At 42.1% G+C, this 60,948-nt stretch overlaps 1 protein-coding gene and 1 long non-coding RNA gene across 2 annotated transcripts; one reads left to right on the forward strand and one right to left on the reverse strand.

The window, feature by feature from the left end:
* The first annotated feature begins 19,154 nt into the window (after positions 1–19,154).
* Positions 19,155–28,451, forward strand: LOC139564947 (uncharacterized). The gene is made up of 2 exons (XR_011672848.1): positions 19,155–19,302; positions 23,588–28,451. It is a non-coding gene; the product is annotated as an uncharacterized lncRNA (long non-coding RNA).
* Positions 28,452–43,713: 15,262 nt separating this feature from the next.
* LOC139564952 (Krueppel-like factor 15) lies at positions 43,714–58,876 on the reverse strand. Its single transcript, XM_071384899.1, has 3 exons — positions 58,711–58,876; positions 55,451–56,961; positions 43,714–45,720 (listed from the first exon to the last, which is right to left on the reverse strand). Exons 2-3 carry the CDS (start codon positions 56,710–56,712, stop codon positions 45,555–45,557), a joined length of 1,428 nt encoding a protein of 475 aa, XP_071241000.1. The 5' UTR covers positions 56,713–56,961; positions 58,711–58,876; the 3' UTR covers positions 43,714–45,554.
* Positions 58,877–60,948: the final 2,072 nt, after the last annotated feature.

Below are 60,948 nucleotides of genomic sequence, written 5' to 3' on the forward strand. Positions count from 1 at the left end.
TCCCAGCAGCGCTGACTGCCAACGCACCACCCGCTATTTGTCACTGCCATGGAGGAGGAGGGAGGAAGGGAGGGAGGGCAGGTGTAGGAAGGTGAGGGGGATGATGTAAGGGGGAGACATGGTGCTTGGCATGTGACGATATTTAGCTTCCGCTTCACAAGCACGCAATGCACACTCACAAACACACACACGCCTCTCCTCCCTTCCCTCTTCTTTCTCTTCAATCTCCTCTATTTCAGTGACCTGGGATTCCTGACAGTCTTTCTCCTACCGGGTCACGTGGTGACCTTGTTTTGAATGAGGACTAAAGGACTAAATGTCCTTGTGAGAAGTGGGGAGAGAGTGAGGATAGAGGAGAGTGACAACAACAACAATAACAACACACACTCACACTCTCTCTCACACACACAGACACACACACACACACACACACACACACACACACACACACACACACACACACACACACACACACACACACACACACACACACACACACACACACACACACACACACACACACACACACACACACACACACACACACACACACACATTGGCTCTGGGAAGAAGAGAACAACACTCTACCAAGTTTAAAATAACCCAGCAACATCTATTTCAGGTTTTATATGAGGTGGGAACACGTTCCAGCTCCAAGAACTTGAAACGACCTAAACGAAAAGGGAACAGGAAGGCAGCACATGACATATGTACAGAAGCTAGTGTTTGCTTGGTCAATGCCTAGTAAAAACCCAACAACAGCACCATTGATGGCCTGTGCTTCTGCCCAAAGTCACCCTAGTGTGTGTGTGTGTGTGTGTGTGTGTGTGTGTGTGTGTGTGTGTGTGTGTGTGTGTGTGTGTGTGTGTGTGTGTGTGTGTGTGTGTGTGTGTGTGTGTGTGTGTGTGTGTGTGTGTGTGTGTGTGTGTGTGTGTGTGTGTGTGTGTGTGTGCGTGTGCGTGTGTGAAGGGGAAGCTAAATATCCTCATAGCAGGGGAGCCTTACAGAGCCTGGGTATGTTTCCTCAGATAGGGTACAAGGGTTATCCTCACATTACAGAACTAGGCCATGAGAGACAGGTTGTGGAACAATAGAACTCTGGAGTCATCAGAATTCTCCCTACAGGGAGAGTGAAATATTTCAGACAGTATTGAAATAACAATACCAATACCCTGCTGAGGCCATGAAATGTATGAATTGAGATGGATGGTCAATCGTTTGCTCACCAGGTGCCTATCTTGATGGGGTTACTTGGCATGTATAAAGTCATTGCTTACCATGACATTTCTGTGCTTAGTGAAATGTAGAAATGCATAGACACATACAGTAAGTACAGTGATGGGGGAAAAATTCATAGTTATATTATTTTTTATCATGTATCGTATCATTTTGACAATATCTCAAAATTATTTTTGCACTAGTTGGCTGTCCCTGCACCAAAACTCCACCATTTTTCCTTTATAGCTTGTTCTCCATCTTCTTTTTAAATAGGGAGCCCATTTGTTTTGAGCACTTTCAAACTTGTTTTCTCATGGCTCTCTCTTGTCCCTCTGCAGCAGACATATGGTGTACAATATGTTTGGAACGAATCGCAATAAAATCACAGTATCGAATCGCAATACATATAGAATCGTGAGAATCGCAATATATATCGTATCGGCACCTACATATCATGATAATATCGTATTGTGAGGTCCCTGGCAATTCCCAGCCCTAGTACATAACATAGGGTAAATAATACTTTCTTATCCACTTAGCTTCTTCCAGGTACAGACCTTTCAGAGCGATCAGATTTCTTAAGGCCGGATTTATTTACAGGGTGCACCAGCACAAAGATTGAACCTGTTATTTCCCGAATGGAATAACAGAAAAAAAATCAGTATTTGTAAAAAAAAAAAAAAAAAAGATTTCTTCTCTTAACCTGTATTTGACCCCTTTGTTCTATTGTAAAAAATGTACAGTATACATGTTTCTTCAGACCAAATAACAGGTGTTCCCTTTGTACTTGTACAAATTCTTAGTCAGTATGACCACATGTGCCCTAAAACCCAAATCAAAGTTTGTCATTAAAAACAAAACTTAAAAGAGTGTCTGCAGATTGTTGAACCTACTCATCAGATAGCTTCAGCTCTCATGCTTTGCTCACGTTGCTCCCGAAAGTGGAACTTCATATTGAAAAATGAGGTATGAGTGGAGTAGTGATTGCCAGTGGCTGCTGGCTGATTGGGTGTGAGTAGACCCTTTCCATCCCTCTCCAGAAACTCAAATTACCCAGAGTAAACTCATTTACGGTGCTAGCGTTGCTAGCATGCTATTTTCTTGGAAGATTAACATATCGGAAATCATATTTTTATGCAATTTGGTTGGAATGACACTACCCCAGGTGAGCATCAGTGAACATTATTGGCTGTTTATTTTGGCGTAAAGTATCCCTTTAATGTTGCTCATCAACGTATCCTAGGGCTGGAAAAGACAGGATGTCAACATATTCCCTAAATACTGCACTACTTTTGAACATGTGAGCCCAGACTAGGGTGCCATTTCAAACGCAATCAAAGTCCTTGTGGTGCTGCTTCACTAGACAGAAAAGCGAGGAGCTATTTTGAGCAGGCTGCAAGGGTTTAAAGGGTGAAGGGGAGGTAAACAAAGGGGCATCAGCAGTCCTCCCCGGATACAACTTCAAAGCATTCTTTCCCCATGAGCGTAGAGCTACCGAGGTTTAACCAGAGGGGGGAAGGGTGAATCCTCTAAGCCTCAAAACTGAAACTGTTTAGCGGGGATTGATTGATTGACTTAATTGAAACTCTTTATTGCACTCATTTACCAAGTTTGCACTTTCCATTGGTCACCTTTGGGTCAAGGAACCCTCATTTCAAACTCATATAATGCCATATAGATATGTTACAGTGATGTTATGTTTTAAGTTTCCAAACAAAATCACCTCTGAACAGTTCCACAATAATGTACAGTATTTGTGACAAACTAGCTCACAGTTTTCCTTATTCATTATTGTTCCTATGGCAGCTTAGATTGATGAATGTTATAGTGATTTCAATGTTGAAGAATACGTGACTTTCAACACCTGTAAGACAAAGGTATATATAGCGTATATACAGTATTCTTCCAGTATATAGTAATAGGACCAAGATTAGTGTTGTTATCAATACTAATATCAATATTATCTATACTTGGTTGTTTGTTGTGTGACAGTGAGTGGCAGGAGAATAGCCATCCTGTTGAGTGACCAGTGGACCAGCTGCTAGCCATCACACCACCAAGAATCTCACCTTGGCCGTATACAGGCACTTCTCCCCTCCCACCTCCCTCACACACACCTCTCTCTGTCACGCCTGCCAGTCGGGGTCTTTGAAGTGGAATGAACACGCGCACACATACACGCACACACAGGCACACACACACACACACACACACACACACACACACACACACACACCTATGTCCCCCCTGACCCCCCTACAATTTGTGTCAACAATAAACAAGCTAACACCCTCAGTTCCAACACAGACTGTACACGACGTGACGTGTGACTGTGAGATGAGGCTCCCATAATGGCTCCCTGATGCTATGGCTGTCACGCTCATTTCATTACAAATGCTTTCACTATACCATCTTTAGTTTCTGGACCTGGGCTGAGTTTCCCAAAGCCCTTTTAGCTCAACATGGTCTCATTAGAATATGTCAAAATAGTGACATTGACCCATGTATAGTACCAGTCAAAAGTTTGGACACACCTACTCATTCAAGGGTATTTCTTTATTTTTACTATTTTCTACGTTGTAGAATAATAGTGAAGACATCAAAACTATAAAATAACACCTATGGAACCATGTAGTGTAATGTAGTGTGGGTAATGTTTTCCTGGCACACGTTAATTCAGTCTGTTCTGGAAACAAAGGGGGGTCCGACCCTCTACTGGATGGGTGTAGTTAATAAAGTGTATGTGTCATTCACAACGAGGATGGGTAACACTTTATTTTAAAGTAATAAACCATTTATAAGGCATTTATAAATTGTGTGTTCACCATGTATTAATCATTACTCCCACATAAATAAACCATTTACTAACAATTACTAAAGTGTTTTTGCAGACCTTGATCTAAAGTGAGTGCTATTTATACTTGAATAACTGATAAATGTTTTGAGTGACCAGTGTAATTTCTCACAAAAATATGGGCATGCCATTGGTAGACATCCCTGCTGTACCTGGTAAAATAACAAGCACACAACACAGGATGTGTAAGGAAATATACATATACAATACCAGTCAAAAGTTTGGACCCACCTACTCATTCAAGGGTTTATCTTTATTTTTACTATTTTCTGCATTGTAGAATAATAGTGAAGACATCAACACTATGAAATAACACATATGGAATCATGTAATAACCAAAAAAGTGTTTAACAAATCAACATTTATTTTAGATTTCAGATTCTGCAAAGTAGCCACCCTTAGCCTTGATGACAGCTTTGCACACTCTAGGCATTCTTTCAGGATGGATATATATTTGGATATATATTTCTCACTCATATACATACAATACCCTATAATAACAAAGTGAAAACTTGTTTTTAGACATTTTTGCAAATTTATTGAAAATTAAATACAGAAATATCTCAACAAAACACAACAAAATGTGGAATAAGTCATGGGGTATGAATACATTCTGAAGGCACTGTATGTCATGTGTGGTGACATATTTCTTATACAGTATGTAACTATAATGACGTGGTAGTTATATGCGTACCTAACTAAGCTCTTTATTTCTCTCAACGACTCACACTCATGCAACTTGTAGATCAGCAAAGCAATTCATTAGAAACATTTTGTTTGTTCACGAAAAGTGACGTCAAACAATTATTTTATTATAGTGACTCTCTCTGTGCACGTGGGTTGTGGAGATAAATAATACACTATGCCACATTAAGACTTTGAAAATCACCCGTTCTCCTTTTGTTGCTAACTATTTTTATTCACTGAAGGGGCACGCTCATGGATATTTGTAATTGTCCTGTTTTCTCATCTTACTCATTTGAGTCCTGCTTAAAATCAAGACATAAAAATGAATTTGAAATGTAAAAACTGAAATTCATAATTCAAATATGCAAGAACAATGTTTCATAACATCTCTGTTTTTCAGGAAGTCTACTATTTCCCCCAGGCAACCTTGGGGGGGGCCCTGGAACTTTCCCCCTCTCCTCCTCAGATAGCATATGAACAGGTCATAAACCATGGCAAAAATAATAGAAAAACAAGAAATTAGCTGTAAAAAAAAAATCTCAGCCTCATGGCAAAATGTGTAGAATAGCAGGAAGTTAGCTTACAAAATGTGAAATTCTTTCAGCCTCATTGCAAAATGTATCGAATTGCATGAGATTCCCTATTATACTGCACATTTTTCTCTCTGCCCCATGGTAATATGTGTAGAATTGTAGGAAATTAGCTTTCAACAGCAACTTGGGCTCCCGAGTGGCGCAGCGGTCAAAGGCACTTTATCTCAGTGCTAGAGGCGTCACTACAGACCCTGGTTCGATTCCCGGCTGTATCACAACCGGATGTGATTGGGAGTCCCACAGGGCGGTGCACAATTGGCACAGCGTTGTCCGGGTTTGGCCAGGGTAGGCAGTCATTGTAAATAAGAATTTGTTCTTAACTGACTTGCCTAGGTAAATAAAGGTTAAATTAAAATGACTAAAAAACTTGCTTAGACCTTGTGGGGGGGCTCTGAAACTGCACGCACACACACAGCAATACTCAGAGCAAAGGGAGATTAAAGTATTTCAATTGGCATTGAGCTATTTGCTTTTTGACAGCCAAGAGGAGAGCGTTTATGACCTGGCCTGATAATGGAAACACGAATCTTAAGCCTCATACACACTCGCTCGCACGCACAAGCACATACACTCTCTCTCTCTCTCTCTCTCTCTCTCTCTCTCTCTCTCTCTCTCTCTCTCTCTCTCTCTCTCTCTCTCTCTCTCTCTCTCTCTCTCTCTCTCTCTCTCTCTCTCTCTCTCTCTCTCTCTCTCTCTCTCTCTCTCTCTCTCTCTCTCTCTCTCTCTCTCTCTCTCTCTCTGTCTCTCTGTCTCTCTCACACACACAGAGATTGGAGGAAAAGGAATCCTGTATGCGATGAGCCTTCTTCTGAGAAACCAATCGGTATTCTTCAAGGATCATCAACACTGTTTCTCAAATAGAGAATACAAACTATTTCCTATTCAAATTCATGTGAATGTCAAAATTGCTACTAACAAGCTCATAACTTTGCTCTTGAGAGCCAATACTCAAACTCTAATGACTTGGCTTGAGAGTGTACTGCTGCATTCACATTATGGCAACTAAATGGTCACAGTTGTAATTAGACACAGTGTACAGTGAAAAGATACAGTTGACTCCTGATAAGTGCATTTCTGTGGAGTTCAGTTTTCCACGCTGTCACTGCCGTTCCAATTCCGTTGGTTTTGACAGGAGTCGACTGTAGGCTACTTAGTCAATGGAAAAATACCACACTTGTTGTGAAGTACAATGGAGTATTATCATGTGTCCAATCATCATGATTATATCTTAAACAAATAGGGATTGTATTGTATTTTCACAAAAGACGAGTTATTATACCTAAAACAAATAGGGATTATATTGTATTTTCACGAGAGACTAGTCAGTCACCGTTAGTGATCCCAATTTATTTTGTTTCTGTGATGTGTTACTATGCAACCAGTGTAGGCCTACTGTATGCTGACCTTTTTTGAAATATTAATCAATTAGTTCTTCAAACCGCAAGATTTCATGCCCTACTTCTTCCCCTTGTTGTGTGTGTGTGTGTGTGTGTGTGTGTGTGTGTGTGTGTGTGTGTGTGTGTGTGTGTGTGTGTGTGTGTGTGTGTGTGTGTGTGTGTGTGTGTGTGTGTGTGTGTGTGTGTGTGTGTGTGTGTGTGTGTGTGTGTGTGTGTGTGTGTGTGTGTGTGTGTGTGTGTGTGTGTGTGTGTGAACAGCAGTCCATTAGATTAAAAAAATAAAAGGATCACAGGCAGTGTACACATGCATGTGTTTATCTCGAGTGTTTCTTTGTGTTGCAGTATGTGGGACTGTGTGTGTGAGAGTGTGTGTGTGGGTATGTACGTACAGTATGTGCATATGTTTGTGTTCGTGTGACATGTTGTGGTGTACAGAATTCTATCATATCAGTCTAAAGAATAATTGAAGAGAATTCTGGAGCTGGTGCCTTTTTTGGAAACGTGACATGAGTTAGCCGTTGTAAAGATGGCCCATAGTGAGTGTGTGTCTGGATTCTATTTGGGGCTCTGTTTCGGGCCAAACCAAGCATGACGGGTGTGGAGCGCACGGGGCTCTCAGAGCACCGGGGGTGACGCAACCTTTTCAACTCTGTGAAATAACCCACTGCCTTCTGGGAAAGCTGACTGGTCATTTGTATTGATTGATTGACAAAATGTAATGAGATCATTCACAAAATACGCACTCAGCCATGTCACCTGGGAAGTTACATCTCACATATGGTAAAAAAATGTCTACAGTTATTTATGATGACAATGTCAGATTTGATACAGAATGAAGTGTACCTTATTCAGTGGTGTTCTGATGACAGCTTTGCGTTGAGGGAAGATTGGTTAAGTCGTTTTGGCAAGAAATGTGACTGGTTAAGTGGTTTTGGCAAGAAATGTGATTGGCTAAGTAGTTTTGGCAAGAAATGTGATTGGTTAAGTGTTAAAAAAAAGGCTGGCCCTTATTTATCTCTTTGGTATAGCCCTTCTCTTTATGGTCCTTCGAGCCAGATCAGCTACTATTTTTCATTAACAGTTTAGTGTTAACGGTACGGTTAGAAAACAAACACCAAACAGAGATTTTAAACAGCAACCTTGTGTATGGTGCGTTGACTCAAACCAAGTTGTCCCTGTAGAGAGGTTGTTAGGGCACTAAAGAAGACACTAATGTTAACTGAGAGCCATACTGGCAGGTGCACCTTGAAACCCTAGTCTTCACTGTACGGCAATGTATAGCGTAATCCATCTCCTCTCATTCAAGGCTAAGGCAGAGTAGAGGTGGGGCAAGGAGCGGAGCTTATTGAATCAAAGAAGTGCCCTATCGAACCAAAGCAGTAACCAGGGCCTACATTCATAACGCTCCTCATAGTGTTAAGTGCTGATCTAGGATCAGGTTCCCCTGTCTATATAATCTTATTCATTTTGATCTATAAGGCAAAAGTGATCGTAAATCAGCAGTCCTATTCTGACACGCTTAATGAATAGGGCCAAGGAGTTTCCAGAACGAGCTCAAACGTTATCAGCAGTCTTCCCTTCATACCACGGGAAAACACATTCACATTCAAACTTGGTCTCATTCATTAAATAAATGTTGTTTTGATTATTAAATGGATGGCATCACAGAAATGAGTGTTGCTTCGTTTTGACCCGGAAAAGGCCGCACTCATTTTGACTGGACAGAGCACTAAAAGGATATCTTCCCTCTGTATCTTTCCTTTCCTCTTGTATCTACATTTCTCTCTTCATCTGTATACCCTCTCTCGTGAACCTCTTCCTCCCTCGTTCTTCTCTAAGGCCACAGTGGGCTGCTTTATCACTGTGAAATATTGACCAAGGAAAGAGAAGCCAGATGCAAATCTGCTCTTTTTTTTCAAGAGGCCAGAGAATGGGGGAATGGGAGCACAAGACAAAAACATGGCACAATGTGCCTGCCTGCTTTTTACAAGGTGTAATGTATAGGGTCTCTCATGATTAGATCTGTCCTCGCTATGAACTCCTGTTACATTACACATTTTCCCATGGAATGAAGAGAACATTTAGCAGTTCTAAAGCAAATATCCTGAAATTATATGCATTTTTCCATAACTCATTATCATATCGGAGTGACGAACAAAATCAACGGGGTCCCCCCTGGAGGTCGGGGCCCCTGTGAACATGCCTTGCGTGGCCAGTCAGTAATTAGGACATGATTATACAAGGTTTAGATACTGTAGTTGGCTAGACTCATTTACTGAGCAATCTCTAAAATGTTAGCTGACATGGGCTGAATGAGGGAATGTCAGTGACTGACTTAACAAGAGGAAAACTACTGATGCTCTACCAAATTTAGAAATGACACCTCGTGTACTATTCCCACTGATTTATTGAACAGGAAAAAACAGCAGTGTGTGTGTGTAGCTACATCAAATAACACGTGTGTGTGTGTGTGTACACAATGCACACATGCAAACACGCGCATCTATGTGCACACACACACACACACACGTGTTTCATGTGTGTTATCGTGTGTACCCAATGCATCACTTCAAACACTCTCGCACTTTTGTGCACACGCAAACACACGTTACGTATGTGTTATCGTATGCGTATGAAATACACACAAGAATACACACACAAACACACACACCCACTTACATCCAGGAGCAGGTCTGAATGACAACTCTTACACACATTTAGTAAAGTCCGGTCACCCCTAATCTCTCTGCTCCACTTCTGTATCATAACAAAGAACAAAAAAAAACTCCTTAAAACACACAGGGGGCTAACCTTACCTGTCACATCCCGTCTTTAGTGCCTTATACGCCTACACATTAATACAAACTTCATCTCCCATGAGGCCTCATTAGGGCTCTCTCTACGGGGTTGATTAGGACAGAATGGGTCTCTCTCTCTGGACCCTATGGGCCCTGGACAAAAGTAATGCACTTAATAGGGAATAGGGTGCCATCTGGGACACATATTCTCTCTCACTGTATTCTGAACTACACTACCTCAGCCAGAGCCTCAGAGGAATAAAGACCCATTGTCCCAGAGCCGCTTTGCCCCCTCTGTTTCCCTTCACTGTGTCACTGTCTATTCCTCAAGCGCTGTACTGTCACAACAAGGCCCAATCCCAAATGGTCCTGGTTCACCAAGCCTGGGAATTTGGCACGTATACTCTCCAGAACCTCGACTACAGTCCCTCCGTCTAGCTAGTGCTAGGCGGCAACGCTAACTGGGTTAGGGGCAAAATAGTTCACTCTGGGAACTAAAACGAAGTTCTGTTTTGTGAGGAACGGATGCAGTGGTTGGAACTCATCTCACCAATACACACAGTCATTTAGGACAGCTTTTTCAAACAGAAATTTGCATCCTGTAGCTCTAACTCCAAAAGGTTTTGGGACAGTAGGTGTCAAGAGTGTCTGAGTAGGCTCAGGGGGCATGTCAGATCTCACCAAACTATCTCCAATATCACGACCACACTTATAGACCACCAGTGGGGGTTCCTTGAAGAGGTGTGCGTTTTTTTGTTGTCTGATTGCAGAATATGCCAGTGCTTTTTCAGGATTGCTTTCATTTTCTCCGAACCCTTGGTGTACTTAGTGCAAAAGACGGTTGCGTTGTTTGGTGAGATCTGTTTGGTGTGATCTGACATGTCCCCTGAGCCCACTCAGACACTCTTGATACCTATCCCAAATGGGAACAACAAATGTGGCTCATGCGCACAGTGCATTAGCACTTTAAAAACATCTTTCTTCAGACACCCACATACAGGTCGAAAGATCCCTGTTAGGGGTATCATCTCATGCAAGACCAAGGGAGTAATCTATCTCATCACCTGTTCATGTGGAAAAGCCTATGTAGGACAAACAAAAATACAATTAAAACAACGCATAGCTGAACACCGCAGCTCAATCAGGTGTAAAAACATTGACCATCCAGTAGCAGCTCACTTTGTTGAAGCTAACCATCCCATCTCCTCCCTCAAATACACAGGCATTGAGCATGTTGCTCTACCAAGGAGAGGAGGTAACATCGAGATCCTACTACTACAAAGGGAGGCTTACTGGATATCCTATCTAAAAACATTGACCCCTAGTGGTCTGAATATTGACAGTGATCTCAGGCCCTTCTTATGAACACATTTTCCTTTATGAACTTATAAGTCTTATAAATTGAAAAAATATTTTTACAGCTTATTAGCATACACCTAATATTTTTTTTATTTTTTTTTTTTTTTCACCTTTATTTAACCAGGTAGGCAAATTGAGAACACGTTCTCATTTACAATTGCGACCTGGCCAAGATAAAGCAAAGCAGTTCGACACATACAACAAACACATAGTTACACATGGAGTAAAACAAACATACAGTCAATAATACAGTGAAAAATAAGTCTATATACAATGTGAGCAAGTGAGGTGAGATAAAGGAGGTGAAGGCAAACAAAATATATAAAATATATATATAAATAAATAAAAATATAAAAAAGGCCATGGTGGCGAAGTAAATACAATATAGCAAGTAAAAAAAACACTGGAATGGTTGGTTTGAAGTGGAAGAAAGTGTAAAGTAGAGATAGAAATAATGGGGTGCAAAGGAGCAAAATAAATAAATAAATACAGTAGGTAAAGAGGTAGTTGTTTGGGCTAAATTATAGATGGGCTATGTACAGGTGCAGTAATCTATGAGCTGCTCTGGCAGCTGGTGCTTAAAGCTAGTGAGGGAGATAAGTGTTTCCAGTTTCAGAGATTTTTGTAGTTCGTTCCAGTCATTGGCAGCAGAGAACTGGAAGGAGAGGGAAGAATTGGTTTTGGGGGTGACCAGAGAGATATACCTGCTGGAGCGCGTGCTACAGGTAGGTGCTGCTATGGTGACCAGCGAGCTGAGATAAGGGGGGACTTTACCTAGCAGGGTCTTGTAGATGACCTGGAGCCAGTGGGTTTGGCGACGAGTATGAAGCGAGGGCCAGCCAACGAGAGTGTACAGGTCGCAGTGGTGGGTAGTATATGGGGCTTTGGTGACAAAACGGATGGCACTGTGATAGACTGCATCCAATTTATTGAGTAGGGTTTTGGAGGCTATTTTGTAAATGACATCACCGAAGTCGAGGATTGGTAGGATGGTCAGTTTTACAAGGGTATGTTTGGCAGCATGAGTGAAGGATGCTTTGTTGCGGAATAGGAAGCCAATTCTAGATTTAACTTTGGATTGGAGATGTTTGATGTGAGTCTGGAAGGAGAGTTTACAGTCTAACCAGACACCTAGGTATTTGTAGTTGTCCACATATTCTAAGTCAGAGCCGTCCAGAGTAGTGATGTTGGACAGGCGGGCAGGTGCAGGCAGCGATCGGTTGAAGAGCATGCATTTAGTTTTACTTGTATTTAAGAGCAATTGGAGGCCACGGAAGGAGAGCTGTACGGCATTGAAGCTCGCCTGGAGGGTTGTTAACACAGTGTCAAAAGAAGGGCCAGAAGTATACAGAATAGTGTCGTCTGCGTAGAGGTGGATCAGAGAATCACCAGCAGCAAGAGCGACATCATTGATGTATACAGAGAAGAGAGTCGGTCCAAGAATTGAACCCTGTGGCACCCCCATAGAGACTGCCAGAGGCCCGGACAACAGACCCTCCGATTTGACACACTGAACTCGATCAGAGAAGTAGTTGGTGAACCAGGCGAGGCAATCATTAGAGAAACCAAGGCTGTCGAGTCTGCCGATGAGGATGTGGTGATTGACAGAGTCAAAAGCCTTGGCCAGGTCAATGAATACGGCTGCACAGTACTGTTTCCTATCGATGGCGGTTAAGATATCGTTTATGACCTTCAGCGTGGCTGAGGTGCACCCATGACCAACTCTGAAACCAGATTGCATAGCAGAGAAGGTATGGTGGGATTCGAAATGGTCGGTAATCTGTTTGTTGACTTGGCTTTCGAAGACCTTAGAAAGGCAAGGTAGGATAGATATAGGTCTGTAGCTGTTAGGGTCAAGAGTGTCCCCCCCTTTGAAGAGGGGGATAACCGCAGCTGCTTTCCAATCTTTGGGAATCTCAGACGACACGAAAGAGAGGTTGAAAAGGCTAGTAATAGGGGTGGCAACAATTTCAGCAGATAGTTTTAGAAAGAAAGGGTCCAGATTATCTAGTCCGGCTGATTTGTAAGGGTCCAGATTTTGCAGCTCTTTCAGAACATCAGCTGACTGTATTTGGGAGAAAGAGAAATGGGGAAGGCTTGGGCGAGTAGCAGAGGGGAGGGCAGTGCTGTTGACCGGGGTAGGGGTAGCCAGGTGGAAAGCATGGCCAGCCGTAGAAAAATGCTTATTGAAATTCTCAATTATAGTGGATTTGTCGGTGGTGACAGTGTTTCCTATCTTCAGTGCAGTTGGAAGCTGGGAGGAGGTGTTCTTATTCTCCATGGACTTTACAGTGTCCCAGAACTTTTTTGAATTTGTGTTGCAGGAAGCAAATTTCTGCTTGAAAAAGCTAGCCTTGGCTTTTCTAACTGCCTGTGTATATTGGTTTCTAGCTTCCCTGAAAAGTTGCATATCACGGGGGTAGTTCGATGCTAATGCAGAACGCCATAGGATGTTTTTCTGTTGGTTAAGGGCAGTCAGGTCAGGAGAGAACCAAGGGCTATATCTGTTCCTGGTTCTAAATTTCTTGAATGGGGCATGCTTATTCAAGATGGTGAGGAAGGCATTTTTAAAAAATATCCAGGCATCCTCTACTGACGGGATGAGATCAATATCCTTCCAGGATACCTCGGCCAGGTCGATTAGAAAGGCCTGCTCGCTGAAGTGTTTCAGGGAGCGTTTGACAGTGATGAGTGGAGGTCGTTTGACCGCTGACCCATTACGGATGCAGGCAATGAGGCAGTGATCGCTGAGATCTTGGTTGAAAACAGCAGAGGTGTATTTGGAGGGCAAGTTGGTTAGGATGATATCTATGAGGGTACCAGTGTTTACGGAATTGGGCTGGTACCTGGTAGGTTCATTGATAATTTGTGTGAGATTGAGGGCATCAAGCTTAGATTGTAGGATGGCTGGGGTGTTAAGCATGTTCCAATTTAGGTCGCCTAGCAGCACGAGCTCTGAAGATAGATGGGGGGCAATCAGTTCACATATGGTGTCCAGAGCACAGCTGGGGGCAGAGGGTGGTCTATAGCAGGCGGCAACGGTGAGAGACTTGTTTTTAGAGAGGTGGATTTTTAAAAGTAGAAGTTCAAATTGTTTGGGAACAGACCTGGATAGTAAAACAGAACTCTGCAGGCAATCTTTGCAGTAGATTGCAACACCGCCCCCTTTGGCCGTTCTATCTTGTCTGAAAATCTTGTAGTTGGGGATGAAAATGTCAGAATTTTTGGTGGTCTTTCTAAGCCAGGATTCAGACACGGCTAAAACATCCGGGTTGGCAGAGTGTGCTAAAGCAGTGAACAAAACAAACTTAGGGAGGAGGCTTCTAATGTTAACATGCATGAAACCAAGGCTATTACGGTTACAGAAGTCATCAAAAGAGAGCGCCTGGGGAATAGGAGTGGAGCTAGGTACTGCAGGGCCTGGATTGACCTCTACATCACCAGAGGAACAGAGGAGGAGTAGGATAAGGGTACGGCTAAAAGCTATGAGAATTGGTCGTCTAGAACGTCTAGAACAGAGAGTAAAAGGACGTTTCTGGGGGCGATAAAATAGCTTCAAGGAATAATGTACAGACAAAGGTATGGTAGGATGTGAATACAGTGGAGGTAAACCTAGGTATTGAGTGATGATGAGAGAGATATTGTCTCTAGAAATATCATTGAAACCAGGTGATGTCATCGCATATGTGGGTGGTGGAACTGAAAGGTTGGATATGGTATAGTGAGCAGGGCTAGAGGCTTTACAGTGAAATAAGCCAGTAAACACTAACCAGAACAGCAATAGACAAGGCATATTTACATTAAGGAGAGGCATGCTTAATCGAGTGATCAATAAGGGTCCAGTGAGTAGAGGTTGGTTGGGGTCACGGCGATCCAGACAGCTGGCCGGGTAGATGGCTATCGGTAGCAAGATAGCATAGGATGGAGGTCTATTTTTTTTAGACACCTCGTGCGTTTCCGTCGGTAGATTAGTGGGGTTCCGTGTGGAAGAGGGGATCAATCCAATTGGCAAAATAGATATAGTGACACAAGAAAAAGAAAAATTGTCCGATATACTTATTCAGATAGCAGCCGATAAGACAGCTAACGATTAGCGGGCCCCAGATGAGCGTTCAGGTAACGTCACGACGGAGGTGCCAGTTGGATAACTCCCTCGGGTAGATAACGTCGGCAGTCAGTCGTGAAGGCCCGGTGGGGCTCCGTATCTGCAGCAAAAAAACAAAAAAACAAAAAAAACGGGTCCGGATAGGTGACTGTAGCCCAGGAATGGCTGATGGAACTCCTCAGCTGGCTAGCTCCGGAATAATTTAAGTTTGCTCCGGGATCGACGTAAGCCAATAGTCACACGGTTTGCAGCTAGCTAGCTGCGAAATCAAGGTGCAAATGTCCAGAGCCTGCGGCTGAAATCCGGTGATGAAGTAGAAAAAAATCCGGTGATGTGGTAGAGAAAAAGCAGTCCTATATGCTCTGGGTTGATATCGCGCTTGCAGACTGGCAGGTATTGGCCCGAGCTGAAGCTGGCTGGTGTCCGAGTTAAGGGTGAAGACCGCAGCAGTGGCTAACTGACTACTAGCTAGTAGCTAGTTATCTGGCTAGCTTCTGATTGGGGTTACGGTTCTAAAGTATAAAAAAAATTGCAGATCCGTACCACATTGGGTGAGGCGGAATGTATATTCAGTTGTATAAAATGTATATTCAGTTCCTAAATGGAAAGTGAAATTAAAATATATACGAAATGCATACGAAAAATACGAGGACTATTTACGCGGGACAAGACGGGACAAGACAAACACACGTCCGACTGCTACGCCATCTTGGATTCCGACATTGATGCTGTTGACCCGGAGCACTGGTTGCTGCGGAAAAGGAGGAGGTTGAAAGGGGGGTGAGTGTAACGGATGTGAAATGGCTAGCTAGTTAGCGGGTACGCGCTACTAGCATTTCAATCAGTTACGTCACTTGCTCTGAGACTTAAGTAGGGTTTCCCCTTGCTCTGCAAGGGCCGCGGCTTTTGTGGAGCGATGGGTAACGACGCTTCGTGGGTGTCAGTTGTTGATGTGTGCAGAGGGTCCCTGGTTCGCGCCCGTGTCGGGGCGAGGGGACGCCGTAAAGTTATACTGTTACTCCAATATGTTCCCCCTGTTGATGATGCTCATTATATAATAAGGTTGAACAAAAAGATTAGATGGAACAAAAATGAAATACAAAATAATTATGTGAAATTGAATGAAACAATAATGTATGTTGATGCTAATATGATGTATAATATTCCATTATGTTTCTATATGATAACAATAGAGTAATATTTTTAATATGCCATATACAACATTTTTTAACAGTTTCACTAATTCATTTGAATTGACTTAATCATTATGACACACCCCTCACTACTGTCATTGGTTACAATAATTGCACTGTGTGTCTACATAACCTGGTTCAAGTATTCATGACATTACCCTGAGGAAGGCACAGTGATGCCGAAATGTTGGTAAATACCCATTATACATAGGAGTGTGCATGGGAGATTATACATGGAGTGTGCGATTTTCTTTATATTGATTGTTTATAGTCTCTATGGGGGTACCACAGGGTTCAATTCTCGGGCCGACTCTTTTCTCTGTATATATCGACGATGTCGCTCTTGCTGCTGGTGATTCCTTGATCCACCTCTACGCAGACGACACCATTCTGTATACATCTGGCCCTTCTTTGGACAGTATGTTAACAAACCTCCAAACAAGCTTCAATGCCATACAACACTCCTTCCGTGGCCTCCAACTGCTCTTAAACGCTAGTAAAACTAATTGCATGCTCTTCAACCGATCGCTGCCTGCACCTGCCCGCCCGGCTAGCATCACTACTCTGGACGGTTCTGACTGTGGACAACTACAAATACCTAGGTGTCTGGTAAGACTGTAAACTCTCCTTCCAGACTCACATTAAGCATCTCCAATCCAAAATGAAATCTAGAATCGGCTTCCTATTTCGCAACAAAGCCTTCTTCACTCACGCTGCCAAACATACCCTCGTAAAACTGATTATCCTACCGATCCTCGACAATGTAATTTACCAAATAGTCTCCAACACTCTACTCAGCAAACTGGATGCAGTCTATCATAGTGCCATCTGTTTTGTCACCAAAGCTCCATATACCAACCACTACTGCAACCTGTATGCTCTCATCGGGTGGCCCTCGCTACATATTCGTCGCCAGACCCACTGGTTCCAGGTCATCTATAAGTCTTTGCTAGGTAAAGCTCAGCCTTATCTCAGCTCACTGGTCACCATAACAACACCCACCCGTAGCACGCGCTCCAGCAGGTATATCTCACTGGTCATCCCCAAAGCCAACACCTCCATTGGCCGCCTTTCCTTCCAGTTCTCTGCTGCCAATGACTGGAACGAATTGCAAAAATCGCTGAAGTTGGAGACTTATTTCTCCCTCACAAACTTTAAACATCAGCTATCTGAGCAGCTTACCGATCGCTGCAGCTGTACACATCCCATCTGTAAATAGCCCATATTGTTTTTATTTACTTTTTTTGCTCTTTTGCACACCAGTATTTCTATTTGCACATTATCATCTGCGCATCTATCACTCCAGTGTTAATTTGCTCAATTGTAAATACTTTGCTACTATGGGCCTATTTATTGCCTTACCTCCTTACTCGATTTGCACACACTGTATATAGATTTTTCTATTGTGTTATTGACTGTACTTTTGTTTTTCCCACGTGTAACTCAATGTTGTTGTTTTTTGTTGCACTGCTTTGCTTTATCTTAGCCAGGTCGCAGTTGTAAATGAGAACTTGTTCTCAACTGGCCTACCTGGTTAAATAAAGGTGAAATAAAAAATAAAAATAAAAAATAGGAATTGCGGACATAAGGGTCAAGCCCTAGGGTCAATGGTCAAGTAAAACAATATAGGACAGAATCACTGCAGTACTTACTATATACTTTGCTTTTAAGAATCGTCTGGTTTCGAAAATCTAATTGTCTTCTCATAATAGGAGTGCACTGAAAAGGTTGTTTCACTAACAATAGACTCACTCACTCATCTTTGCTGGCCCCTTGGAGCGTAACGCCTCGACATTTGGCTCTCCACACTGTCCTGTTCTGGCCCAGGTCCCAGGCTGATGAGTTAGAGGACCTAGATACTCTATGGTGTGGCCACTTAGGAGATGGGCTACTTATGTAACGATGGTTCCGGAGGTGGGTTGGATCTAGCCAAAAGGCTGTGGTAGGGGAAGCTAAGAGACATCGTTACATGGTAGGTGCCAGCCATGCCTCGCCATGCCTTGCGCCACTGTTGATGTTGAAGGTGGGAGAGATTCCTTCAATCACCTCTCTCACTGAAGATTAGAATTTAGGCTTATTTCCAAGCATAACATATGATAGCCGGCAGGCCCATATATCAGTACAACTTGTAGGCATTGCCTTCAAGCACAAATTGAGCATCAACAAGGGTACTTTGATATCTGATAGTGGAGAACAGAAGCAACCTGAGCCGAATGCCTTGGGCATCACTGATACTTGGATGTATTTGATCCCTCCATCTGATCAAATTGCAACAGTATGGAAGATTATAGCGATGTAGGACAGAGACATGAAATAGAATTTACGCTACTTTTATTTGATATGATAAATATGAACTATGATTTTGATTCATCCTCATGTTCATGGGCAAGGACATTATTGTCATCAAGTCATCATCATCTGTCACGACTTCCGCCGAAGTCGGTCCCTCACCTTGTTCAGGCGGCGTTCGGCGGTCGACGTCACCGGCTTTCTAGACATCGCCGATCCACTTTTCATTTTCCATTTGTTTTGTCTTGTCTTACACACCTGGTTTCAATCCGCCAATTACTTGTTCATTATTTAACCCTCTGTTTCCCCATGTTTGTTTGTGAGGGATTGTTGGTTGTAGTGCTGTCCGTTATAGTGGCCTTGGTTTATTTGACGTGTATTGTGTTTTATTGTTGAGTAAATTGCTTTCATTACTTATATCTGCTGTCCTGCGCCTGACTCATCTGCACCACTACACACAGACGCATTACATCATCATCTGCATCATTGTTGTCATCCTTATATAAGTATGAAATAAATGAGGAGATTGTTACTCAAGAAACACATATAAGAAGCTGCTACATTGAACCATAATGCCTTGCGGTTACATAAGGGGGGGGAAATTTTTTGGGCCTTGTGTGTGTTTGTTTCAGTTACACAACTCTAACTGCATGTGCTTGAAACAAGCTAGGTTCTGGGAATAGGCCTGGGGGAAAAAGGAGCGTTACAAGGGAAAATCTTACACACACTCGGCCTCATTGTCAAAACAAACCCTGTGCACAACAGTAACTTACTCGAAGAGAAGCACCACCATTGAACCACAAGTCCAGGTAAAGGTATATCCTATTCTAAAAATGTCTGTGAAAAAAACATCAGTTTTAATAAATGAAGGCATATTTAATGCTTTCTGTTTTACCGGTTTTAACATTTCTATAACATAGGTTATGTGAAAGAAAATAGAGAAATACTGTAGTAATGGCAGTTTGACCCTTTAAGGGTTGCATATTCTTTTGACAGAGGCCTATGATTACATATGCACGGTATATCTGCTGAAATAAACATTACTTATCAAAGCAGTAAGGGGCATGTTGTAGTAGCCTTATGTAACCTGTTGACTAGTTATCAAAAGCTTATTCGGAGATCATTTCAGTGTCTGCCACATGGTATCCTTCTGATAACTGTTATTATTTCAAATCAATTTGTCACGTGCGCCAAATACAACAGGTGTAGACCTTAGTGTGAATTATTTAATTACAAGCCCTTAACCAACATTTTTTACATTTAATTTTTTTTTGATTTCACCTTTATTTAACCAGGTAGGCTAGTTGAGAACAAGTTCTCATTTGCAACTGCGACCTGGCCAAGATAAAGCAAAGCAGTTCGACACATACAACAACATAGAGTTACACATGGAATAAACAAACATACAGTCAATAATACAGTAGAAAAAGTCTATATACAGTATGTGCAAATGAGGTAGGATAAGGGATGTAAGGCAATAAATAGGCCATGGTGGCGAAGTAATTACAATATAGCAATATGTTTCCTAGCCTCAGTGCAGTGGGCAGCTGGGAGGAGGTGCTCTTATTCTCCATGGACTTTACAGTGTCCCAGAACTTTTTTGAGTTTGTGCTACAGGATGCAAATTTCTGTTTGAAAAAGCTGACTGCCTGTGTATATTGGTTCCAAACTTCCCTGAAAAGTTGCATATCACGGGGGCTATTTGATGCTAATGCAGAACGCCACAGGATGTTTTTGTGCTGGTCAAAGGGCAGTCAGGTCTGGAGTGAACCAAGGGCTGTATCTGTTCCTGGTTCAACATTTTTTGAATGGGGCATGCTTATTTAAGATGGTGAGGAAGGCACTTTTAAAGAATAACCAGGCATCCTCTACTGACGGGATGAGGTCTATATCCTTCCAGGATACCCGGGCCAGGTCGATTAGAAAGGCCTGCTCGCTGAAGTGTTTTAGGGAGCGTTTGACAGTGATGTAGGGTGGTCGTTTGATCACGGACCCATTACGGATGCAGGCAATGAGGCAGTGTTCGCTGAGATCTTGGTTGAAAACAACAGAGGTGTATTTGGAGGGCAAGTTGGTTAGGATGATATCTATGAGGGTGCCCGTGTTTATGGATTTGGGGTTGTACCTGATGGGTTCATTGATAATTTGTGTGAGATTGAGGGCATCAAGCTTAGATTGTAGGATGGCCGGGGTGTTAAGCATATCGCAGTTTAGGTCACCTAGCAGCACGAGCTCTGAAGATAGACGGGGGGCAATCAATTCACACATGTTGTCCAGGGAAACAATGCAGAGTTAAGACAAATATTTACTAAATAAACTGGCCACGCAGTCATGGGTGAACAGGGAGTAGAGGGGACTAAGCACACACCCCTGAGGGAACCCCGTGTTGAGAATCAGCATGGCAGATGTGTTGTTGCCTATCCTTACCACCTGGGGGTGGCCCTTAAGGAAGTCCAGGATACAGTTGCAGAGGAAGGTGTTTAGTCCCAGGGTCCTTAACTTAGTGATGAGCTTTGAGGGCACTATGGTGTTGAACGCTGAGCTGTAGTCAATGAACACGTAGGTGTTTCTTTTGTCCAGGTGGGAAAGGGCATCATCTGTGGATCTGTTTGGGCGGTATGCAAATTGGAGTGGGTCTAGGGTTTCTGAGATGATGGTGTTGATGTGAGCCATGACCAGCCTGTCAAAGCACTTCATGGCTACAGACGTGAGTGCTACAGGATGGTGGTCATTTAGGCAGGTTACCTTGGTGTTCTTGTGTACAGGGACTATGGTGGTCTGCTTGAAGTCTCGGCCAGGGACAGGTTGAAAATGTCATTGAAGACACTTGCCAGTTGGTTAGCGCATGCTCTGAGTACACGTCCTGGTTAGAGTCCTGCTCCTTGAAAGCGGCAGCTCTAGCATTTAGCTCAGTGTGGATGTTGCCTGTAATCCATGGCTTCTGGTTGGGGTATGTACGTACGGTCACTGTGGGAACAACGTCATCGATGCACTTATTGATGAAGCCTGTGACTGATGTGGTATACTCCTCAATGCCATTGGATGAGTCCCAGAACATATTCCAGTCTGTGCTAGCAAAACAGTCCTGTACCTTAGCATCTGCGACATCTGACCACTTCCGTATTGAGCGAGTCACTGGTACTTCCAGCTTAAAGTTTTGCTTGTAAGCAGGATCAGGAGGATAGAATTATGATCAGATTTGCCAAATGGAGGGCGAGGGAGAGCTTTGTACGTGTCTCTGTGTGTGGAGTAAAGGTGGTCTAAAGTTTTTTTTCCTCTGGTTGCACATGTAACATGCTGGTAGAAATGAGGTAAAGCGGATTTAAGTTTCCCTGCATTAAAGTCCCCGGCCACTAGGAGCGCCGCCTCTGGATGAGCATTTTCTTGTTTGCTTATGGGTTTATACAGCTCGTTGAGTGTGGTCTTAGTGCCAGCATCAGTTTGTGGTAGTAAATAGACAGCTACGAAAAATATATATGAAAACTCTCTTTTTAAATAGTGTTGTCTACAGCTTATCATGAGATACTAGAGACTTCCTTAATATTTGATTTTGCTCACAAGCTGGTATTGACAAATAGACACAGACCACCACCCCTTGTCTTACCGGAGGCAGCTGTTCTGTCTTCCTGATGCATGGAAAAACCAGCCACCTGTATATTATACATGTCGTTGTTCAGCCACGGCTCAGTGAAACATAAGATATTACAGTTTTTAATGTCCCGTTGGTACGATAGTCTTAAACAGAGCTCATCCAGTTTATTCCCCAATGATTGCACGTTGGCCAATAGGATGGATGGTAGAAGCGTGTTACCCACTCGCCCAAAAATTCTCACAAGGCACCCTGACCTGCATCCCCTGTGTCAGCATCTTTTCTTAATGCGAATGACGGGGATTTGGGCCTGGTCCGGTATCTGGAGTAAATCATTCGCGTCCGACTCGTTAAAGAAAAAATCTTTGTCCAGTTCGAGGTGAGCAATCACTGTTCTAATATCCAGAAGCTCTTTTCGGTCATAAGAGACGGTGGCAGAAACATTATGTACAAAATAATTTACAAGCAATTGGTTAGGCCAAAGATATGCACTTGCTACCAAAAACATACACTTTAGGTTTGGCATGGCATACTATCATTCCTTCACAAATACTCATCAACTGTTTTCATTCATGATATATTAATGATGCTTATAAACACTTCATAAACACCTCATAAACAGTAGCTTTAGTGGCTTCATTATATTCCAGTCATAAAGCGGAACGCCTATCTGTTGTTCCATCAAATTAGTCTGTTGGGCATAACACCACTTCGTAGTATAGCTACATAGTGGACTAGAGGGATCACAACCATACAAGTCAATAGGGCCTCCATAGAGAGGTTGCAGCTGGTTGCAGCTGGAAAAGCACGACATCCCCTCCCAGTGTTGGTAAGCAAGACCTGGGTTCAAATAAAATAAAATAATTTCAAATACTTCAGCTGGGCTTGATTAAGCTTGCCTGAGACAATGGAACCAATAGAATATCTGAAAACTGCAAACCCTGCCCATCTGGGAATACAGACAGGCTAAAGCAAACGCTAAAAGTATTTGAAAGATTTTGAAAAGTATTTAAACCCAGGTCTGCAGTAAGCGTGCGTGCACGGAGATGCACTGGATTGACGCCGGCCATTTTCACACCATGTTTATTAATGTTGGCCATGTTAAGAATGAAGCCAGGAGCAGGGGGTTTCAAGCAAACCAGCAGGCAGACAAAAAGCAGGCAGTGGACCTAACGGTGCATGTGATTACGATCTATGTAGTGCGAGAGAAAAATATGTAAAAATAGCTCTCCCGATTTGACGGCAAATATTGCCGAGCAGTATTTGGGGGAGTCTGTGAACTGCAACTGATTTTTTCTTATTTCGGTTCTGCAGTTCTCCCATAGAGACAAAGGAGCCTTCAAAATGGCCAAGTCAGCCTCCAGTATTTATGCTGCAGTAGTTTATGTGTCGGGGGGCTAGGGTCAGTTTGTTATATCTGGAGTACTTCTCCTGTCTTATCCGGTGTCCTGTGTGAATTTTAAGTATGCTCCCTCTAATTCTCTCTTTCTTTCTCTCTCTCGGAGGACCTGAGCCCTAGGACCATGCCTCAGGACTACCTGGCATGATGACTCCTTGCTGTCCCCAGTCCACCTGGCCGTGCTGCTGCTCCAGTTTCAACTGTTCTGCCTGCGGCTATGGAACCCTGACCTGTTCACCGGACGTGCTACCTGTCCCAGACCTGCTGTTTGCAACTCTCTAGAGACCGCAGGAGCGGTAGAGATACTCTTAATGATCGGCTATGAAAAGCCAACTGACATTTACTCCTGAGGTGCTGACTTGCTGCACCCTCGACAACTACTGTGATTATTATTATTTGACCATTATTTGATCATTTATGAACATTTGAACATCTTGGCCATGTTCTGTTATAATCTCCACCCGGCACAGCCAGAAGAGGACTGGCCACCCCTCATAGCCTGGTTCCTCTCTAGGTTTCTTCCTAGGTTTTGACCTTTCTAGGGAGTTTTTCCTAGCCACCGTGCTTCTACACCTGCATTGCTTGCTGTTTGGGGTTTTAGGCTGGGTTTCTGTACAGCACTTTGAGATATCAGCTGATATACGAAGGGCTATATAAATACATTTGATTTGATGTAGTTGCATTTGAGAACAAGGTTCGCTTGCAGATTCGTTTTAAACTCTAGGCTGAGTTGGAGTTATCGAATGATGAGTTGACGACGCGTTCCAATTTCAAAGGTTTGTTGGACAGATGTGCCGTCGCTGTCGTCATTGGCGTTTTTTTCTCCTGTTTGTTTATGCCATTGCCATACAGCAAAACCTACCTTTGACCACTGTTTCTCTGCACAAATATTGACTGGAGCCCAGAGCCATCGTCATCAGCTGGGAAGGAGTCACTGACATGAGGTTCGATGAGGAGAGACACGCGTCAGACAATCAGTGAAGCATGTTGCACAACGTTTAGGTCGCATTATGTAGGCTGTAGGATATCGAAGATACACTGTTGTTAGATATGATGGTATGACCTGAATCAAGGTCTGCATTCTGCAATGAATGCTCCCACGATCCAATGAATACAAAATCGTCGGCGTATATTTAAGCAATAAGACAAGAGGGGGTTTGTGGTATGTGGCCAATATACCATGGCTAAGGGCTATTCTTAAGCACGACGCAACGCGGAGTGCCTGGATACAACCGTTTGTCGTGGTATATTGGCCTAATACCACAAACCCTTTTGGTGCCTTATTGCTATTATAAACTGGTTACCAACGTAATTAGAGCAGTAAAACTAAATGTTTTGTCATACCCCGTGGTATAGTCTGATATACCACGGCAGTCAGCCAATCAGCACTCAGGGCTCGAACAACGCAGTTTATAATTGTGTATAATATTACAAATGCTTATTGTGTATTTTTAATGAGTTATAACTAGGCATTAATGTGAAAATAGATAAATCTATTCAATGAAAATGCTACAAATCTTTTCTCATGGATTTCTCACCAAAGGGCATTGTCTTTCAGATTGGTTTAGTCCTTGTTAGAATCGTAATATCACAAACAGAACTGGAGTTATAACCAGTTTTAGGAGGGCATGTCATTTTTTAAATGGTTTTCCCCGGCCTGTTACGCTTCTACTCTGATAGTAGAATGTGCCATGCCTAGTTGATAATCATGCCTAGTTGATAATCACCCCAATAATTGCTTCTAATCTGAAAATAAACTACACAGAAACAACTGTTACACATATAACAACATATGAAATAACTGAAGCATAGAATTATGGGTGAGAAAATGGGAGACTGGGGGAGTTGATAAGTGAGGGGAAGCGAACAACGCACAATTATGTAGTCACCAATTGTGAATGAAGAACAGGGCGGGCCATTCTACTGTATTCATCTATTCGAATTAGCTATAATCTCAAAACGGTGTACCCTTTATCAGTCCCCCGAATACAAGCAGTCTTAAGGGGTCCACATGCTTCCCAGACTAAACAGTTTGTGCATATACAGTATTATTACAACATTTTGTGAAATTTTTGTTGGTTTTGGACTTTGGTGAAGGGTTTTTTCTTGACGTAAGCCTAAATCGGTAGTCGGAGTCTACAGCCCTTCGTTGGTGATTGGCCAGTAGGGATTATCCAGTAAAATCTTTGCTGTCATTCAACGAGAGATGACTCGTTTCACTTTTTTTTATAGAAATACTGCATTGAATGCAAGGGAAGCCAGCGAGCATTTGACCTCCCTTGATAGAAAAAGTATTAAAAATGTGTTGCAATCAAATGAAAGTGACAAAGATTTGTGGTGACTGTTAGGACAAGGGATAAGAGCTAAATGAGATCCAACTATTGCGTGAAGACGCACACCATACTGTAAGCATGAGTGAGGCCACAAATAATGTGTAAGATCCCATTTTGCCACATTGCAGCCTCAACCATATCATAAACATTTTATCTGCTGCCTTCCACTCAACATCAACTCCAGCTAACCCTCATCGTCAGCAAGGATTCTCTGTACAAACGACACAAAACTGTGCCAAAATCCTAATTCAATTTTCATTTTTTTTCGTCCACTTTGAGGTCATCTCATCTTTTCACCATTGCTCATCGTGTTAGATGATTGCATTATTGTACATTAAATCATAATTTTTTACTTTATCGTACATAACATCTTCATGGTAACATGATGTGATTGTCAGAGATGCATGGATCATTTTTCATTGATTCATAACTGTTGCTGTTTAGGACCACTGAGAACAATTGTTTCCAGAGTACGTTTCAAACTCTCCTCTCAGTCAGAAGAACTTGTTGCTAACAGAATGCACTTTGTCCCATCTGATTACTTTTTGGCATTTATCTATTCTGCAGAGCATAATGAAAGACATAAACCGTGTGTGGTTCAGGAGTTCTACATAAGGCTCATTCAAAGTACTGTAATGTAATTCCTATCAGAAACACATGTCACTGTTGTGGTGTTTCCCATTCAAAACTGCAGCACTTAATTTGGACTTTTTTAGCCCCCTTAAAATATCATATGTGACTATTCGGGAATATGTTGGGAAGATTCTGGAACATGTTGTTAAATATATTTCACAAACACAGTAATGTTCTCAAACCTCAGCATAAGAACGTTGACTTATTAGGCATCTTTATATACTGTGGTGAAGTTGAGAACTTGAGAGGCCTGATTTGCACAAAGGTTAGGGATCAAACTGACAGTCCACCATGTATTATCCAACGTTTGTGAGAGGATCCCAATCCATAATGGATGTCTCATGCTTGCAGATGAAAACTCTGTACCATTGCATTTCCCATCACTATCTTGTCCCCCCCATCACACCACAACCATTCCAACCGTTCCCTTGACAGAACAATTCCCACTTTTGACACCAGTGTGTAACATATGTTACCAAGAAAGCATAACATGAAAATTAAATAAAACATTGCCCATAAAATAAATGAAACTACAAATATATTAAAATAATGTGTTGATGTACAGTGCCTTCAGCAAGTACTCATACCCCTTGATTTATTTCACATTTTGTTGTGTTAAAGCTTGAACTCAAAATTGATTAAACAGATTTTGGTTCTCACACATCTACCCACAATACCCCATAATGACAAAACATGTTAATTGAAAATGAAATACAGAAATATCTTATATGCATAGGTATTTACACCCCTGAGTCAATACTTCATAGAAGCACCTTTGGCGGCGATTACAGCTTTGAATGGTGTTGGGTGTCTGTTTCAGCTTTGCACACCTGGATTTGGGGATTTTCTCCCATTCTTCCTTGCAGATTTTCTCAATCTCTGTTAACACTTAGAGCGCAGGAATTCCATAACTACTAGAATGGCCATGATGGTCATTCTGACCCGTTGATATTTCAATTGTATAAATATTCCATAATAAATAATAAATTGCTAAAAGAATGCATTTATTATGATAAAATAGGTCATAAAAAACCTCAGAACACCAAATGCATATTGTATTCAGTCAGAAAATGTATTGATTCATCCAGAAGCGATGTAAATACTAAAAATACTAAAATACTAAGATGATAGTGTATTTTCTGACTGTAAGCCAACTGTTGCCTGCCAAGCTGGCACGAGCAAACTACACCTAAACTATATTGAAACTAATTTCACACATATAGTAATAATAATAATAATAGGTGTGGCCTAAAGACAAGATTAAATTGACAGTAGTCTGATGGGAGACAATATTATCATTTGGCAAATAGAGAATGATGAGACTGATGACCTGCACAGCGTGCATTGACAGTGTGTATTGACAAAGAAGCCAGGAGCTTAACAAATTGCACTTCTTCCATATCATCCTACAGAGGTCCATGCAGTCCAGATGTTTTGATGCTATACCCTATCAGAAAGAGCAGATTCCATGGTTTCTAATGAAACTGTTTTTGCCAAAAAACAGTACAAATTGAGGGGATGGCCTCTGTTTCAAAATATAACTTAGCGGACATCAGGGCCTGTAATGTTATGCTAAATTAAAAAGTTGATTTCATTGGCATGGTGCAGCCATAGATTGGCATGGTGCAGCCATAGATTGGCATGGTGTAGCGATAGCCTTGGCTACTAAGTGCAGAGAAATTGTCACGTTCTGACCTTAGTTCCTTTGTTTTGTCTTTTGTTTTAGTTGGTCAGGGTGTGAGTTGGGTGGGTAATCTATGTTTTCTATTTCTGTGTTGGTTTTCTGTGTTTGGCCTGATATGGTTCTCAATCAGAGGCAGCTGTCAATCGTTGTCCCTGATTGGGAACCATATTTAGGTAGCCTGTTTTCTGTTGGGTTTTGTGGGTGGTTGTTTTCAGTCTTTGTGTGTCTGCACCAGATAGAACTGTTTCGGTTTTCACTTTGTTGTTTTTGTATTTTGAGTTGTTCACTTTCATTAAATAAGATGAACAATTACCACGCTGCGCATTGGTCCTCCGATCCTTCAAACTTCTCCTCCTCAGACGAGGAGGAAGACGACAGCCGTTACAGAAATACAACTCAAAACATGCTATTCTGTTATTTGTATTACCTTCCTAAATGAAGTATTAATGGATTTATTTGTGATTGTGTATATTAACACTAGAAAGGCAGCAAGAATCATAATGACAAAAATGTATTTGTGTTGAATTATTCTCCATTTTGAAAGTCATAGTCTTTGACTTTTCCTAAATACATCTATATAACACACTGTCCTTGTTAGAATCGTAATATCACAAACAGAACTGGAGTTATAACCAGTTTTAGGAGGGCATGTCATTTTTTTTATGGTTTTCCCCGGCCTGTTACGCTTCTACTCTGATAGTTGAATGTGCCATGCCTAGTTGATAATCATGCCTAGTTGATAATCACCCCAATAATTGCTTCTAATCTGAAAATAAACTACACAGAAACAACTGTTACACATATAACAACATATGAAATAACTGAAGCATAGAATTATGGGTGAGAAAGGGGGAGACTGGGGGAGTTGATAAGTGAGGGGAAGCGAACGACGCACAATTATGTAATCACCAATTGTGAATGAAGAACAGGGCGAGCCATTCTACTGTATTCATCTATTCTAATTAGCTATAATCTCAAAACGATGTACCCTTTATCAGTCCCCCGAATACAAGCAGTCTTAAGGGGTCCACATGCTTCCCAGACTAAACAGTTTGTGCATATACAGTATTATTACAACATTTTGTGACATTTTTGTTGGTTTTGGACTTGTTTTTTTTTCTTGAGGAAGGCCTAAATCGGTAGTCGAAGTCTACACCCCTTCGTTGGTGATTGGCCAGTAGGGATTATTCAGTAAAATCTTTGTTGTCATTCAACGAGAGATGACTCGTTTCACCTTTTTTTATAGAAATACTGCATTGAATGCAAGGGAAGCCAGCGAGCATTTGACCTCCCTTGATAGAAAAAGTATAAAAAATAAGTTGCAATCAAATGAAAGTGACAAAGATTTGTGGTGACTGTTAGGACAAGGGATAAAAGCTAAATGAGATCCAACTATTGCGTGAAGACGCACACCATACTGTAAGCATGAGTGAGGCCACAAATAATGTGTCCAATAACTGACAATAATAGACCATTTTTGACCACTTTCATATGGACACATATTCATTATATTGCCATTATTGCACAATTCACAAGCACTCTTGGCACCTATACTGATGTTTAAGCTACTGATATTTTCAGATATTTTCATAATTGACTGAGTGTCTTGCGGTTTGGGTATTTTTATTTGTTGTCATTATAAAAAATAAGCTTCTACTGTGTTTCAACGCACATGCTTTTGGTTTCATAATTCTATCAAAGGCATTTAATCACTTACAATTCTGTGTTTTATATATAAGATAAATGAATGAAAATTGTATTATGTTTGTTCAAATATTTGCATTTCGTATTCTATAATTACCTAACACCTTCATAAACACATCCAAATGACATTGGCATTAAGGGGGGTCCAATGAGACAGTTCTAGATAAATTGATTAATTAGACTGGTGGCTATTAGTACTTCTCCAGGCCTGGATATTCTACTGTTAAATATGGCACGAAGGGGGGTCCAATGAGGCCAGGCTTTTCTAGATAAATGGATTTGTTAGACTGGTGGCTATTAAGTACTACTCCAGGCCCGGCTATTCTATTGTTAAATATGCACACATAGCGCTATGAGGATGAAATACTCTGAAAGTTTTTGTATTTTCTGATATTTGTCTGAAAGTACTGCTAGAGTGCAAAATACACATATTTAGGAAAAGTCAGGGACAGGTGGGCTAAAGGTTTTTTATTGAAATTAAGTTATGGAAATTACAAAATTGAAACCGGCAGATTGACATTCTGGACGGTTCTAGTGTTAAATCAGATAGGGAGCGGGGGTCAACAGCATTTCCCCAGTCTTTCTACAGATTTTCAACAGGATTCAAGTCTGGACTTTCACCTTCTTGTTCTGAAGCCATTTCAGAAATGCTTTGGCTGTATGCTTGGGGTCATTGTCCTGTTGGAACGTACATTTTTGCCCCAGTCTAAGGTTGTTTGCACTCTCATCATTGATTTTCATCAAAGACCTTTTGCCTTCGTTTTTCATGCTTAGTCTTTCATGTGCTTTTTTTGCAAACTCCAGGTGTGCGGTCATGTGCCTTTTTCTCAGGAGTGGCTTCCGTCTGGCCACTTTCCCTTGAAGCCCAGATTGGTGAAATTCTGTAGAGACTGTTGTCCTTCTGGCAGGTTCTCCCATCTCAGCCAAAGAACTCGGTAGTTCTGTCGGAGTGGTCATTGGGTTCTTGGTCACCTCCGTGACCACGCTCCTTCATACCCTGTTGCTCAGTTTGGTCGGACGACCAGCTCTAGGCAGAGGCTGGGTAGTTCCATATTATTTCCATTTCCCAATGATGGAGACCACTGTGTTCTTGAAAACTTTCAACACTCTAGAAATGTTTTTTATACCCCAGATATATGCCTCATCACAATTCTCTGAGAACTACAGACAGTTCCTTGGACTTCATGGTATATTCTTCTCTGACATGCAATGTCAACTGTGGGACCTTATATAGAAAGGTGTGTTCTAAATCAAGTCCAAACTATTTAATTGGCCACAGGTGGGCTCCAATTGAAGTTGTAGTGACATCTCAAGGATGATCAAAAGAAATTGGATGATCTCAATTTGAGAGATGAGATATTTCTGTATTTCATTTTCAATAAATTTGCCAACATTTCTAAAAACATGTTTTCCCTTTGTCATTATGGGCTATTGTGTGTAGATGGTTGAGAGAAGAAAAAAAACAATTTCATTCATTTCGAATTCAGGCAGTAACACAACAAAATGTGTAATAAGTCCAAGGGGTATGAATACTTTCTGAAGGATCTGTACATATTTGGCCAAGACTATGTTAACACAGGGTTTTCCAACCTCAGATGTCAGGAACCTTGGCCCCAGTGATGTACTGCGCCGTACGCAGTACCCTCTGTAGCGCCTTACGGTCAGATGCCGATCAGTTGCCATACCAGGTGGTGATGCAAACGGTCAGGATACTCTCGATGGTGCAGCTGTAGAACTTTTTGAGGATCTGGGGACCCATGCCAAATCTTTTCAGTCTCCTGAGGGGGAAAAGGTGTTGTTGTGCCCTCTTCGCAACTGTCTTGGTGTGTTTGGACCATGATAGTTCATTGGTGATGTTGACACCAAGGAATTTGAAACTCCACTTCGACCCGCTCCACTTCAGCCCGTCGATTTTAATGGGGGCCTGTTCGGCCCTCTTTTTCCTATAATCCATCATAGTTCCTTTGTCTTGCTCACATTGAGGGAGAGGTTGTTGTCCTGGCACCACACTGGCTGGACTCTGACCTCCTCCCTATAGGCTGTCTCATCATTGTCGGTGATCAGGCCTACCAGGCCTACTGTTGAGTCATCAGTTAATGATGGTGTTGGAGGTGTGCTTGGCCATGCAGTCGTGGGTGAACAGGGAGTACAGGAGGGGACTAAACACGCACCCCTGAGGGGCACCAGTGCTGAGGATCAGCGTGGCAACTGTGTTGTTGCCTGTCCTTACCACCTGGGGGCTGCCCTAAAGGAAGTCCAGGATGCAGTTGCAGAGGGAGGTGTTTAGTCCAAGGGTCTTTAGCTTAGTGATGAGCTTTGTCGGCACTATGGTGTTGAACGCGGAGCTGTAGTCAATGAACAGCATTCTCACATAGGTGTTCCTTTCATCCAGGTGGGAAAGGGCAGTGTGGAGTGCGATTGTGATTGCGTCATCTGTGGATCTGTTTGGGCGGTACGCAAATTGGAGTGGGTCCAGGGTTTCTGGCATATGGTGATGATGTGAGCCATGACCAGCCTTTCAAAGCACTTCATGGCTACTGACGTGAGTGCTACAGGGCGGAAATCATTTAGGCAGGTTACCTTCGCTTTCTTGGGCACAGGGACTATTGTGGTCTGTTTGAAACATGTAGGTATTACAGACTCGGTCAGGGAGAGGTTGAAAATGTCAGTGAAGACACTTGCCAGTTGGTTAGCACATGCGTTGAGTACACGTCCTGGTAATCCGTCTGGCCCTGCGGCTTTGTGAATGTTTAAAGGTCTTGCTCACATTGGCTACGGAAAGCGTGATCAGACAGTCGTACGGAACAGTGGGTGCTCTCATGCATGCTTCAGTGTTGCTTGCCTTGAAGCGAGCATTAAAGGCATTTAGCTTGTCTAATGTCTTACTCAGGCCGTTTACCATTGGGTGGGAGATATTGACATTGATTAACTCAGAGCCATCACCTTCCATTGGATCTTTACCTTTCGTCTGGATTACTGCCTTTACATTTGGATTCGTTTGGGATTTTGTGGGGTGGGGTGGGGGGGGGGGGTTCCTTTGGATTACATACATTTATTTGGAATTGGACTGACCTTCCTGATTTGGCCTTGTTTTTCATCAATGCTCATTAAGAAATGTTAGAGGCCATGACTGAAGACAAACAAGAGTTGTCTTCGGGGTGTGGTTTCATGCGGTATTTTTGGGGTGTCTTTGTCATTCAACAACAAACACTGGCTAATTCACTTCTGTGTGTGGGCTAAAGTAGAGAGGAAGAGGTGAATAGAAAGTAAAGCAGGTGCTGACCTTATGTTTAGCCAAGCTGACAGCAGTTAGTAGTTATAGCTTGGGGGATAGGCTAGCCAGCTGCAGCTACCTATCTAATGTTAGCTAGCTGATGTAGCATATGTTTTACTATCCTTGTGGGGGACCTAAAATAGTTCCCCTAACCCTAAAATAGCCTTTGGCCTTGTGGGGACCTGGGGAATAGTCCCCACGAGGGAGAATTTTCCATGCTTTACTATCCTTGTGGAGACTTTAGTGGATTTCCGGTACCCACAAGGATAGTAATACACACACACATATATGTTATGTTCTTCTATCCTCGTGGGAACCTAAAATGTATTTCCATTCAAAATGCTATTTTCCCTAACCCTTACCCTAATCCTGACTCCTAACCTTAAACCCATTTCCCTAATTTTAACCATAACCTTAAATTCTAACCCCTAATCTTAAAATAGCTTTTGTTCTTACAGGGACGTGGGAAATGTCCTTGTGGGGAATTTGGGGGATTTTAGGTACTCACAAAGATAGAAGAACCAACACAAACTTTTGTTTCGCTATCCTTGTGAATGAGTCCCATTCAAAATCGTATTTTCCCTAACCTTAACCCCTAAACCTGACCCTATAAACCTAACCCTAATTCTAACCATAACCCCTAAGCCTAAAATAGCCTTTTTCCTTGTGGGGATCGGCGAAATGTCCCAACTTGTCTGAATTGTCCTTGTGAGGACTTCTGGTGCCCACAAGGATAGTAAAACCAAACACACACTGTTAATAAACCCTCTCTCTGGCCCTGGAAGAGACACAAACTCAGCCTGAGCCTGTGGTTCAGTGGCAAAGGGCGCTTCACACCTATGTGTTAAGGACCAGTTTGCCAGGGAACTCAGTCAGCTGACCAGGGCCAGCCAATCACAGGCTCTACCTGCTAGAGGTAACAGACCCCCATTCCTGCTTGTGCTTTAGTTTTAAAGGAAGGCAGGTTGAGAAGGTCTCGAGAAACTCCTGTCCTTCATTACATACAACTCATCACTGGACCTTTCCTGAACAGACAAGCCTTCCTTGGCCTTCCCCAACCGTGTGTTAGTGCATCACTGAACAGGTAAGTGGACTTTGTTAGGGGTTTGTGTGTATTTGATCTGTATATATGTTATATAGGGCTCCCAAGTGGAGCTGCGGTCTAAGGCACTGCATCTCAGTGCAAGAGGTGTCACTTCAGTCCCTGGTTCGAATCCATTCGAGCCCTGACCTTAATTTTGGGCAGAACTGAAAAAGCTTGTGCGAGCAAGGAGGCCTACAAACCTGACTCAGTTACACCAGCTCTGTCAGGAGGAATGGGCCAAAATTCACCCAACTTATTGTGGGAAGCTACCTAAAACGTTTGACCCAAGTTAAACAATTTAAAGGCAATGCTACCAAATACTAATTGAGTGTATGTAAACTTCTGAGCCACTGGGAATGTGATGAAAGAAATAAAAGCTGAAATAAATCATTCTCTCTTCTATTATTCTGACATTTCACATTCTTAAAATAAAGTGGTGATCATAACTGACCTAAGACGGAATTTTTGTGAACAACTGAGTTTAAATGTATTTGGCTATGGTGTATGTAAACTTCCGACTTCAACTGTACATGTTGGCTCGAAAGACATGTTGGTGTAACTGCCCACTGGTCAAAAACTGGTTGAATCAACGTTGTTTCCACGTCATTTCAACCAAAACAATCCTGGTGGTGACGTTGAATCAAAGTGGATAACTGATTGGATTTGCGCAAAGTAATCAACGTATGGGCATTTCATTTTTATTTTCACCCAACTTTTAACCTATATCCAATTACATGGTGACATTTGTTGTTGATTTCAAGTTGAATTCACATTAGTTGACAACTCAACCAAATGTAAATCAAAACTAGACGTTGAACTGACATCTGTGCCCAGTGGGTGATGACTAATGATTTCTCCAATTGGCCTTGACCTACATCGACATGTTGAAATTAATCTGTGTCCCGTCCACAGCAGACAAAAGATACCAGAGGATGTTGAATGTCTGCTATCTCTCTCTTTCTCTCATCCCTCTCGCTCCGCCTCTCTCGTTCTGTCTCTCTCGTCTGCTCTCAGACCTCTCCTACGCACATTTGTAACCTCTCCTCTTTTGCAATTGTCTGTCTGCTGAGACAACTCTGTCTGCTCATTCTATTTTCTACCCATGTTTTTCAGGCTGACTACTCATTCACGATTGCCAAAGGAGGCCATTTTCACTCCTCCTAAAACCACAATGGGGGAGAAAGTTTCAACAGACAGCTTCTGTAAATAGTGCCTAGTCAGACTTGCTGGTACCAGCTCGAAGCAGTGAGGGTTTTCAGCAAACCGTATTCTATTTATGCCAATTGATTTTTTTTATCCATGCATACATGTTCCGTTATTACAATAAACTACATGCTTTTGGGTTTTAACTACAGTTAGAGATGTCACCCAGCCAATAAGAATAAACTGCATTTTATTGGCAAAAATATCAAAAATATCAAAACATCTCATTATTTTCAACTCATACATCCAACATTTTGCATAATGTGAAAAGTGCATAAACTACACTGTAACAGGTCAGTTGCTTTTTCAATGCGTGTGAGCTGGAAAGTAACCCTAAGGGTTTCCATGCAACATAGAATAAACATACTTATTCAACCTTGTGACTATCAACTCTAACACATGATTTGATTAGTCAACTGCTGACTTAGCATAACTTGCAGATGTATTTGCTGGTTTGGGCTTTAATTAGCAATTCTCCTGGGGGGGGGGAAAGACACTGTTGGTCTTATTGGGACTTCCTGAGTACTAACACCCAATTAATCATGTGTTTCCACACTCCCAGTCCATATCATTACACAATCTGACCATGAGACGGAGAGTTAGAGAGAGAATGAGAGAGAGAATGAGAGAGAGAGAGAGAGAGTAGGAGAGAGAGAGAGAGAGAGAGAGAGAGAGAGAGAGAGAGAGAGAGAGAGAGAGAGAGAGAGAGAGAGAGAGAGAGAGAGAAGGGGGGTGCTTCTGGCTTCCATCTCTCCTTACAGGTCAACTCTCTGACATAGTGCATGGGGAGGAAGTTTTACAATGGCACATACTCTGGTAATGGCCTACAGATGTGTTCGAAGAGTTTAGCTCTCCAAAAAGGATATCCTGATGGACCGCTTGGTGTACCTGCCAAACCCTCACAGAAACAGCACAAAACAAAATAGCAGAGAGACAGAAGGCCCCATATGAGAACATTATCCATGTATAAGCCCAGTCTTCCTGACGCTAGAACACAATAAAGAATGTTCTAGAGAATTAATTTAGACACGAGGCTACATAGCAGTAATTACAGATGATATGGTTTGATTTAGAACAGATTAAATATCCACAGGGTAAATCATGATTGCATGAGCAATTATTTTCGTGAGTGATAATATTTAGTATATGATAAAGAACAGGGGCAGTTTTAGACAGCCATAGTGTCATACTGCCACATTTTTTAACTGACAACACCATAGATACTGTGAATGAGAAACTCTCTTTTCGCTAATACTCATGGTTTAGCTTTCGTGAGCTACCATTTTTTTGCTTTATGACCATGGTTCAAAGGGTTCTCGGATCTCCATGACAAGCAGCAAAAAAAGTTAATTAAATGTTAACACAGAGTCCTCCTGGACAGAGAAAATGGGTATGAGTGCATCAGTTAATATTTAACAGTTAATATGTTGGCACATGGCCAACTGTCAGTAGTCTTGGACTTGAAGACAACAACACAGAGCAAAATAATGTGGACATAGAACATGAAGCTTCCTCTATTGTGTCCTCACTCCAAATGTTTCAAAATGTTTCCCGTTGATGCATCCCGGGTGGCGCAGTGGTCTAAGGCACTGCATCGCAGTGTGCCATTTAGAGACTCTGGGTTCGAGCCCAGGCTCTGTCGCAGGCGGCCACGACCGGGAGGTCCATGGGGCGATGCACAATTGGCCTAGCGTCGTCCGGGTTAGGGAGGGTTTAGCCGTTAGGGATATCCTTGTCTCATCGCTCACTAGCGACTCCTGTGGCGGGCCGGGCGCAGTGCACGCTGACCAGGTCGCTAGGTGTACGGTGTTTCCTCCGACACATTCGTGCGGCTGGCTTCCGGGTTGGATGCGCGCTGTGTTAAGAAGCAGTGCGGCTTGGTTGGGTTGTGTTTCGGAGGACGCATGTCTCTCCCGAGCACGTATGGGAGTTGTAGCGATGAGACAAGACATTAACTACTAACAATTGGATACCAAGAAAAAGGGGGTAAATACATTTTAAAAATAATGTTACCTGTTGTTTAAGGGCGAAACACCAATGACCTGGGTATATCAAATAAAATGTATATATATAGCCCTTCTTACATCAGCTGATATCTCAAAGTGCTGTATTCTGTGAGGTGAAACATTAAGAACGTTGTGGACATGTAATGAATAGAGTTGATACAACTCCCTGTTCCACATGAACTGTTTGTTCTTTCTAAACACATTTCTATCTGAACATTCTTCAACGTTGCACCCTTCTGAACAGGACCCAGGTTTCTATGAGAGGTCAAAATGATAGTCTTTTGTGCGCAATACGACAGCTGTGCATTTGAATAAACAGATGTTTGTTTCTTGTTTTCCAGACTGCAAACATTGTTTTGTTGAATGTGAGCAGTCATTCTTTGAGCATGTGATACTGCAACCTTAGCCTGGCCTTATCATTATTTTACATTTGGTGTTAGACGTGGGATCCAGTTGGAACATCACAGCATAAGAAGAATGGTGTTGTTGTTGCAAGCATTCCATTAATGTGACATTAATTTATTGCTTGGCTGTAAATTGAATATGCAAATGGAATTGTGTGTGGTGGTTGGCTGATTTCCACTAACGGAGAGGGAGGTGCCTAAAAGAGAGCATGTGATTTTGTGTCAGAGCCACCCTTTGTTGCATCTTTCTCCCAAACAGGAAATGGCGACACCTGGATATATTGTCTATCTAATTCAAGGGAAAAGTGCCTATTCTGTTGGGCACAACCAAACTAACAGTGTCTAATGCATGTCTCAGCCACTCCGTTAGCCATTTTTACTACTGATATAGGTTCCACCCTACTCTTGAGCTCTTCCTTTTATTTAGTTTTATTTTTACCCCCTTTTTCTCCCAATTTCAATTATGATCTTGTCTCATCGCTGCAACTCCCCAACAGGCTCGGGAGAGGCGAAGGTCAAGTCATACGTCCTCCGAAACGTGACCGGCCAAACCACGCTCCTTAACACCCGCCCACTTAACCCGGAAGCCAGCTGCACCAATGTGTCAGAGGAAACACCGTTCAACTGACGATTGAAGTCAGCCTGCAGGCGCCTTGCTTGTCACAAGGAGTCGCTAGAGTGCGATGAGCCAAGTAAAGACCCCCGGTCAAACCCTCCCCTAACCCGGACGATGATGAGCCAATTGTGAGCCGCCATATAGGACTCCCGTGACCGGCTCACAATTGGCTCATCATCGTCCGTGTTAGGGGAGGGTTTGACCGGGGGTCTTTACTTGGCTCATCGCACTCTAGCGACTCCTTGTGACAAGCCAGGCGCCTGCAGTGACAGAGGCTGGGATCAAACCTGGGTCTGTAGTGACTCCTCAAGCACTGCGACGCAGTGCCTTAGACCGCTGCCCCACTCGGGAAGCCCTTCTTGAGCTCTTTCAATACAAAACGAATCAACTAGATCAATGTCCTTTGGCTGTGCCTAGTGAGCTGATTTCAGACAGAAAGCGCTTGATGTTTGTCATGCACGGCTAACCTTGAGGTTGTCTGAACACCATAAAGTCAATGGGAACACTGATACTGCACGGGTACATATGTCTTCCTGTATACATTGCTAGATGTTTGCGAGTGTACACAATGTTTTCAAAAGTAAATGGGGTCACAAAAACTTTCGTGTCCTTTGACTGAGTTAATATCACTCATACAATATTTATTGCACTGCACTTTTAAGTCATTGTCTTTCATGTTTCTTGTCTATTTATTGTCTCTGTGACTGTTTGTAATATGTGTCTGAATCAATTACTGAAGCTAGTAATTGCCCAAAGGGGATAAAGTTGTTTCATTTGAACTGAGAATAACTACTGTTGATTTTTCCCGAGACTGAGGCTGTCCTAAAATGGACACCATATTCTTCTATTGATTGAAACCAAGTTTAAATACTGTCACATTAAAAACAAATGTAAATAATGTGTACAATAGGTGTTTGTTTGTACTCATTTACAAGTAGCTCTCTCAGCAAGTGGAAATGCAAAAACAGTGTCCCCTCTTTTAATCTGAAATGGTGCAGTTATAGTCAAATATTTATGTAATGGATCAGCAGTCCCAGTATTCAATTTTCTTGACTTCCCAACAGATGTAGATATTTTGGGTTGAACACTCTTAGCTAACCGTGAGAAGGCATTTGTTAAGTGTCTAGGAATCTCTGCATCCCTGTATCCTCCACTTACCTGAAGAAATATTAAACTGGTACGGTCCAAACTGCGACAACCTGCCGTGTTCCACAATACCGACCAGGAGTGTAGGATGTAGACTCTTAAATCAGCATAAGAGGATGTCAAGGTAAATGTAACCATAGAGGGACACAACATAAGGGATGAATTAGCTGTTTCTGCAACCCTGACTGCCCCCACTTCCAACTCCTTCTGATCATACCTTACCACCCCCACCGAGCAGTACCCCAAATACACACACACACACACACACACACACACACACACACACACACACACACACACACACACACACACACACACACACACACACGCACACGCACACGCACACGCACACGCACACACACACAGAGACACAAATACACACATACATACAGTAAATATCCACGCACACACACACACACACGCACACACACACAGAGACACAAATACACACATACATACAGTAAATATCCCCATACAGTACATTCTCAACACTCACCTTAACTTTTGTCCCCCAACTCAGCAAACCAGACCCAGGTTCCTGGGCGAGCGTAAGCGTTTTAAAGTCCTCCGTCCCTCCTCATCATCGCTCCCGGTCCATAACAACATTTTGACTGTCTACTGATGGTGGGTGAGTCAGCACATTTTGCACATGGAACACTAGATGTTTTCGACTGCTGCTTGTATACGTGAAGGCGTGCATAGGCGCACACGTTGATCAAAATGGAAATCACGTAAATAGAGGCCATACACTGAGTGCACAAAACATTAGGAACATCTCCTCTTTCCATGACATAGACTGACCCGGTGAATCCAGGTGAAAGGCACAGTATGATCCCTTATTGGTTTGAATTGAAAAGAGCAGTCCATAAGCCCAGACGGAGGATATCAAGGGTCTGGAAGGATTCTGTATGGAGGAATGGTCTAAGATCACTCCCAATGTGTTCTCCAACTCCAAAACATTTTAGAAAAAGGCTCAGTGCCGTGATCCTCGCAAGGTGAGGTATTGAAAGGTAGTGAAAACAGGAAAACAATAATCCTGACCCCAAACTTTTGCAGATTTTTTTTTAAACAAAATCTTTTCCTCTGAACAATTGTATTAGTAAAATTATTATAAATTCCCAATTATTTGGAGCATACAATATAGCTGAGAATTGTTGTTATTTATTTTATACAGTAATTTCTGCTCATCTTTATCAAGGGTGACAATAATTTTGGACCGCACTGTATATGATTACACTTTTAATAAATAGTTTATATATAAACATGTATTTGTGTTAAAAAATACATTCATAAGAATATTTAGCTCTGGTCAAGAAACTTTGACCCAAAATAATGATACAATGCAGAATCAGAATCAGAATGTATTTATTAACACAAATACATGTTTATATATAAACTATTTATTAAAAGTGTAATCATATACAGTGCGATCCAAAATTATTACCAATAAGGGATCATACTGTGCCTTTCACCTGGATTCACCGAGTCAGTCTATGTCATGGAAAGAGCAGATGTTCCTAATGTTTTGTGCACTCAGTGTATGGCCTCTATTTACGTACAGTACCAGCCAAAAGTGTGGACACACCTACTCATTCAAGGGTTTTTCTTGATTTTTACATTTTCTACATTGTAGAATAATAGTGAAGACATCAAAACTATGAAATAACACATATGGAATCATGTAGTAACCAATAAAGTGTTAAACAAATCAAAATGTATTTTATATTTGAGATTCTTCAAATTAGCCACCCTTTGCCTTGATGACAGTTTGTGGAATTTCTTTCCTTCTTAATGTGTTTGACCCAATCAGTTGTGTTGTGACAAGGTAGAGATGGTATACAAAAGATAGCCCTATTTGGTAAAATACCAAGTCCATATTATGCCAAGAACAGCTCAAATAAGCAAAGAGAAACGACAGTCAATTACATTAAGGCATGAAGGTCAGTCAATCTGGATACTTTCAAGAACTTTGAACATTTCTTCAAGTGCAGTCACAAAAACCATCAAGTGCTATGATGCAACTGGCTCTCATGAGGAATAGCACAGGAAAGGAAGACCCAGAGTTACATCTGCTGCAGAGGATAAGTTCATTAGAGTTAACTGCACCTCAGAAATTGCAGCCCAAATAAATGCTTCACAGAGTTCAAGTAACAGACACATCTCAACATGAACTGTTCAGAGGCTGTGTGAATCAGGCCTTCATGGTCAATTTGCTGCAAAGAAACCACTACTAAAGGACACCAATAAGAAGAAGAGACTTGCTTGGGCCAAGAAACACGAGAAACAGACATTAGCCGGTGGAAATCTGTCCTTTGGTCTGATGAGATTTTCGTTCCAACCACCGTGTCTTTGTGAGACGCAGAGTAGATGAACGGATTATCTCTGCATGTGTAGTTCCCACCATGAAGCATGGAGGAGGAGGTGTGATTGTGTGGGGTGTGCTTTGCTGGTGACACTGTCTGTGACTTATTTAGAATTCAAGGCACACTTAACCAGCAAAGCTACCACAGCATTCTGCAAAGATATGCCATCCCATCTGGTTTGCGATAAGTCTAACTATCATTTGTTTTTCAACAGGATAATGACCCAACACACCTCCAGGCTGTGTAAGGGCTATTTGACCAAGAAGGAGAGTGATGGAGTGCTGCATCAGATGTCCTGGCCTCCACAATCCCCCGACCTCAACCCAATTGAGATGGTAGGGGATGAGTTGGACCGCAGAGTGGAGAAAAAACAGCCAACAAGTGCTCAGCAGTGCTCAGGGTTAGAGCGTTGGGCCAGTAACCGAAAGTCTGCCAGATCGAATCCTTTGCTGACAAGGTAAAAATCTGTCGTTCTGCCCGTGAACAAGGCAGTTGTCACACTGTTCCTAGGCCTTCATTGTAAATTAGAATTTGTTCTTAACTGACTTGCCTAGTTAAATAAAATAAAAAGCATATGTGGGAGCTCCTTCAAGACTGTTGGAAAAGCATTCCAGGTGAAGCTGGTTGAGAAAATGCCAAGAGTGTTGTAAATGACTATTGTAGCTGGAAACGGATGATTTTTAATGGAATATCTACTTAGGCGTACAGAGGCCCATTATCAGCAACCATCACTCTTGTGTTCCAATGGCACGTTGTGTTAGCTAATCCAAGCCTAGAAGGCCAGCATCCCGGAGTCGCCTCTTCATTGTTGACATTGAGACTGGTGTTCTGCGTGTACTATTTAATGAAGCTGCCAGTCGTCTCTTCATTGTTAACATTGAGACTGGTGTTTTGCAGGTACTATTTAATGAAGCTGCCAGTTGAGGACTTGTGAGGCGTCTGTTTCTCAAACTAGACACTCTAATGTGCTTGTCCTCTTGCTCAGTTGTGCACCGGGGCCTCCCACTCCTCTTTCTATTCTGGTTAGAGCCAGTTTGCGCGGTTCTGTGAAGGAAGTAGTACACAGCGTACTGACAAATTTCAGAAGAAAGTTCTTGGTTTCTGGCCATTTTGAGCCTGTAATCGAACCCACAAATGCTGATGCTCCAGATACTCAACTAGTCTAAAGAAGGCCCGTTTTATTGATTCTTTAATCAGACAACAGTTTTCAGCTGTGCTGACATAATTGCAAAAGGGTTTTCTAATGATCAATTAGCCTTTTAAAATGATAAACTTGGATTAGCTAACACAACGTGCCATTGGAACACAGGAGTGACGGTTGCTGATAATGCGCCTCTGTACGCCTATGTAGATATTCCTTAAATATCAGCCGTTTCCAGCTACAATAGTCATTTACAACATTAACAATGTCTACACTGTTTTTCTGATCGATTTGATGTTATTTTAATGGACAATAAATGTGTTTTTCTTTCAAAAACAAGGACATTTCTAAGTGACCCCAAACTTTTGAACGGTATTGTATTTTGAATTGTTTAACACTTTTTTGGTTACTACATGATTCCATATGTGTTATTTCATAGTTTTGACTTCTTCACTATTATTCTACAATGTAGAAAATAGTCAAAATAAAGAAAAACCCTTGAATGAGTAGTTGTGTCCAAACTTTTGACTGATACTGTATATTTTGTTAAACGATGATTTGTTACCTCCAAACATTGATGATTTTTTGGTCTAATGAATTCACATGAGAAAATGAGCAGAAATAATAGAGAGTAATCTACACAGGATTGTTTCCATTTTTATTTGTAAATGCATCTTGGGTAGAACAAAGAAAAAATATATAATATATTCATATGTACTGAAACATTCTGTTATGTACACATTTAGGGGTTCCACTAGAAATCTTCACAACCACAGACTTAAGATATGTTATTATAGTCTTCTGTGTCTTTCGCATGGATGCAGCTATGTACCCTCCTGCGTATTAACATACATTCATAGGATGCGATAAAACACTTGTGTTTAAACAAGCATTAAAAATTCAAAAATTGAATGAAAGGAATGATGTACAATATAGTGTACCCCTGCTTTTTAATCTGCAAACAGTACATGAACTCTGCATGGATGGTATCTCTCACACCGTACATATTCACAACAGGGCATGGCATACATAACAAACAAGTTTCAAGAGAAAACAGGACATCAAAAGTAATGACTGTGTCATGGCCTAAATAAGTGTTGTGACTACAGTTCCCAGAAAGCAGTTCTTCCGGGTGTTCAGCACCGTGGTGTAGTAGTATCCACATACATGATGACCTCACGCCAACATAGGCTTGTGGGTATTCCAGTAACAGATCAGGTTGGATAGTTGAGTTGAGGCAGATTTTGTGTCAATAGTAAAACGGAGAGCAAAATGGACGTGTATACTGAGCGAGTAAAGGGTGATACATTTCCAATTCCCTTTCTTCATTGTCTCAAACCATATCACCATTTCTCCATAAAACTGTGATGAATAACTTGTTATATTACTATTTTCTCCCCTGGTAAGGATGCTGTGGTGGATTAAGGCCACACGAGTGTCTAACAAATGGCTTGAGCCTCTTACACGAAAAATACCAAAAAATACACAACACTGACTGGAAGGCCTGTTTAGACGTAAAACAATCGACAATCATTACCGTGCACAATTCTTTCTTTTTTGCTTTTCGTTTTGCATTTTCTCTGCCATTCTTTTACTTTCACCCACCTTGTATCAGAATTTGAGCCGGTGAAGTTTTTCTGAAACTTGAGAGAGTCCCAGTAGCTTATAGTGACGTGTTCTTATTTGTTATCAGTAGTTCATGTACAGAATTGACAATAGGCTCGGCTCCTCCCTTTGCATAAACAGTGTGCTGAATGAGTAAACTATTCTCTACCCTCTCTGTCAATGAGTTGTGAGTGACAATGAAAAAAACAAGGACAACGTTTCTGGGGAAACTTCAACCTGACTTGGAGAAAGTTCCAGGAAAACTTTAACCTGACAGATGAGGAATGTCAAAGACATTGACTCTTAAAATGATAAAAGGCAGTCATATCCAGGTAAAATAGAAGGCTGTTACTGAAGCAATTATACATTTCACCTCAAATGAAAAAAACGTATCTTATCTCTTATTGAAATAGAAGATAAAGACAGAACAGAAAAACAAATAAAAAGAGTACAACATGCAACAGCAACAAGAATCTCAAGAAATGTTGATTAATGAGAAGATGGTAAGTGTCATTTGTTGGTTTCACATGGTTGTTCAATGTTTTTTCTTTCTACAATAAATTATAGCACAATATTTCTCTAAAAGGCAAGGCACACACACATAAACCTATTTCCATCTCTCTCTCTCTCTCTCTCTCTCTCTCTCTCTCTCTCTCTCTCTCTCACACCCTCCATAACTCATACCACACCACACACACACACACACACACACACACACACACACACACACACACACACACACACACACACACACACACACACACACACACACACACACACACACACACACACACACACACACACACACACACACACACACACACACACATTCCGTGCTCCCTTGGTCTATGTCCATTGAAGAGTGATCCGGATGGGGTCAGTTTGCTGTGCGCAGCGTCCGGTTTCGCGGAAAGCGATGGACTTTGATGTGTTTTGATAGATGGTCACTGCGGGCAAATTTCTTCTCACACACGGGACACTGGTAGGGTTTGACCCCTGAGTGGGACCGCCGGTGCCGCGACAGCTCATCCGACCGTGAGAATCTGGGAGAGACACACACAGATAGGAGAGAGATGTCAATCATTTTAGAAAAGAACAAAACATTATTGTTTACATAACATGATAAAAAAAAACATTTATAATATTTCTTGACATAGTACAGACAAGAGAATTTGGTTTTAGTTTCATTCCATATTATTGTCAAATGTTTGCGACAGTGATTCCAAAATGGTAGGATATACAGATGTGTGTACAGTCATGATGGTAAAAGTCATTTTACAGCAAGTAGCTCGACATGTTTTGACTTTGGCAGTCTTGGGGCAGTGTATACCATAATAAGTGATTGGCTACGCCACGTCTGCTTGAACCAAAGTGTTATTTTGCAGTAAATCTGGGCATCTCCCTTTTCTTGCAAGACCTACTGCATCTCACCAAGCCTCGCTAGTTATGTAACATCCCTGACAAAGGCCACCAGACTATATGTCATTGCTGAATAGTTACAGTATAGCTAGCTTAAAGCACATGGATGAACCCTAAAGTAATGCTAGCAATGCTAAATAATTAGCTTAAAACACATGGCTAGGCTAAGCTAAGGAACAGATCGAAATTTACTAGGGGGGAGGGGTGGTCCAAAATAGGGGAGGGATGTCCAACTTATTTTTTTGCTTTAGGGAGGTTTTTTATTTTATTTTATTGGGCAGAGGGGAGGGAGGTGCGTTTTTTTGCCCTGGTTTGCAATCACTCTTCTGCTTGTATTTTCCCTATAAACAATGGCTTGACTTACTTTTGATATTACCCTAATAAAACATCTGTGAAGATTTGGTATGGTGTGGCTATTACTAAGCTTTAACTACTGCAGGCCTATGATATGAAGGCAACTGACTCCGACAGCTGAACTTGAAATGAGGAAGAGGCCTACAAGAGTAACTCCTATAATCTGACAATATAATGCTTGTCTTTATACAAAATATTTGGATCAGAAATGTACGAATTACCCTCCTTCTGTACGTCTATATCAGACGCAGTAGCCATCTGACATAAATAAATATATGTCACTGTCGTAGCATGCCACCGGCATATCTCTATCTCTCTGGGGTTAGGCCTAAGCTTCTCTTCTTTTATATAGGCAACATATATAAAATTATTAAAATATGAATATCATACAGTGAACACCTAAGCCTAAAGGTCTACGCATGCAATAACCTGATACATTTAGTGCTCAAATCTCTGATAGCTGAACCGTGAGGGGGACAATTATTGCTTTAGGAAAGGAGCACCCCCCCCAAAAAAAATATATATAGGCTATAAAGTTTTGCGTATGCTACACATTGAAACACAAAGAATAGTGTTTTTGTCATTTGTTATAGGCTGTTTTTAAATGTGGCTCATTTGGCCAAAATCCCTCATTTATTGATGGCGCTGGCTGCGCTAGGTTGGATCTGAATGCATATGGGTGTCCATTACTTTTCTCAAAAGTCTGGTAAATTCAAATCATCTTTGTCATGTTGTCCGACGCCAAATTTTCCAAAAGGAAACTGAAATAGCATATTGTTTTTCATGACGATTTCCGAATATTCCTATGAAAATCTGTCGCCAATTGGATGGAAACCTAGCTATAGACATCCTAGAGACTCTGGCAAGTGCGCCAGTCAAGTATCACTTTGATTATGCCTGCACATCATAGTTCACCAGCAGCCCCAAACATTAAAAAAAATAAGCTACCAGCCAAACAAGCTTGTAAGAATTGTATTTATACTCCCCCCTCATATTCATATGGAGGTTGAACATTTTTTCCGTCTCTATCTCTGTAATATGTCTGTATCTATGTAATTGTGTATGTATTCATGTAAAAAAATAGGGACCACAATGAAAATAAGTCCCAGACTTTATTGTGCAATCCCGGTCACCTTAAAACATATTTTGGTATACAGTGATCCCTCGCCACTTCGCGGTTCACTTATCGCGGATTCGCTATTTCGCGGATTTTCATAATGCATTTTTTTTTTTTTTTTGGTGCATTGTGCTCTGCATTCTGATTCGCTAAAAACTCACTCCCGCTTCTTGTATCAAAACATGCTACGAATTGTGCTATCATTTTGTCGTCTCGTGCAGTTATGTGTACGTACATAAAACAGCTTGGCAAATTTACATTAAGTTGGCCAGGAAGGAAGGAAGGACTAACGCTTGGTCGCTTAGCAACCATGGTGCGAATGGCCACTGAACTTAAGCGAGTAGCTGAGGAATGGGACCCTTTGATGAGCCGTTCATTACAGTTCTCCAACGTAATCGATGGTGGCATGTCGGTGTACAAGGATCTTTTTGCAAAGAAGAAAAAAGAGCGACAACAGCTGCCTATCACTATGTTCTTCTCCCGAACAAACACACCTGCACCGCGGGCTTCAGAAGAAGAGAACACTGCAGAGCGCAGTCAGGATGCAGCGGCCCAGTCTGAAGAGCAGTGAAACGGCCTACACGTGAGTCACTGTATTTGTATACATGTAATAGTTGCTAATTGTAAAAAAAAAAAAAGTTTTCTATTTCGCGGATTTCACTTATCGCGGGTCATTTTCGGAACGTAACCCCCGCGATAAACGAGGGATTACTGTAAACTGTTTGGGCACACCTACTGATTCAAGGGTTTTTGTTTATTTTACTATTTTCTACATTGTAGAATAATAGTGAAGACATCAAAACTATGAAATAACACATGGAATCATGTAGTAACCAAAAAAATAATCTAAATGGATTTTATATCTGAGATTCTTCAAAGTAGAAGAATTTGCATTGATGACAGCTTTGCACACTCTTGGCATTCTCTCAACCATCTTCATGAGGTAGTCACCTGGAATGCATTGCAATTAACAGGTGTGCCTTGTTTAAAGTTAATTTGTGGATTTTTTTACCTCTTAATGTGTTTGAGCCAACCAGTTCTGTTGTGACAAGGTAGGGGTGGTTTACAGAAGATAGCCCTATTTGGTAAAAGACCAAGTATATATTATAGCAAGAACAGCTCAAATAAGCAAAGAGAAAAAACAGTCCATCATTACTTTAAGACATGAAGGTCAGTCAATCCTGAAAATGTCAAGAACTTTATGAAGCGCTATGATAAAACTGGCTCTCATGAGGACCACCACAGGAAAGGAAGACCCAGAGTTACCTCTTCTGCAGAGGATAAGTTCATTAGAGTTACCAGCCTCAGAAATTGCTCAAGTTCAAGAAACAGACACATCTCAACATCAACTGTTCAGAGGAGACTGCATGAATCAGGCCTTCATGGTCCAATTGTTGCAAAGAAACCACTACTAAAGGACACCAATAAGAAGAAGAGACTTGCTTGGGCCAAGAAACACAAGCAATGGACATTAGACCAGTGGAAATCTGTCCTTTGGTCTGATGAGTCAAAATGTGAGATTTTTGGTTCCAACCGCCGTGTCTTTGTGAGACGCGGTGTGGGTGAACAGATGATCTCCACATGTGTGGTTCCCACCGTGAAGCATTGAGGAGGAGGTGTGATGGTGTGGGAGTGCTTTGCTGGTGACACTGTCTGTGATTTATTTAGAATTCAAGGCACACTTAACCAGCATGGCTACCACAGCATTCTGCAGCAATACACCATCCCATCTGGTTTGCGCTTAGTGGGACTATCACTTGTTTTTTAACAGGACAATGACCCAACACACCTACAGGCTGGGTAAGTCCAAGAAGAAGAGTGATGGAGTGCTGCATCAGATGACCTGGCCTCGACAATCATCTGACCTCAACCCAATTGAGATGGTTTGGTATGAGTTCGACCGCAGAGTGAAGGAAAAGCAGCCAACAAGCGCTCAGCATATGTGGGAACTCCTTCAAGACTGTTGGAAAAGCATTTCAGGTGAAGCTGGTTGAGAGAACGCCAAGAGTGTGCAAAGCTGTCATTTTTTACATTTTATTTTATTTAACCTTTATTTAACTAGGTCAGGGCAAAGGGTGGCTACTTTGAAGAATCTGAAATCGATGTTGTTTAACACTTTTTTGGTTATTACATGATTCCATATGTGTTATTTCATAGTTTTGATGTCTTCACTATTACTGTACAATGTAGAAAACAATCCAAATAAAGAAAAACCCTTGAATGAGTAGGTGTGTCCAAACTTTTGATTGGTCCTGTATGTATTTTTTTAACTGACAAATAAAATCAATCAATCCAAACTGTGCAGTCGCCAATTGATGACTAGAAACATACATCTGTTACAAAACACCAAAAAGTTTAATGACAAGCCCTCGATACTGGGTAAGGGAGGGATGTAGTTTCTGTTTGCCGAGATTGACATAGTCTACTTATTGTGGTGTTAAAAAAAGCAAACCATGATATTGAAGTGCCCGAAGTCGGTATGTTTTGTTTATTGGTTGTGTGGTGCATTGGCACAGAAACCTGTTGGTGGAAAATCTGTTGCATATATTGTATATAATTATAAATATAGCATCAAAATGTTGAAAATCTGATTCCCCCCTAGCTGATCATTGTATGCAGCCGGCTCTGATTGCATTGTAATGAAACAGGCAGGGAGAGCGAGCTCGCCTGTGGTGGTCGGTGAACCCTCAACCTTCTGGCCCGTAGCACCTGCATGGCATTGACTGTTCCACAAAAGCATGCTGAAGTGGCAATGTTGATACCCACGTTTATATACACAGGGTCGCTTGTTATTTGTGGTCGCAAGCATTATTTTGAGTCAACTTTATGAGGGGGGAGGGTGCTATTTTACAGTAGAAGGGGAGGGTCAGATGAAAACATTTTTGGGGAGGGGGGTGCAAAGGCAATGCAAAAAGGTTCATGCTATCTTCATTTAAACACATGACCTTACCAGTGCTATGAAGATCATCGCTATCTAGTTAGCGCTAGCTTAAAACCCAAGGATAAACCCTGGAGAAATCCTATTAGGAAATGCTAAATAGTTAGAGCTTTCGTACAATAGTACATGGCTATAGGCTTAAAGCAATGCTATGTGTCAGTGTTAACTAGTTAGCGCCAGTTTGAAACACATGATCAAGGTTAAGGCACGACAACTATTGGCCTCGCAGCAATCTCTCCCAAGCCTAGCTCTGTCAGTCTCCCAGATGTTACAGCCAGAGCTGACATGATGATGAATTGATACAATCTTGAGCCTGTAATTAAGCAGCAATGCTCAAGGAGTTGAATAAAACCCACATTACTATCTGTCACACAAACACATAAAACATAAGTCCCCACACCATGAGGAGAAAAGAGGTTTGCGCTCAGATAGCTAGCTTAGTAGGACATTAAATAGGCCACTAGAGAATTGTAGTGTATTGGCGTGACTCTCAAAATAAGGGCTCAGTCTGATGATAGTAATAAAATAATACTATTTGTTATTAATAACAGTAGGGTAATAATACAAGAGTATGAATCTAGAGCATACATTTAGAACACAAAATGGCACAAGCTCTACTACAGTAGTACTGCCAATGGTCGTGGCTAGAGAATAGTTGTGTGTACAGTAAGGTCGTAAATCATTCTGGCCCCTTCCTGCACAACCGGCCCCTCGTGCCTCGTGTGTGGGCACACTACTCTGAGAAAAACCCACCCCCTACCTACCCAGGGGGTCCCCCTGCTTCGTTCCTCTGACTGACTTGACTGACTGACTGGAAGCAGTGGAATAACAGAGTGTGGAGTGTGTGTGCCCCTGGCCTTGTGATGCTATGATATCAATGTCAGCTCCAGAGAAAATATGGGGAGGTTTATTTCGATTTTTCTGTGCGCGTGTGTACACATATAAGACATATAAGACAAAGAGAGGGAGAAAGAGAGAAACACTGCGAGACTATGTGTACGTAAGGGTGTATTCTGTAGGTGTGCATGCATGGGTGTGTGTATGTGTTTGTGTGTGCTCACAACGTTCCCTTCCTGTTTGCACGTGTGTCTGTACACTCTTAGAAAAGAAATGTGCTACCTAAAACCTAAAAGGGTTCTTCGGCTGTCCCCATAGGATAACCTTTTGAAGAACCCCTTTTGGTTCCAGGTAGAACCCTTTCGGGTTTAATGTAAAACCCTTTCACACAGATGGTTCTACATGGAACCCAAAAGGTTCTCCTATGCGGACAGCCAAAGAACCCGTTTGGAACTCTTTTTTTCTAAGAGTGTATGCATGCATGTCCCCCTGTCCAACTGTAAAAGTCTCAGCCTTAGCACAGAAACCTCACCCCGATCCTTCTCCCTTTCCAAGCAGACTGCCAGCCTAGACGTTCCTATCACACAGTCATGGTAACTATTCAGTGCTTAGCCTTTGTTCGTCTCACTTCCACACCAGTTTCCCTCAGCCCGATTGTGTGCAAAACAGGCCCCTCACACAAAACAGGCCCCTCACTCATACACACTCTCTCTCTTTCTTGCTCTTCCTTCTTTCTCCCTCTCACTCTCTTTATCCTTTCTCACTCGCCCACTCTCTCTCTATATATCTCTCTCTCTCCCTCTCTCTCTCTCTCTATACCCCCCCCCCCCCCCCCCCACTTCATCCAACCCACCGTCTTGCCTCCACTCTAACTAAATCCTGTCTTTTGTATCCAGACAAGACCTCTTTTGTTGGGCCGAGATGCATCGCCTGGATAACTACTAGAGAGATTTCTGCTGCAGCCGAGCTCATCTACTGGAACAGACTTGCAGCATTACAAATACACGGCCACTGGCAGGTTGCCAAGTTGGTGCCAAAGTCAACATAAATAAATTGACTGATGCAGTACCCTTTTCAGGAATATAGATTGCTCAGTGTGTGCTAGAGGAGAAGAAGTGGACTGCAGTCCATGAACGATTGAGCATATAAGGGAGGGAATGAGGCAGGTAGCCTAGTGGTTAAGCAAATTGGGCCAGTAAGCGAAAGGTTGCTGTTGATATATTCTGTTGATATCCACTTGAGCAAGGTATTTTACCCTAGTTGCTCTGGATAAGAGAGTCTGCTAAATAACTAAAATGTAAAAAAAAAAAAAAAAATATGTAATGATTCTATACAAACTAATAGTGCTGAGCGATTAACCAAAATGATTGTTATTTTTAATTTTTTTAACAACTAATTGACCGGCATCGGTTAAATTATTTGAATTACCTTTCATTTGTTTTTTTCTGCGAGCCCAATGCGCAGTTTCTCTAGAGAGAAATCAGATCAAGCCTGAACTGTGCGATGTAGTAGGGAGTTGTAGTTTCCAACAGGCCAATATTCTACAAAGTTTAACGCAGAAAACTTGGTAATTAACTACAATGACAACCTATTGTGCGCGCCTACTTTTCCGGTCTGTGGGCCGGTCATGGAGAGGGAGAGGCAGGGAAGAGACAGAAGAACGTGCGATTGAGAGGGATAGAGAGCAGTTGCTTCGCGAGGTATCTCTACCTGAAGAAAAATGATGATCTAAGTGATTGATAGTTGGTATTCAGCAGTCATTAATGTATGCCTTATTAACCTTGAAGGACTACTAAAATAGTGATTTTGGCAGACAGCACAGGCAGCAGCTTTATAGAGATGAGATGATGATTTGGAATTAAATAAAGTCATCAAATAAAACAAATGTAATTTACACAACAGCTAAAATATTTTATAAAAATAATATGAATAAATTATGGTTAATAAGTGAGCAGTATAATATGCAGTCACTACCATCATGGGACTTATGATATATTAATTGTTTTATTCTGTGTTGTTACAGCATTCAACCTACATAAAGAAATGATTGAAACCCGAAATAGAAAACCGTGATTATTTTTTTTACAATCTAACCGTAACCACACCAACCTCAAAAAGCACTATCAGCACTACAAACCTATATGCTGTATGGAGCGTGTTGACATACATGTATAAACACATACACACGTACTGTACGTGTAGTGGATGTCAAAGTCATCTGTAGGATGTTGACTGGAATACATTGGTGACATCACACCTTCCATGAGATCTAAAGGCAACTGTCGCTCACACAGTGACAAACTAGTCTTTTTCTCTAATGGCTAAAATGGTTGAATTGCGTGTGATGTTGTATAGAAGGTTGCTAGTTCGATCCCTGGTCAGGGCATAACAGAATGCACTCTGTTACACACACATACACTCACTCACACACACACCACTAACAGATCTCTACTTTGCCCATGTGTTGGCTTGTCCCTGCTCTTCTAGCCACCTGTACTTAGTGAGGTCTGTGTAGGGCATATGGATAACATTTCCCCTGGCTTAGAAAGCCAATTTCACCCGATACTGTCACTCTCTCCGCCTGACCCTGTGTCCTCAGGAAATCAGCCAGTTGTACTGAGGGACAAGAGTCACACAGTCAATCACACACGTTCGCGCACACGCATACACTTATTCTCTCACACACACACACACACACACACACACACACACACACACACACACACACACACACACACACACACACACACACACACACACACACACACACACACACACACACACACACACACACACACACACACACACACACACACACACACACACAGACACACACACACACTCATGCACAATCCTGCACAGCTGTCGAGTCAGAACAGGAGGCGCCCGAGTTGCGCCCATGTGACCTCGACCCACATGCTTCGGCTCAGTTTTAGTTTACACCAGCAGAAATATGACACCCCCGCCATTCTCACATATCCCAGATATCTCTCTGCCTGAAAAAAAGTGTGAATCTGAGGGAACATGTTAATATCGCTTGACAACCCTCCAATTAACACTTTGAACACAGCCTGACAGCCATTAAGACTGCAAGAGCTCTGGAAAAGCAGATGAGGAGAAGAGAAAGAAGGCAAACAATGATTTGATATGCATTTCTTCCTTGCTTTCTATTTTCTGACTATACTGTAGATGACCATGGTTGGCTGTACTGCAGGTCAAATGCCTTCCTTTATTGAATACTTTTTCTTCCTTTTAAGTGGTATCCAACTATTCCACAAGGGGAAGTATCACTTAGTGCTAGACATGTATAATGATTCACAGCAGTGCTACTGTGGCGAATGAATTGTGGCACTGCAATAAAGGAATAGCATGTTGAGTGACAGCCAAATAGCCATAAGGAAACAAGCAACTCAATTCCATGTTTAGCGCCATGAACACTGAGCCTCAACGGATAGCTTGGTGCTGCGAGAGAATGAGCCTCTACTAATAAGTAATGGAGCCTGTGGATCCTGTAAAGTCTCACGTTAAGCCCCTCGCTGGGGCTAATTGATGACCTCATCAGACAGGTCAATTTGGGTGCCAGTCACGGTCTGTGGTGCAAAGGCTTCCTTCCATTGAGGAACATGACACCCAGCGTGTACTGTATAGTGGACAGACATATAATTACCTCACTGCGTCCAGAAAGGCCTTACGGTAACAATAGGGTATAATCCATATCTCAAACATGATTGTGATAGCATGTGTTCACTGACTGGTCTCTCACTCAAAACCCCCTAAGCATTCTTCAAACAACCTGCCATAACCATAAAGCAACGTTGATCAAATCTCTCGAGATAAAGACGTCTTAAATTCTTGAGCTTCAAAACCTTGACACCTGCTGAATACAATTATGATAGTGAGTGTGTTGAGATGATCTATTTCGATATATTGGGAAGAATGATCACGTTTTGTGGTCAACAGTGGAAGCTTGCTAGAGGTATGCCTACTACGTTGAATGTCCGGAAGCTTTTTGACATAGAAAATTCATAAAGTAATAAATCATGATCATCATCATCATCATAATCATAAAGTAATACATCATCATCATTGTCAGTGAGCACCCACTCACCTCCATCCACAGCCCGGCCAGGTGCAGGCAAAGGGCTTCTCCCCCGTGTGTCTCCTCAGGTGGGCCTTCAGGTGGCTGCTCTTGGTGTACATCTTGGTGCAGCCGGGAAAAGTGCATTTATGCATTTTGATAAGGTCCGCCACCGGGTTCTTCTGGAACTTCTGACCCCCCACCAGCAGCCCATGGCCCTGGCCCCCGACCGCCACCTCACCGAGGCCCAGGGGCTTGGCAGCGATGGGCACCGGTGCGATGCGCACAAACTTAGAGGAGATGTTGAGGCTGGTGGAGGGAAGCAGCTGGGGCACCAGGGCGAAGGTATGCCCCTGGATGTTGACCAGCAGCTGGGCAATTTTTATGTCTGATGCCGACTGAGGAGGAGGCTGGACAATTGTGGGAGGAGGAGGAGGAGGAACCGTGGCACCAGGTTCCTGTTTGATCTGAATGGGCTGGATCTGCAGGATGACCGGCATTCCAGCGCTGCCACCATTTGCACAGCTCTGTGTTGATCTTGGCCTGCTGGATAATGAACCACTCTTGAACACGTCATTGTGCGGGCCTTCGTTGTACTCCTGTGACGATGTGGCTGCTGTGCTTTTGGTCTCGGTGACGGTGGTAGCATTTGCGGTCGGCACAGTTTGGTCTGAATGCTTGGCCTCTGGCTCCAGCCTTGGCCCCGGGGATGAGGACTCCCTGTACACCTCCAGTCCCACCCCCAGCCCTAAGATCTCCTCCAGGCCCAGCCCCAGCGCCCCCTCCTGGGCCTCCTGCTTCATGGACGACACCACCTCCATGTTCTCCTCCAGGAACTCCTCTATCTCCTCTAAGGTGGGCTGGAAGGACGGCTCCTCCATGTCCACTAAGGACCAGACCGGGAAGTCCACGCTCTCCTCCTTCAAGGCCTCTGGGTGGGGGTGGGATGGCGCGTCCCTCTGTGAGTCCCACAGAAAGGTGGGCAGTGACATGGGGATGGCCGCCCCGGTCCCTGCCCCGCCTAGGGAGGTCTGGGACAGCAGAAGGTCCAGGATGCTGTCTGAACTTTCGGCACTGGAGCTGCTGCCATAGCTGGAACTGAGCACTTGGGAGTCGGGGCTGGAGCAGGAGCGAGGGCTGGACGACTCGCTCAGGTCATCCTCGGAGAAGGGCGAAGGCATCACATGGTAGGTCCCCCCGTCCGTCACCATGTCCAACAGGCGGTATGCCGGTGGGGAGCCACCGTACGGTAAAAAAGTGTCCTCGCCGCTCACTAGGAAGTTATCCACCATTCCTGGCTAGGGGCCAAGAGAATGTCTCCCACTTTGTGTTGAAATTTGTCTTTCTGATACAGCAGTTTGTTAGGGTTATTCCTCTTGTTGCCGGGAGACTGGGACCAAATAAACCCACGAACGGGTCACCACAGCAAGGTCGTGCTTCGCAGAGAGATAGAGAACACCTGTTGTTCTCTCTCAAGATAAAAAAAAGCTTGGGTAGAAAAAGTCTTAAATTCCAAGGTTTCCAGCCCAGATACTGTATATCTAGACAAACATAAATAAGCAGATAAGAAGAGAGAGAAGGTTACTAAACGGATTTTCACTGTAATAACAGACAAGAGCCTACAGGGAAAATAACAGATAGCCAAGACCTAATCACAAGTCATGAATCTCCAATGCACCATCTGTGAACCAAATTATCTTCAGCCACTCAGTTACTAGCCTGCACATGAAAAATATGGAATGCTGTGCATGTTTCCATTTCGAGTTCGATCGCGGTTGGCGTGAGATGAAGCGGTTGTCGTGAGAGATGAAGTGACTTCCAGAGAGCTATGCGGCTATTGACTATCACCTTCCTTTACTTGTATTTCAGGAGTAAACATCATTTAAAATAACTTGATGACACCACGCAATGTAAATTATTCCTGACAAAGCACACTTTTATCTCACACATTTACATTTAAATCGGTTTTTAGTGCATTTTATTTATTGAATGAATTTATTGGATATTCTTTCATTTGAACAAATGTTTTCCTATATTGAATTATTCTAATTGTTTAAGTTCTAAACGTTGCAAGGATTTTCTTTATTTTAATTTGTAACTCATTCGTAACTTGCAACACTGTCAAGAAAAGGCAAAGCTGAGCATGGATGTTTCACCCTCGCCTTCTCTGGGCTCTTCGCTCAGTGACCGACAGTAACCCACCAAAGGAACTGTCAAAGGATTAACATAAAGCACTGTGTGGGGCAGCCAAGAGCACTGAGCAATCCAAATAGTACACAAATCACCTGCAAGCTACTTACAGAACATGCAAAACGCAATAAATCAACTCCAATTACTGGAAATTCACTTGAATTGGGATGACACACAATTATTGCGACATATCCAGTGCATAATTGCTCCATTCATCTGTTCTGCTTGACCATGTATATATTGTTCACCTAGATACATTAATGCTTTTATAATCTCTCAGGGGTGTCAAACTAATTTTGCCCCGGGGCCTCATTCAGTCTTTAATGAGGTCCAGGGGGGCAGCCTTGAAAATGTGTTATATTTCCTTGCAGTCAGAATTTGCCAAAAACGGTCCTTTATTCATCGTTTTTGGAATTGTTGATGCTCCCTGATTGTAGCTTTCATTTCAGTGATTATAAGCTAGACACAGTCAAGAAACTGTATGGATGTAAGTCCATTATCTTTTTTACACAGTTTCGATTTGGTTTTAGTCATTTTAAAATATATTGTGTTTGGACCCGGATTGAACCCACTTGCAGGCTGAATCCGGCCAGCATGCCATATGTTTGACAGAACACCACTGGTATTGCCTAGTAAAGCCGCATGTGCAAATTATATTCATGCAATTACGTGCTATTTCAATAATAAACACTGTATAATTACAACATACTAATAAGAAACGTAGAAAACAAGATTTAACAAAAATAAGCTTATAGGCCTACATTTCAATGAAATGTAAATCAATTGAAAATCAATTACCTCTCAAACTACTATTGACATAAAAAACACATTTTTAAACATTTGCTTGTCTCATATGATCATAACTCATAATCTACAGATTTATTATAGTTTTGAAGCAAACGAGCACATCTTTTGCCTATCCCAGAAGCTATAGAACGCGTAAGAAAGCGCAGCTCCAACGTTCCAACGTCAACATGTTTTTGTCCAGCAGTGTGCTGCGGCATATGGTGGTAGGCTGGAGTAGAAACGCACGCCCAATATCTCTTGCAGAACATATTCCCAAGGAAAAGATGAGGAAAAAAATAAATATCTGATCTTACCTTATTCATCAAGCATGTACAAATCCCTGTTTAATTCCAATGTATTTACTTTTCCTTTGCATTCGTTGGGGAATCTCTCTCTAATGCATGGCTTGCCCTTGAGACTTGCCATGCAGCACCGTTCAGACTGACGAGCGGCGAGGCAGAGTTGTACTATATTACCGTCACATGACTGCTGGTGTGTGTGTTATATGAGTTAAAATAAGAGGTTGGATCTGAAGGCTCGACCCAGCTCTGCGCCGCTATTGGCCAACAGTACGTGGAGGCTGGTCTCTGAATATGTCAATCAGGATGTGTGCGCCTACATGTGGGATGTTTAGTAAAGGAAGACAGTAATTTCCTAGTTTTCCTCTCATGCTTATTACCCATCGCCTGAAGAGCAGATAACTGTTGCGGTAAAAGGAGACTGGGGATGTTGAACAATGTAGCCTATTTACCGGAGTCTCATATGACTCCCAATAGAAATAAAAATAATAATTGATCATGGATGGATATTGGATATGGCTGTGAAAATAGTCAATTCTTGGGAGTTTATTTGAGTTCATTTGAACACATTTCAATGGAAGGATTTTGCTTTCCTCGAAATAAGTTCACAACACAGTGTTCTCATTATGTAGGCTATGAAACTGTTGGAAAGACTGAATATTTTGTATAACGTTATTACAATATAGCCTACTGTTATTACAGTGTTACAATCATCCTCTCTGTCCATGCAATTTTGATGCAGCAAAACACTGAACACTACTACTGTGTAGTTCTTAGATAGTGAATGAACTTGACTAACATCATACACAGCAGTATGTCCTGTACTTCTAGACACCCATCCTTGAACAAACATGATTCAAGTTCAGTTACAAAGAGAGGAACCCACACTCAGGAAGAATGTAGGCTAACCAGTGCAGCCAGGCGTACTCAGACAGGAAGTGTTTAAAAACCCTTAGAATGCTCTTGAACGTGCCTGTTTATTTTTTTCAGTCACTTCAGCATTCTGAGAGAAACACATGGCGGAAGCGAGTTATCCTGGGAAACTGGTGGCTGTATCCGCATGATTGGCAGAGGAGAGTGAAAATAGATAGAAATGTTATGCCTGTGCTTTTCTTATAACTCATTTCTGTGTTCTATTCATGTGCTGTTCTAATAACCAATTTCTGTGTTCATGCAAGGGACTGATTGAACAAATCCTCACTTATCAGTATCTGCAATTTGTCAGTACGCCCAGACCTTGTTTTGAGAACGAAAGATATCTCAGTTTCAAGGTCTCAGCTTAGAGAGAAAAAGCCTTGTGAGGTATTGGTCACATGTTATGAACCAGTATTGGTCGGTCACATGAATGAAACAAAACTGTAATGATGATATAATTTTGCTAAATCATGCAAATATAATTTGTCTGTGTATAGACGTATATAAGACAACTGCTGGGACGGCTGCAGCAGAGATTCTGACACACTATGGTGCATTAAGTTTGTTGGAACCTCTCCAGCGCTCTGACAATAAACAATGGTTCATATAAGATTGACTTTTAGTGTCCCTTTGTAAGAAATTCCCCAACAATATCTTTGTGATCCTGAAAATTACGCATTTGCTTTTTCTTGCCGTTGATATATTGCTGGTAGTGGATAGAATACAGTGCATCACACGTATTACCTGAAAGGTGGAATATATTCTTCATTATCCCTTTTTTTTGGAGGAAATAACAACCAACATATATTTGAATAAGCAGTTAATAACCACAGTGTCTATTCTTCTACATGAAAATATTTCTACAGTATATATTTCTTCTACATTAATATATTTCTATACAGTATATCATTCTGTACTGTAGTCTATCGCCTGAGGCCAATTGACATCACTACCAGTACCACTCTCTCTCCCTCATCAGCTCAAGTGCACAATATGGGACCTGACCACTGTCACAGTCTGTCAGCGGGGGTCTGGCTGGTAGGAATGTATTAGTGTGAATGTAATACCATGTTGTACAACGTGCCAGCCTGTCTGGTCTGTCTGGAAGGCAAACAGCAGGCTATGGCTGACCTGCTCTGACCTTCTAATGCGCACATCAAATAGCTGGGAGACCTGTTGTGATCGTCATCCCGCTCCGGGTCACTCCCTGGATTAGACCTGGGCTGTGTTCATTAGGCGTCAAAGGACTGCAACATAATTGAAACAGTGAGATTACCTAAGAAATTATAATTTTTGCTTTCCGCTGCAAAATGTTTTAAAAGGTTTTCTGCCCTAATG

This window comes from Salvelinus alpinus, chromosome 2 (assembly GCF_045679555.1).
Source record: "Salvelinus alpinus chromosome 2, SLU_Salpinus.1, whole genome shotgun sequence".
NCBI lineage: Eukaryota > Metazoa > Chordata > Actinopteri > Salmoniformes > Salmonidae > Salvelinus > Salvelinus alpinus.

What these genes read in the sequence shown, in the direction of transcription:
- LOC139564952 (XM_071384899.1), bottom strand. Translation starts at nt 56,712, where the DNA reads ATGGTGGATAACTTCCTAGTGAGCGGCGAGGACACTTTTTTACCGTAC. An exon ending in TGGCCGGGCTGTGGATGGAG is followed by an intron (nt 45,721 to 55,450) that starts GTGAGTGGGTGC and finishes TGTCTCTCCCAG; the next exon opens with ATTCTCACGGTCGGATGAGC.